At 37.4% G+C, this 72089-nt stretch overlaps 1 protein-coding gene across 1 annotated transcript; it reads right to left on the reverse strand.

The window, feature by feature from the left end:
* Positions 1–27895: 27895 nt before the first annotated feature.
* Positions 27896–44611, reverse strand: LOC126832130 (inhibin beta A chain). The gene is made up of 3 exons (XM_050562837.2): positions 43767–44611; positions 35417–35770; positions 27896–33403 (listed from the first exon to the last, which is right to left on the reverse strand). The coding sequence occupies exons 2-3, from the start codon at positions 35751–35753 to the stop codon at positions 32490–32492; spliced, it is 1251 nt and encodes a 416-aa protein (XP_050418794.1). The 5' UTR covers positions 35754–35770; positions 43767–44611; the 3' UTR covers positions 27896–32489.
* Positions 44612–72089: the final 27478 nt, after the last annotated feature.

The raw sequence follows: 72089 nt of genomic DNA on the forward strand, positions 1-72089 counted from the left end.
TGAAGTACATATATTCTGTTCTAAATTATATACATAGTTTATAAATATACTGTATTGTAGAAAATGGCATGTATCCATAATAGCTTCGTCAATTTACCAAATCTAGATAATTTTAAAATACCCATAACAGCTTGGTTTATATACCTGTCATAATTTTAAACAGTGGGTTAAGCTACTTTTAACAGCAAGGTTTAACAATTAAGGCCCAATGCAGATTTGGTCATGGGAGAAATGGGGATTAACGTCCACTCGACACAAACTAGGTTATTTCGGGACTAACATACCAAACAATTTTATTTCAATAATTCGCTTAGGCGTAGGGGTTTTTAGCAGTGGGATGACCCGGAGAAAATATACGATGTTGGACAGGCGACCCTACTCCTTGTCACATACAACCCGGGAATTGAAACCACGCCAGTTGACTCGATGACAGACCTTCTGATACAAGACGCAACTGCTAACCATTCGACCATCCCCCCTAACATTTGGCCATAGGTCATGAGATGTAAACAAGACTAGTGCTAGCCCTAGCCAACAAATTCGTCAACATTCACATGTCTAACCCTATTTACATCTCGCGACCTATGACGAAAATTGCAGTGGGCCTTAACTTTTAGACTGGCTCTCCTTAAAAGAGTTCGTTTAAGTGTGCAAATCAAACCAAACATCAAATTGTGACAAAATGTCTGTCGGGTCAAAATATTGAACCGTTTAGAAGTGAAACAGTTTAAAGGGGTTACATCACTCATTATTAATTCTACGGGAGGGGGTATGGACGAAAGTATAGCGGTAAACTGACACCGCAGATAACTTATAGGCAAGTTTGTTCAGCTACAAGGTGATTGCTATAAAAGTCAAGAATCCCGTCACCAACGCTGGTTTTTATTTGGAAGCGTGTGATAATGCTTGAAATAGTTGCTTGGGCCCAGACTAAAACATACGTAACCAGATTTATTTATACAGATTTCTCCTTTACACATACATTATGCAAGAGCTAAATCTGCCAATAGCAGGCCTTTCTTTAGGCCTGAAACGTTATCTAAATTATTAATTAGACATAATTAACTTATCCAGACCATAATCAACTCTCGATGGCATCGCTAGCCTACGATATTTACTGGATTATGATCCCATTTGCTGCTCGACTTCCATTCATAATTAAATCATGAAGTGGATAATCGAGACTATGTTTATAGTGCAGACTTTAGTAATGATGATCGAGGCTAGGTCGAAATTCCAATCGCTTAATTCTCAGTTCATAGTGGATCAGCAAATTGCCTTTACATTATCTAGTTTTTAACGATTATAGTGAGAACTGCCAGCTCTTTATCTTATTTCCCATAATGTATCTTTAAACCACGCTCTTACATGCTCTGTGATGTCTTTAGAATACATCTAAATCTAGTATTCAGAAATCTGGAATCCGCAGAACAATGACTAGTGCACTAATCATTCTTTTCAGTAAATTGATTAATATAAAATGACTTACATGATAAACCATGACTAATGAAACGACCTTTAAAAAAATCAACTCCGCCACACCTAGTTAGTTATGTTTCATGACGCAGACCCTGTCAGCTCATCATTACCCAGGGAGTCGTAAATTATGTTTTCAAAATATGTTTACAGCCGAAAAGTCACGAAAACTTTCTAAAATAGAAACGATTTTAGTAAATCGTAAAAGACCAGGCGTGTACATATTTCATTCATATACTTCCAGGAAAAAACACTCAAAGTGTATAAAACTAATTAACGTTAACAAGCAAAAATTACATTTATAGGAAATGTTAAAAGTTATGTCAACAGATTTAACAAGATCATGCAATATCAATGAAAAGATTACATAACTGCCTTGGTGTGTCGTAGATCAAGTTCATCAATACGGTGGGACTAATGGGTATTATTTAAATGCGTTAATAGTGCAACAACCCTATGGTTGGTTGCTACTCGGCCCTTTGCCGACAAAACATTAGAATGACAACAACATAACAAAGACGTAAAATTCGCACACTCGACTCTTGATTAGAATGCATCTGTTCGAATTTTATTTTTAGATTTATCAAGTTCAATTCCCTCTACTTGTCAGGTATAAATAAAAGAACGTCTAATAGTTTCGATTGGTTGTCGGTGATATCGCAACGCGCGAAGAGAACATTAAATTGCGCACGCTCGTTCTGATTGGACATACTATGACTATTGCGCAAGTTAATTGTGACAGGAGTACAGTAACAGGGAGTACACCAGATTTCCACACAGCGTTTTAGCTGTATCAAATTAAAGCCATGTATTCATTTAGCGATAGTTCTCCCCCATCTTGATGTAGCTTGTTACTTGTTTGTGTGTGGTTTTAAATTGACTCTTCACCATGTTAGCGGTTCAGTCGCAGCAATAAACATTCAAGACGTTGCATAATTTGTTCCTGTGACTTTTTTCTTTTCGTTTATGCCCTTTGTGGATGCCGTCATTTGTAAACGGTGTGTATCATGGGCACAGATCTGATGGATTTATGGCGCTCTATAAATGCATTACCATTTCTCGTTTGAGGAGCTCACAGAGCTAAAAATGCTTTTCGTTACTTTTCTAAGCTTTCTGAGACAAACATTTCCTTTCAAGTCGAAGGCAATACAGTCATTATTTAACTTGAAATACATTACTTATTGGAATTGTTAGTGCAAGTTGTCGGTTCAAGACGAATAGGTCAGTTTATAAGCGATTTCGCTATATTTCATTCGGATATACGTCATCTACGAAATCAAATACTTTTAGCTTTATCCTGGCGTGGATGCGTTTTGATCGGCCATTAGAAACAGATGTTTTGATGATTTACACAAGCAAAGAGATTGTTAGTGCACCTGAACGGAATAAAGAAATGTTTATTGCGCCATGATCAGTCTGTGATCATTCGTTTATATTTACAGTGAAATAAATATCACTCGATTTCAGTTTGTAAACAGATTGAACTGAATTTATATGCAGCAACAACTGAACTCACCTGTAGGTCAATATAAGAGCTGTTACACAACTCCCATGTAGGTCAGTATAACAAAATTAACTCAGACCACTTGTAGGTCAGTATAACAGATTGAACTCAAGTCACCGGTAGGCCAGTATAACAGGTTAGGCCTAGTTCATCCATAAGGCCAAATTAACAGAATGGACAAACTTCCACTGCAGGTAATTGTGTCCCACCTGTAGGACAGTCAGTATGCCTTAATAAAAGAATGAACCCACCCGTAGGTGAGTATAATAACATATTAAACCCAACTCAGGTTCAGCTTTACCTTTCTGTAGGTCAATGTATCGGGTTCAAGTCTACGTACCTACCCGTATATCAATCTATCAGGACCACCACAGCCTACCTGTAGGCCAGTGTAAAAAGTTGAACTATATTCACCTGTAGGTCAGATTCAAAGTACGAACCCAACTCTGTTAGCAATCACAGAACAACTTCATCAACTATCACTGTTTATTTACATTCCTCTGGCGGGAAAAAACGATTCTTTGAAAGCTGCGGAAAGAGGAAAGAATACAAAGAGAAGATTTGATAAATATCCAAGTATTCTCTCGCCTCAAGTGATAAACAGGGCAGTATGACCTTACGTGGTAAACATCAAACTGTTCCCGTGTGTTCTTGATTCATATTTTGACGAAGTATATAAGATTTGTTGTGAAAAGTTTCCTAGTGTAAAATATATAAAGTTTATAATATGAAAATCAGCGTTCTGTATTTTTCTTCTTGAGAGGTTATTTGTCGATTTTAATTTTGTAGGCATACAATAAGAATAAATAGGTAAGTGCAAAGAGGTACTCGGTGTTTTTGAAGGGATTGGATTGGCTGGAGTGAATAGATCTGGCCCTCCATGCTAAAGATTAATAAACATCAAGGGCTGGAGGTTTCGACCGTCTAGTATCTAAATGACCTAAAATACAGCCAGACATTTTTTAACCGACCTTGGTCAATAGTAGATTATAGTGGTTGTTAGTGAAGTTTTGTTATAGCAATTTAACGTTGCAGTCACATAGCCCATTTTTATACTTCCTCATTTCAGTGCAATGTGGGCGTATTATGTCGTCAGCATGTCCCTCGGTCGGTCGTTCGGTCAACAATTGCCTTATAAACGCGGATAGAGGCTGCCGTTTTTGAGAGTTTCCTTTTAAATTTGGTGTAAAGCATTGTGGTCAAGTGGGGATCAACCGTATTAATATTCAGCGTTCCGCAACTTTCCGTTCCAGGGTTATTCCACCTTTTACGAAAACCTTGTGAACACGATATGGGCTATGGTGTTTAACGGATTTTTTTAAAAATGAGCAGGGGTGGAGTAGGGACCGTCCATTTGAGGCAGGTCGTTCCTCCGAGGGGCCCTAGCGACATTGTGTATGCCCTCCCGGAGAAAATTTTGAAAATTACATTGCGGTAAATGAGAACCGCTGCCTAAATCTTGACTAAAGCAAATGAAATTTGGCTTAACTTCCTACTGAAGATGGGCATATGCCAGACTATGTGTGAGGGTAAATATTCCCGGACAGCGTCATGTAAACCCATTCTTTATCGAGATTGCGTGTTCGATCCCGGTGTTGACTGGGGAAGTGTCTCAGATCTTGTCGGCGTTGTTTCCCATTGTCAGTGGTGCAGGACAGAAGGTCCGACAAGGAACTTCATCAAGTTGTTCGGATGGGACGAAAATACGTTGGCGTGCGCTTTAAAGAACTCTTGGCAAATCTAGAAGAATTTTAGTTCGAAGAAACGGATAGGGTTTATAATAATGAATGACGCTTATAATCATATTTAAGAGAGTTCAACTCTTCTATTATTCGTTGCTTTGTGCATTGGTAAATACCTCGTTCTTTCCAACTTCATCACCATTACTATTGAAATCGACAAGCAAATAGATTGGCCATAATTATCATTTTAGTAAAACATTATGAAATCATAGACATTCACGACTAGTACTACCCGAGTCGTTAAAAAATCCAAAGAGTAAAACATATCGCAGGTAATTAAAACATAAAAATGCGAGCATAGAACTAACAGTTCTTAAAGCCCACTAATGAATCCATATTATTTATATCATTCAATATCAATCTTCTTACGCCGACGTGTTAAAGATAATAATATCTACCCCGATTCCTAGTTACATACATATTCGCTTCAATCTAATTAAAACACAGGCCAGCGAAGTATAAAAAACGAAACGAAATATAGATCTGTATTGATTTCAATCAGATTGGTATTTTCTTACAGACGTTCTCAAAATTATGTCGATTTTTCATAAAGATGCGTTTGATCTTATTTTCTTATGTGATTGTATCCCGTAACATTGATCGAATTTTGTGCACATCAGTATGTGTAATTTCCCCCTGGATGCTTTACCAAGTTCAGAAATGTATTGTAAGGTTTAAAGAAGGACAGGGGTTAATTCGTGATTAGCTTGATGAACTACATCTGTCCTACCCACCGTTCTTCAATCTACTTATAATAATATATATTAAAATATTCTCGATTGAATTAATGGCATCTCTTAATAGTGTTTTAAAGCCCTTATTCCCTTTAATTGTATCCACCTTCATCAGACTCATCATCATCATCCTTTTGACTTGAATTTTCATATCCCTCGTCCTCGATAGAATCATCCCGTTTTTTGTTTTAATGGGTTATTTTCAGGGCTTTTTGTATGTTTTATATCTCTGTAAAGCGTGTGTACAATCATCCACCACAACCCCGCAGTCATTGCAAGAAGGCATACATTCACATTTGAAATCGTGTATGAATCAGTGTATTTTCCTGGACTGGTGCAATGTTATTATACCTGATGCAGAAGGTATTGTGCCATCTTCATTAATTGGTTCTAAATTATCAAAATGTAATCCCATTGTTGGTTTCAGACCCAACACAAGGTTGCCTATATCAGTTTATATATTTTCGAATACTTAAAAAAGGTCTGTACAGTTCTGCTCAGGGTGTTTACGAAAGCGACTTTATTCAGGGACGTGCGTTCAATTGAGCTTATAAGGCTTCGATATATAGGAATAGGTACATTCATCGAGTGAATGATAACTTCGTAACCACACCTCAATTTCCAACGACAAAGACTTTGTAGTTATCTTCGTTCAGCATTATGACAGGTTTGATATTATTTTGCATTTCTCTGTTTTCCGTTCTGTGGGATGGGTGGTCTAGTGGTTTATCGCGTAGGAATGAAATCATAAGGTTTGCCATCGAGTCAACTGGCGTGGTTTCGAATCCCCGCCTGTGCGTAACAAGAGTAGGGTCGCCTGTCTAACCTCGTGGGTTTTCTCCGGTTCCTCCGGTTTCCTCCAACTGATAAACGAATTATTGATGGATGAAAAACCAGGCCTAGTTTGTATAATGAAATGTATATAGGTCGTGCAGAGCATTACACACTTCTTTGTGACGTCATATGCGTGTGGGGAAATTAATAAATCGTTTTCTCTTGAGAACTATGTTGACTGCTTTGAGTGAAAATATTATGAATGATTTTAGATGAAATATGATTTTTGTGTCTCAAAACACAATATGGTCATCATGCACGTACCAACTTTTATGCATTTACCTGCACTTTAAGCCTTGTTCGTTGGTCGACCTTAGAATTGTTCTCTTCTGAACTACTCAAAGTCAGCATTCGTGAAGGCGTATGTCCAGACGATTTTATTACATATTCCTATGTATATACGATGGAAAGGATAAAAGGTTTCTCTATAACTAAATCTGTATACAGGATGACAAGAGAACAATCACATCAACAACAATTGATGGGTAGATCTGGTATTTATCTGACATTTCAAGACAAAGGGTTCCCAGGTTTGATGCAATCTCAGACAATATGGAACCGTGTATTAAACGGGTGCATAGCCCACAGATCAATCACTGTAAAATATCCAGTAATATCCTGATGTAAATACAGCCCACGCTATTCATCATTTAACCGAAGATTTGACTCGACCCCGAACAACCCTTTCTTCATTTCGTTTTCATATCCATTAATATCCAGTTTATTATGGTGCTATAAGCGGGGGTGGGGAGTATTCAATCTCGATAAATCGTTTCGCTAAGAAATGATTTTTCTCTTGAATCAACACAATTGATCGCTTCCATGGATTCTATAATGGCTGTTAAAGTGACAGCATATGATGTCATAAAGCAATAAATCATTTTATTTACATGTATAATGTCAGATTGTTAACTCAAGAATGGCACGTTTTAGAAAATTCTTCTCCAAGACTCGCTTCCATTAAAAAAACAATAAAACACCCAATTAAAACAATCATCACTGTGTCCCCTGAAAGAAACAATAGATCACAAAAAAACCCTATTTGAACAATATTTATCCAATCAAACATTTGTTCGCGTTCTATTAAAGGGGGTGTCGTAGTGATCACCATGTCTCCAAAACAAAACGTTCGTTTGAATGTGCAAATATTGGACATGTCAAAAATATGAAAATATGGTCCATTTAATTTGTCACATAACTTCAGATAGTTGCTTAGGGCTACGATAACGAGTTACATGAACTGCAAACATCAAATTAACCAGTTTTATTTACTAACATACAGCCGGGATTTCTACTTTAAGGACAACACCAAGAAATCCATAAAGCATAATATTTTACTTCAATAATATTTGTTATTCGCATTTTATATTGAACTATTCTTATATAAAATTATTTAATCAAACTCTTGATTGTTTTAATAGTATTACAAAGTATTAATGCAGTGACAACCTTGAGAAAAGATTGATGTACGCTGCATAAACTCTAGTAGATATATATATATATAATATATATAGTGCTAGACTTCAATATTTCATGATCTAATGAGATTCTAGAATACATTGCCACTTTAAATAGCTTAGTTGGAATAATTGAATTTTTTAACATTTAAAGAAGTGTCATGTCTTTTGCAAAAAGATCCTGTATTATGTTGTTAATTTGAATTTTGATAACCCTTGGACACATTCCACCCCACGCACACAGCAAACAATGCCAACCTTATCTAATTTGTGAAATTACAATCCATTTTCTGTTGGTCCATTAAAAAATTTCATCAGTCGATGACGTTTTAGATCATAGCGACCTCTATATATAATCGTATAATCTAAAAATGTGAATTTCAAATTCCGCCTCCATAGACACTTCTAGACTCTTGAAAAAACTTAGAATATTTCTGATTGCTATAATAACCTCATAAACCTGTCATTTGTGTCTGTGGAATTAATTATAAATATGAATTTAACAGTTATACCTTACATAGTTCTGGTTTGCGTACTCAAAAAACGTGACTGAACAGAATTAAACTGTTACTGTAATGGGTTGACACCTTTCCCTAAGCAGTTTTATTGCTATTTTAAGGATTGTCTGCAAGGTTTCTGTTAACCCGAATTTCCCCTTGCCGCCAGCTAACACAATAGCTACCAGAAAGAGTCATACTGTTGGCAGTATTGTAAACCGTTTATCTGTATCAAGCTGTATCATTTTCAGAGTTTGGTGCTTTTATAGTACTTGTTTATTTTTTAAATGAAATGAAATGAGGTATATCGCCCTGCTATACAGCACTAGTCGGGCTAATGGAGACAGACAAAAGCCATGCAGTGGGCTTTGAGGGGAATTTTGCCAGGACAGTGATGCCAAGGCCTATTTTTAATACACCAGGTCTCGTCTTTTTATTGAAGGGGGGAAAAGGTTGCATATATTTAATTGTTACCACTTTATTTATAGACTGATTCATGTTTATAGTCGGGGGAGGAGGGGGGGGGGTAGATGGCTGAATGTTTAGCGCGTAGGCGTTGTATCATAAGGTCTGTCATTGAGTCAACTGGCGTGGTTTCGATTCCCTGGTTGTACGTGGCAAGGAGTAGCGTCGCCTGTCCAACCTCGTGGGTTTTCTCCGGGCCTTCCGGTTTCCTCCCACAGCTGAAGACCCCAACGCGCAAGCGAATGATTGAAAGAATATTGATCCATATGTTAGTCCCGAAATGACCTGGTTTGTGTCGAGTGGACGTTACTCTCTCTCTCCCTCTCTCTCTTTCTCTCTCTCTCTGTTTCTGGTCCGTACAAAATGACGATTACTAACATTGCCACCACTAGAAAATGTTTAGTTTAGATCACCATTATTTATATTCACCGGCAATAATTTATTTAATATTAACACGCTTAAAAATAACCCCGCTCCTCGATTCCGTGTACAAATTGATGCACGTGAAAGATCACTGCAATTCGAAAACGACTAGTATAAATCAACTCTGTCCAGACGACAAGACGTTAAACTCCATTCAATTACTAAAATCATATTACTTGTGTTAGAAAGAACCCCAAGGAATATGTATAACCGTCTACCCATGTCAGAAAGTCAGTAAAATAACGCCTATAAAATATTAATAAATATTGCTGATTTGTCAGTTTTAGGTTTATTTCGTTTTTATTACACGGATCAATGCAGTTGTCTGTATTCCATCCATGCTCTTTTATGGAAAGTCATCGCCCCCTTGAGTGGTTTGTCTGTCTGTTCACCCACGCCATATTTGGTTTTATACGCTTTTGACCACATTGCATTTTATAGATTAAAATTGTTTTTTATACAACCCCACCCACATTCTTGTTTCGACGTGTGTAAATGTATTATTCTCGATGAGGTAGGAAAGTATACTGTATGTCTTATTTCAGTTATTTTCCGGTGTGATTCCCCCTTGTCAGTTTTGTAGGACAGATGGTCGGGCAAGGAACAGCTTGTATTCGTTTGGATGAGACGAACACCGAGGTCCCGTGTACACATTAGCATGCAAGATGTTCCTCGTAGCACACTGCATGGCGTATGCCCTTCTTCATTAACCAAGGGGAAAAACCGAGGTCCCATGTTTACATTTGCGTGCACGTAAAAGATCCCTTGGCAATTGGAATTCGATATAAGAGTAGACCATAGTGCCACTGCCCGGGCAAAATTTCCCTCATAGCACACACACTGTATTGCATATGCCCGTCTATATTAGCCCATTCGGAACAGAACAGTAGGAAGTTAAACTCTATTTCATTTCATTTTCTTAAACTAGACCACCCGACTTCACTGCTGAACTGAACCGAATTTAAGTGCCTCCACCTGACATAATCGTAATGAACATGCTGTTTCTTTTCATCGTAAAACGGTAGTGCACTGTCCTGCCGACTGGAGTATCTTGAGTACGATATACGGTGTTTGCAAAGAAGAACCATCTTGATTTTTCAAACCCGTTACTTATTTGTCAGGGGTGGTGCCGCCAGGGCTGAAAAACCAAGGTCCACCGGTGTACGCATTAGTTTGCACGTAAAAGATCCCTTGGCAGTTCGACGAGTAGACCAGGGTAATATGCACTTGTTTTTGTACGCCTTCTCTCCAATGTGTGGGCGGTCGAGGCAAATTGATAGCCATCTGAAAGCGGACGCATGGCCTGCCCCGTTAACGATACCCACCACCAATTCCTTGAATGTAGATTTCTTATATAAATAATATAATTATTAACTATGCGACACTTCCAAGTTCCATTTCAATCGGTGAGCAATCTAGCGATATCGAACGATAGCTAGTGAACTGTCCATTTGAGATAACTTTCTTACATCCATATTCCATTCCCATTGGAGGAGAGTGTAAATATATTGCGTATTACATAAAACTCTAGCTTAGCTTTCCCGATGCACATACTGTTATTAGAATTTGATAAAATACGTAAGCCCCCCCCCCCGCCCAACATGTCTAAATTAAGACAGATAGACGTGTTACACAAGACCATGTTACACAAGACTGTTTGCGTAACATGAGCATGATCTGGCATAGTTAACAAATTTACATTAACAGATTATATGCAGAACAAAGCAATATACACCAATCATCCAGATGTAGACTGTAATTAATGGAAATCTTTTTATGAAGAACATATTTCATTATTTCAATCTCTTTTCTATTTTTGATTTTAAAAATGCAAACTTGTTTGAAGCTATATAAATTTATGTCTGCTGTTAGATTCAAGTTACCTCATAAAAAGAAGTAGACATCAAAGAAAACACCAAGGCTTTTTTTTTAAATAATTATACCGATACGCAGTTTTATCTACTTTTCCACAAGTAGAACATTCAATAATATTAAATTTATACAGATCAAACTTTAAAGTGTCACTCCAGTCATTTTGGAATAGGAACTAAGCCCCAGACGCCACTCCTCTTGTTATTATCGCTGCAGTTCTTGTTGGCGACGCTTTTCGAAAGGGGCCTAAGTCTCCAACAATTCAACAATTCAACATGGAACTTGAGGTGCTTCTTTCTTGAATAACTGGACTCTGATTTTTGAAATGACGTCAAAGTTACAAGATGGCGGCGATGCCGTCTTACCACGCCGGTGTTTGTCTTCTGCAGTGAGTGATATATTCTGCAACGTTGTCCATAAAGATATTGGTGCCTGATTTATAATCAAACCGCTCGCGGTGTTGGCCGAGAAAGTTCTTCGGAATTTTTAGGCGTGGTTTCCCCTTGCCAGTGGGTAGGATGAAGGGCCTGGCTATGAAGAGTGTCTAGTCAGTCGGAAGTTGGAAAATCGAGGTCCCGTGTACACATTGACGTGCACGTAAAAGAACCCGTAGCGCCACTGTCAGGGGCAAAATTTACCCAGGACAAACTGCATGGTGTATGCCAGTCTTCATTAGCCCGGATATAGCAGAAAAGTAGAACGTTTAACTCCATTTCATTTCATTTATCTAAATTACACTTAGTTTACGAATTTACGCATTTTCTTTTTTTTCTGTTGTATTGTATTGTATTATCAAAAACGATAACTGTTCTCATGAATCGTGATATTGATTTGCTATTTACCTCACTCCAACCCACCCCCTCCCCTTCCAGCTCAATATCCCCTTCGATATCAATTTACATATTTTTAAACATTCGATGACCTCTACCTTTCAGAAACCTTACGTATGCAATTGTTGCACACAAAACGAATATTCACGTATGCCTTATCCCACTTCAATGTCCCGGTAGTGGTTAATTTCGCAACGCAAGTATGAGTTCACATGGCGGTAATTATTGCCAATAGTTCAAAAACATGGGTTAAACGGTCATAGTGTTGTATACGTATTATAAATTCTACCTGAACCTTTCGATCAAGATCTTACCCGAATAAAATTACGTGCGTTATCCGGGTTTAGCATCCTAATTGTTATTTGCGAACTGTCCTATATCCCATTTTAGAGCAATAGTATCGGGTAATAGGCGATTATTTATATATACTATTCAAAAAAAGTAGGGGATATTTGATTTTTAAGTGTTATTAAAGTCACCTAATGAAACTGACGAAGAAACAAATGACAAAATGAAATGAAGTTCACATTCATCGATTTATTCCAAATGATCGTTAGACTAAGTAAGGCACAGACTGACCATTATAAGGGTAAAACGATACCCGGGGTCAAACAGCAAAGTTACCACAGCATCACAACCAAGTCAGTAACGGGTAAATCCTCCTCTGTTTGCCAAACAAGCATTGATCCGACGTGGCATACTCCTAATGAGACCTCTAAGGTCATTTTGGTCCAGATTGTCCCATTCCTGTTGCAACGCAGCAGCAAGTTCTTGGACATGCTCGATGGGGGAGAGGTCGGGACTCAGTGCTGGCCAAGGTAATGTGGTGATGTTCTGTTGTTGGAGGTAACCTGTAACGATCCTGGCCCTGTGACATCTTGCGTTGTCATCCTGGAAGATGAAACGGCGGCCATGACGTCGTGCGAACGGCACAACATGGACTGCCAAGAATGACTGCCAACAAGAAAATCGGACCAAAACTGCCGAAAAAAATGTCCGCCCCTTGTACACAAAGGTTAAGTGGACCATCTCGAGGCCACAGTTTTCGTAGTCATTTGCATATTTTAGTATTATGCCCCCAAAATCAAATATCCCCTACTTTTTTTGAATAGTATATAATTAAAGTCTAGGGTTTTTTTAATGTTTGCTATAATTGGACAAAATCAAATATTTTAATATCGGAAACTGTAGATGTTAACCTACACCACTGAAAAGGGGGAACCACGTCGGAAAATCACGATGAACTTTCTCGTCCAACACCGGTCGAACATGGGACCTCCAGGTTAGCGAGCCAACATCTTACTCAATGAGTCACTGCGGCTCCCGTAACAGATCGAAGCAGTTGTTGCAAGAGAATAGTTCTGCATAACTATGCAATTTGCTGCAACGAAGATATACATGTATTCGCAACAGTTCCCAAATCAAACGTATTTATTGACATCATCAATGAACAAGTGAGCCGCATGTTCATATGTTAGAAACTCTGATATTTCCTGATGCTCACCACATTGAAAAAAAAAATCAAGCGAAACACCCCTTTAATTATTTGTACTTTGACGACAAATAGAAAGTTGTACTCGATAAAGGACAAGCACTCTGTTCTAATCACGGCTATGACGTCAATAATACGTGTAGATGTTTCTACAGTATTTAAAGGAACATACCCGTGAATGTATTTGTCAAGCTATTCTATCTATAGTGGATTTCTATGAACCACAAGAATGATTTAAATGCAGCAATTTTATTACAGTGCAGCGCCGTAAAGAACATCGACCTCAGCTCCCATACCTACATGTATGAATAAAAAAAATATTTAAGTGTTTGCTGCACAACAGTTTAATAGATTACTGTACTACAGCGCTTTTTCTTACAAAGAAATGAAATGAAATGGGGTTTAACGTCCTACTGTTTTGCTCCTAAATTGGGCTAATGAAGACGGGCATACGCCATACAGTGTGCTATGATGGAAATTTTGCCCGGGCAGCGGCGCTACGGCCTACTCTTATATCGAATTCCAACTGCCAAGGGATCTTTTACGTGCACGCCAATTTGTACACGGAACCTCTGTTTTTCGTCCCATCCGAACGACTAGACAGCTGTCCTTGTCAGGCCCTCCGGAAAATCTGGATGAACTTTCTCGGGCAATGCAGGGATCGAGCACCCGACCTCCAAGCTAGCGAGCCAGCGTCTTACCTACTTAGCCACGCGATCCCCTTCTTACAAAGAAGCTTCAATTTACAGAAATATCAGATTGTGCAGTCAAATTATCAATCGAGTATTGTAACACCGTTAATGTTAAATTTTTTATACGCCCACATTTTCATGTGGACGTAGATTGTCGTCGCCCCTGTCCTTCCGTCCGTCCACAATTTGTTTGTGGACACTCTACAGGTCACAATTTTTATCCGATTTTGACGAAACTTGAAATATAGGTCTATCTCCCAGAGATCTCGATTCCTTTCGATATTGGCATGTACCGGACCATAACTTCATGGATTATGGCCCCTGATTGTACGAAAAATCACGTTTTTAGCTTGTGGACACACTAGAGGTCACACTTTTCATCCGATTTTGATTAAACTTGAAATGCATGTTTATAACCCATATATCTTGTTTCATTTCGATATTTGCGCATATCGGATCGTAACTTACTGAATTATGGCACCTCATTGTACAAAAATCGCGTTTTTAGCTTGTGGTCCCTCTAGAGGTCACAATTTTTATCCGATTTAAAAAAAAACAAAAACGTTTTAGTATATCACCGTTACACCCCAATGACGGTTGAGTTCAAATTTCAAGAAAATCGGACCAAAACTGCCGAAAAAAATGTCCGCCCCTTGTACACAAATAGTGTAAAAAATATGGTAATCAAGGTTAAGTGGACCATCTCGAGGCCACAGTTTTTATCCTATCCGAGCGTAACTTCCTGGATTATGGCCCCTGATTGGTAGAAAAATCGCATTCTTAGCTTGTAGATTCTCTAGAAGGTTGAACTGGTATTTCGGGAAAATCGAAATGAAACTGACCGACAAAATGGCCGTTCTTTGTACGCAAATTGTGTATGTAATACAAAGATTATGGACCCTCTAGAGGACACACAAATTTATATCCGATTTTGATAAAACTTAAATCATATCTTTATATTCCAAAAATCCCAGCTCCCTTTTGATATTTGCGCATTTCAGACCATAACTCTCTGGATTAGGGTCCCTGATTGTGCAAAAAATCGTTTTTTGTTTTTAGCTTGTTCTCTATCCATCTCTTGCAAAAATGTGGCCGTATCCTGCCTGCCAGCCGCTGTTTTCTTTTTATCCGTGTGACGATAATCGTAAACTAAAGGCGTGTTTGATTGCCAAGAATCCAAATTTAGATTCCCTTTTCCATATACAAATCGCAAACAAAAAAAATTCAGATTTAAAAAACACTACACAATTTCTATGGAAAACAATCACTGATTTACACACATATAGCACGACGTTTCGACAAGTATTTTCTTATTGTGTTATGTTTTTAATGTGGTCAATCGCTAAATGCCACTCAAGGATTAAATTCAGATTTGATTTCACTGATAACTGATATTATGCTCTGCTGCTGATTTGTGAATCACCGCAATTTGGATTCCAATGGTGTAAAAAAGTTTAAAATCATCGACGATAAACTGCATACGCCACTGCTACATCACTAGGTGAAATCACAGGTTCATCAGGATTTCAAAGTGTTAAGAAAGCAGACAGAATGGATTCTGAAACTCGAGAGAATATAGATTTGGATTCAGTCAAACACGCGGTTTTACCATGGACAGACCCGGGTCTTATTCAAGAATACTGTACATATTTTAAAGAAACGTTCACAAATGTCTACTGAAAACCAAACAAATTGTTTTATTTTGATTGATTCATGAAATGGAAAATGGTGTTACGCTTGTAATATTGGAAAATATGCCTAGAAAATAGAAAATAAAGGCCAGACTAACTACATGTACCATCGAAACTGCAAAAGTCTCAATCACCTCGTCAATTATGTATGGGCCGTTGGGCATAACAACATCTGTTTAACAAGTTTCGGATTTCCTATAAGTTTGATGCGTTTGGTTAAACTAAACTAGCTTTCAGTGAACAGGATTACCATGCAGGGCTAATTGAGGATCAAGTCTTTATTTCGACCAATATAAAAACAACGAAAATTGTATCAAATGGGGCACCAGACTAAAACGGACATTACATGGTTTGTTAGGTTTCGCTGTGATTAATAATGGATGGACAGATTATAGCGGCGGATCCCGGTACTTTACATTTAGCCTCGGCTGTATGGCGGTAAATGATATGTACCTACACCTATAAAATTGCGATACGGCTACCGGTAAAATACAACTAATTCTTACACACACACACCGGTTTACTTATCAGGAAAACTTGCCGCTTTTAGAAAGAAGTTTTCAAAACTGCGTCGTTCGATAAGTGTGTAGAATTTTCAGTGCAAACGTGAAAGAAAAACAGCTTCAGACTTGGAAAGCTTTGTATGATAAAACATTCTTCAAAGGCATCGTCATGGCCGACGCCGTTGCTAATCCAGGAACTTAATTGAAAGTAGTTCCAATGGCGGACTTCGTCATACAGCGGAGGCTAGATGTACGGTTTGCCGAGTGTACAGTTCTGAGAGGACATAATGGGCTTGTTACCTCACAGGGTTTCAATGTGACGTCGACGTCACATAATTTAGGGTTATACTTGACTATATACAGTGACTAAGTGTTCGTATATTAATAGTAATTATAAAATTAATTGTATGTCCACGGCCCAGAATGAAAAACGTTCTTATAGTACAGGAGACCCGTATGGTTCATGACGTCATTGTGTACTGATGACGTTTCAAAAGTAACTACAGTATTGCTCAAACAGTACCAGATATCATCCGACAAAACCAATCAACATCTAATGAAATCTACCTTTTTGACCCATATTAAGCCGGTTTAGTTCTTGCTCCTTTAAAACAAGGCCAGACGAGAGAGGCAATTACATTAATAAATAGCTTTAAGTGTAATATAGGTGACATGTGTATGTAGGCGTGAGAGCATGCTATGGTAACACGACATGATAAGTAAATAACCAAGTGTATACATAATACAGGTAGAGTGACATTTTAAAAGCCACTACACATGTTTCTAGATGAATGACATATGGTAAAGCGCGGCCATAGTGGGCGGGGGGCCCGCCAACAATGTCGGCATAAACCACAACGATTCTTCATATCTCATGACCCTCTTGTGAATGATATGTCAAAGGAGAATGCATTCTCTGGTGTACATGAATAAGTAGTTTTTGTTTTCGAGTAGATATGGTTAATTCAGAGGGTTCCGCGGGGATTCGAATCCTAACAATGTCGGCATAAACCACAACGACCCTTCGTGTCTTGTACCCGTATGTGAAGGAGATGTCAAATGAGCATTCACTCTCGCAGGTACGAGCGTACATGCGTACTCAAGAATAGAGTAGAAAGAGGCAATATAGTTTCAAGCAGATCCAGTTACGGTAGATGAAAGACTCTTATGAGAACAAGTACAAAAGTACATATCGGGCACGCTCACTTGAAAAGAAATTACGCCCAACGGATAAAAGGAAATGAAATAAAAACAGTGGGATTAAACGTTTTACATTTCTGCATTAGCCGGACATACGTCAAACAGAGAAATTTTACCTGGATAGCAGCTTTCCTGCCTAATCCTTTACCCTATTTCAACGGTTTTCTTCAACGAGCATAAGGGTGGACATTGTCCGATCCGAAAGGCTAGACGTGTGTCCCTTACCAGGTCTGCCGTCCTGCAATAGGAGGGGGGGGGGGCTACAGGCTGCACAATTCCGCGATTGAAACCGAGCCACGGGATAAACAATCAAACGTGATTCAAAGGTAAGGTACTTTATATTGACGGACGATTCAAATACTGACCCCCCCACTCTCTCTCTCTCAATGCACCCAAGCGATTCATTGTTATTTAAAATTGTATAATTATGTTACGCAGGAACACCATTGTACAAGAATGGCATATTATATATGGTCCATTTAAGTAATTGGACAGGAAAATGTGGGTGGTCATTATACAGAAATTGGAAAACGATTATTGATACGACTTCCTGTGAACAGCGACACCCAGCGGAATTATCAACGTTCTATACAAATGCTATAAAACCACAAAGGTTGAAGTCTGCTAAAATTGTGAGTAAAACCTGAAGTCTCTGAAGCCTTCTGCTAACACATTCGACCTTTCAGATGAAAATATATATCCTTTACTTCGTATTTCGTGTTCTGGTTCCAAAATATGATAGTCCTAAGAGAATACATTAGGCATGTTGTAACCTGTTGTTCCACGTGGTACCAAGACATGGTAGTAGTTAATGGCACATGTGGGCATATACGAGCAGGTTTCTGTTGCCTTTCTTCTATTGTTTATTTTATCATATATATACACACACATAAATTATTTAATTGTATTATTTTATATAGATTTACCATCCCTAAGATTTATAGAACCACACAAAGTGAGATATTTGATACGGGCTTACATTATTTATTCCATACAGCAACAATAACACATGCGTATCTTTCTTAGATAAACAATATCTTTAATGTGAGATTCAGGCTGGTTGCTAGGACTTTTAAGGTCTCGGAGGAGCACGTGTAGGGGATCTGGGGATGTTTGAAAAATTGTGGTGTCAGTTGTAATTTCTGGCGCATATCTGAACCTAAACAGACTCTGGGATCTCCGGTTTCCGTCCACTGGTAAAAATCATTGCGCGACAGCGAATGATTAATACTATTATACAATATGACATAACCAAGTGTTGCATGAACGAGCCAACCCATTATTATGTGGACTGACTTGAGCGGACGCTAAACGCCATTTATCTCAAATTTCAACTCAAAACTGTTCTGGTGATCATTTCAAAACGAATCAATTGTTTTAACTGAAACAAGGTGTGGTATATATTGCAGGGTACACAGCTCTGGTCTCGGAAATCTTGTACACACTGTACCGATAGTAGATCATATAGCCCGGATAATCATACGGAGGATCTCTGCTCATTATTTTTATGCGGAAACCTTATGGATAAATGAGTCCAATATTGTCAGGAGCGTCAACCAAAGAGAGGTCCCGGAAAACCCCCACGAGGTTAGGTATGCATAAAAATTCAGAGCCATCCTCCAATGTCATGCAGAGTTTATACCCTTGGGCCTTGACCACAATAATTACTTAAAGCAGCAACCCTTCTAAGTTTTACTGGTGTGTATAATCGTTGTCTGGCAATGCGAAACAGATAATACCACATTTTAGTCTTGCGTGTTGGCGCTTACGCGTAAAATAAACATCACGTGATTGCATCACATGATTGATGGTGGGCGGAGGGGAGACTGTAAGGTGAGTATAAAATGGCAGAAAAAGGATGTTTGAAATTCCTTCTGGTTTGTTGATACAAATTATATACCATAAAGTTTTGGTGTAAACGTTTAAAATACCACTCTTACAGATACACATAACATACCGAGGAAGATAACACACGTACAGAAAGTATAGGGAGGTTTTATATTGTTTAGATAACGTCGTGGGTTGCAAAACGCATGCCCACATGATTACACGAGAAGTGTTAAATGGAAAGCACCTGATTTGCGTTGATTTTATGAGTTATTTTGATATATAAAGGGACGAGTTTTATACGATTAAATTTTGTTTTCAAAGAGTAAGCGGAAGTTGGTCTGTTTATTAATTTAAGTCTCAATTGTGCTCACTCTGTCGCTAAAGGAGCACACGCCCACCATATTGGATTCATATATGGACGTAACATTTTAGACGAAGCCTGGTTGTAATACCATTAAACAAATCAACAAATAAAATCCTTGTTTTTAAAGACATATTTTATTCACTATAAATTAATGAGAAATTGGGGAACAGGCAAAATGCCTATGTCAGACCTCTATTGAGAGTGACAAAATTTCAATTCTGACCCACATCAAAGGAGGCCTGTCATGTAAATGTTTCCGAACATAAAAAAAACAAAACGAAACGGGCTATACGTCTCTTATTATACCTGCGTGTTGAGTAGTCGAATGGTTTAACACGTACGCGTTAGATTATAAGGCCTGTTAATTTGAAGTACGTCGTCGAATACATGTTTGGCCAGTAAGCATATTTTATAAAACCCATTCACCTAGTTTTCAGATATAATGGTATCTGATACACGGCACATCGTTCATATTTGAATGCATCTGGTCTTGAACTATGTCGATAGCTTTCCTTTAATTAAAGCATGTGTAAATATTTAGACAAATAATATGTCTACCTGTTAGAACTGCTTCGGTTACAAGGTATGCGTAGGCGTTTTTTACTTTTGTAAAAACTATACAAAAAGATTTATTGCCGGTCGAAGGTTGAATTTGTATTGAAGATCTGGAGAAATGTACCCAAGAGCTGGCAATGAATTAGAATTAAATAAATAAAGTTATTTCGACTGGTACCGAATTGTTTCTTTGGGTGTAAGAAATAAATATTCCGGAATTCTCTTTTATCAGGCTATCCTAAGAGTACAAATGTTTAAACTCATCATAGCACAAGGGTTGGTTAGCTATGCAAACTTGAAATGAAATGAAATGGGATTTAACTTCCCACTTTTCTGCTCCGACTGGGCTAATGAAGACGAACATGAGGAACTACGGACTGCTCTTATTTCAAATTCGAACTGTCTAGAGTTCTTTTACATGCGTCCCATATTGTCCCTTGCCTACACCACTGAACCACGCCGGAAAACTCCGATGAACTTTCTCGGGCAACACCGGGATCGAACACGGGACCTCCAGGTTAGCGAATCAATGTCGTACTCACTGAGCCACTAATTTGAAGTGAGAACGACCGTTCTAGAAAGAGTAAACAACTCTTTTTATTTATTTTACAAGTTAACGAGTTTGTTGTACTTTTTGTATTTGGAGAAAATGTAGTCAGTGGTGGTTTTGTTGTGTCCTTTTTGACGATAATGATTAAGAGCTCATTGGTGACGTTGATTATTAATAAATCATTGTCATGCTGATGATAATGGTAACGCTTTTGCGTTTCTAAAATCAGTTCAGACTGAGAAAACTTCCACGCTTATCCTCTTTGATTGAGTTTGTCTTTTCCCCCTTTCTACCCATAATAAATATTAAATTCTCTTGACCTCACAGAAAGAGCCACCCACGCTCATGTTCTTATTCACAACCATAATGTCACACTCGATGGAAATTGACACGGCGGTTGGGAATAAAGTTAATTAATCTGTTTTCAACTCCAAGCTCCACGATTCCTATTGAATAGAACCACCGAATGGAGAGATTTATGGAAACAGACATAATTAGACTAATATTTGTGAGTCATTTTGCTGATTCATATCTCTGAGTCACTCGCATGACTGCTGAAATAAAACATCATCGATAGACACAAAAGTCCATGCATCCAGGGAGCCGAGATGACCCAGTAAGTAAGGCGATGGCTCACTAACCAGGAGATCCGGGGGTTCGGTGCCGGTGTTGTCAGAGAAAGTCCCCATGGATTTTGCAGTGTTGTTCCCCCTTGTTAATAGTGCAGGGCGGTATGCCTGGTAACTTCAGATGTCTGTGTGCACGCAAAAAGAACCCTTGAGAGTTGGAATTAAATTACTTTTCGGGCAAATCTTGCCTAATAACACACTGTATGCTCGTCCCCATTATCCCGGTTGGTGCAGAAAAGTAGGACGTTAAACCCTATTTCGTTCTTTCATTCTACACATGAAATCTCTACCAAGTAAGCAAGGGCATTACAATTTTATGCCGACCTCAACACTGCATTTCTATAACGAAGCCATACGATTTAATGATATATGTTTCAACTAAATCGCCCGTCTTCATTAGCCCAGTTTAGGAGCAGAACAGTAGGACGTTAAACCTCATTTCATTTCAACTAAATCACTATGGAGAAGTTGAAAATTTGGAATTGTTCCTGATTTTTGAAGATTATGGAAAAATCGGTCAGGTCGTCTGCTCTTGATTTGGGAGAATAATTTGTTTTCTAGTGGTCTGGACTGATTACTAATTTTAATATTACGTATATTTTCATTGAGATGGGCATCATGACACGCGGATCCAAGTATTTGTGCCGTCACTGGCATATTTTTGTCTTTTTAAATATATTTCATTAACAAGGATACTGCGTTGATTTAGCATTCCCATTGATCTAGTTATCATTGGGGTGACTTGGGTTGTGGCCACAGCGCCGAAGTTATTATTGTAGTAGGTAGCACTGGTGGTTAACCCAAGGTTACATTATTCTAAGTAGCGCTGGTGGTCATTGTAGACATGGGTCACAGTAGTTTTATCCTTTCTAAACACACCATACCATTTCTCTTTCGCTTCGTTATACTCTTCTGTAACGGATATCTCTAGCTGGATCAAGTGGGTGATGCTAATTTGGTTTGTTGGACAAAGAACATGCAGATTCATAATGACAGCCGAAGTCAAGCTAAACCAGTCCCACATTTGATTTTGAGGCATGTATTAATTGCCATGGCAAGATTGAGACTTGGCCACAAAAGTTTTCCTAGATTTTCCAGCGAGGTTTCCACATTTCAGTGGTGCAGAACGACGGGCATGACAAAGCACAGTATCTAGTCGTTCCGATTCGAGGTTCTGTGTACACGCTGGCGTGCACGTAAACGAACACTTAATAGTTGGAATTCGAAATAAGACTAAACCGTAGCGACACATAGCACACTGCGTGGTGTATATATCACCATTAGTTCGGTTGGTGTAGAAAAGTTGGACGTTAAACCCCATTTCATTTAATTTCATTTACAAAACTGTGTGTCTCTAATCGCAGACAACTATAATTTTGTCACGCCCGCCACACACCCTCCAATTTATGTAGCTATTCTATTGCACGCAATCTAACTAATTGGTAAGAGTAATTTGACAGGGTAGTATATGACGGTTCACGAAAAAAATGAATTTCGTGTCCGGGTGATGGTCAAACCAAAAGTGTTTTCGTCCCATAAATTGTTAATTACGGTTTTCAGTTTTTTTCATACGGTACGTTTTTAATAACGATAAAAAAAATAACCATAAAAAGTTATTTGTCCATCCTGGATGGACGAGAACACTTTATTTTTTACCATGACTCAGACAGCAAGCAAATGCTGAAAAAATACATACATTGTTAGTGCATATATGTCTCGACTTATTAGCATCGATTGAACTTAACATGGGTCTGGCCTGAATATACCGAAAATAAGTTGAAACGTCAAAGTCCCCACGTCATAATAGTAGGATGATCGGTTGCAGGCAATGGGAAATATGGCCATAATGTTCGTTTCCATTACCCTTTCAACGGTAAACCAACATGTTTCTTCGAAGCTGGAAGATATATGATATGATCCAATTGCAGTGAGTTAAATTGTCTTATCAACATGCGGCAAACATCAAAGGAATACAGGTGCAATAATGCCTTATTGTTTTATTCTGAACTTCTTCAAACCTTTGCAACAGATGCTGGATGTGGATAAAGTGCCGATATCGGCTATAAACAATATAATAACAGTTTGGATGACTTTTAAAAAAGCATTATGTAAGAGCTACATCTGCCTATTGCAGGTCTTTGTTTGTCTCCAAATGTTATATAAATTATTATTTAGACATTTGTTTACTTGACAAGCATATAATCATGTCTTTGGCTCGTCAATGAATTAGAACATCAGCGGCATTTAATTATTCAACTTTAAAACAGATAATCGGGACTATTTTGGCTAAATCTTGTCAAAACTTCCAATATTCACATCTTGCTCTGAATAAATTAATTGGACTGAAAATTTCAATATATTCATTTTTCATTATGAATTTTTGAACTATTATACAATAGAACGACCAGATATTTAGCTAAATCTTACATAATGCATCTTTAACTATCAGCCATTACATATTGGACGATCAATAATACGTGATAATTATAACCTTTCTCACATACACATACCTTTTGAAGTAGGTAGCAATAGGTTTGAGATGAAATTTATAGAAATAGTTTTAGGAACTCATAGTTGAGGCCGCTGTGTACACGGGACCTCGGCGTTTCGTATTAAGAGGCGTGGTTTCGATTCCCCGCTTGTGGGCCCTACGTGACAATAGGATCGCCTGTCCAACCTCGTGGGTTTTATCCGGGTCCCCCATCTCCCTCTCTCTCAGTGCCTTACTAACTGAGCCACCGCGGCTCCCACGTGACATGGAATCCATATTTCAATGACTGGGCGTCTTTAAGCCGAAAAAGCTAGGCGAATATTCATTCAATACAGGTCATCGTCCAGTTTCAGACATATGATAAAATCTTCCATTGATTATTCATAATCACGTCTGCTAGATTGTTTCCCATTTAGATGTCTTTGAACTAGCAATTGCGGTTGATGTTTTTTAAAACTAGGGTGATAAGACAATAAACTATTATTCAATCGGTAAGTAAATAGACAGACGTATTTTAATGTACCTCAAATATACATCAATATACATGAATTAAAACCTGATGTGTTATTATATATAACGAGAAAATCAGAAAGATTTGGCACCACGCGATAAATATATATCTCTTAAAGGGTTTCAATTAACTTTTCGCGTGTTGGAGTTAATATATATTTATAAGGACGATATATTATTTCCATTCCACCTTCCGTAGATAATAATTTGACAAATGAAAAGGCTATAATAGTATTAGTGATCTGAAATTGGTATTCATCAATAAAGATTCCTTTTAAATTATCACCTAAATGGATTTAGATATATTTTTATACGCCCACTGCACTGATGCGTAATATATGTAATGTGTTATTTTCCGGATGGTCACTCCATTAAGATTGCAATAGATGTTTAAGAGAAACACGTGTTGTAACGATTGCGGTTGCATAATTATACACTTGACCTTCATTATTCCGGATAGACAGGACCTTTTAAACGATGCTGTGTAGTTTTTTATGGGTATTAATTGGTTGGTTGATCATGAGTATTCGACTAATCACAAAATGTGTAATCCCGAAAGTCTCAAAGAAGGATATATTTTCGTCTGGCCAAGATTGGGTAAACAGCCAAAAAATAAAACTGAAGTAAATGTCGACATGATTTAGATTAAACTGAATTGGGTGTATTTTTTTTTTATCAAATATTAAATTGGAGACAATCTGTATGAACACTTCAGGCCATTAAGCTGCTCGTGAGCGTAATTTTGGTTGTTTGACAACCTATCTTTATATCACAGCGACATTTACATTCTGTGGTTACTTGCAAAATGAACACCTACGCGTAAATCTATTATTTGTAGACAGTGGGTGGTCCGTTATTTGAACAAAAATGACGCGAGGGATCAAATTGTTGGAAATATTCACAATTTTATTCCCAAATTGATCATTTCTATGTGATTTGGTAAATATGTTGTCGATGAATTGCTTTTTTCAGACTTCTGAAATTAATTTGTACCCTTCAATATGCACGGACAGGGAGTGTGTGAGTGTTGGGGGGGGGGGGCGGGGGGGGGGGCACATCTTCTCAATAACCACTTTTGAAATTCAGCCGAATTTGGTAGATATTTCGCCTGTGTAGTTTGTATTCAGATTTGTTCAAGCTTCAAATGAAATTGGTTGTGCATCATGGGTGTAATTTGGGGGTAACTGGGTTCCCAGAAAAGTATTTATCGGGTGGTTATTTTCCAATAAAAGTATCGTAATTTTGGTAGATATGGAAGTAGAGATATCCAATCTTACTAGAAAAATACAGGATTCCCCGAAAAACACTCATGGAGCGTAGACAGGACAAAAATGTAAGGGTTCCCCTAATCAACAGCCCGACGATTAGGAATTTCTGCACGCGTGATGTCAAAGGTCACACGCGAACATTGAGCGCTTGATGTACAAGTTGATAAACTTTATGAAGAGTTAGACGTACAACACTTTCTGAGATAAAAATGACGGAAAAAGACGCGGGTAGTGGATAATCCGAGAATTTAATTAGAATTCGATATTTGTTATAAATAGTAAGCGATTAAAGGCAACATCGTCTTATGTATGCAATGAATTCTCCTCTGACTTCCAAGAGAGGTAAGTCACGTGACGTAAACATGACCTGGTTTGATTGAATTTTTATAGCAGGGCATTCCTTCGCAATTACAATGTTTGAGAAGGATTTGAAGCAAAGTTATGACAAATTAATTAGTTTGAATATGTTTTAGTCCATATATACCGTTAAATCACCCAGTTTGTACGCGGGAACCCATCTTTAAAGGGAATCTTTAGACACTTTCAATTTCTTTATCGAAAATGGGTTGATGTCATACAGATTTGTTACTTGGATGGTGCTTATTGGAGTTGTTTCAACAAAGATAACCCGTTCTATACAAGTAAGGCCGAGACACCATAAAGATAATTTTGATATTTGGATGAGCTTTGATGGAATATTTGTTTTAAAATATCTGATCAAAATATGTTATGCAATAAAATTGGTTGGCCCTAATAAGGAGAAAATCGAGACATTGTCATAAAGCGAAATCATTAAAGATGCATTATGTAAGATTTAGATAAAGAGCTGACCGGTGATATAATAATAGTTCAAAAATAGATAATGAAAAATGAATTTATTGAAAATTCAATTCAAATTACTTTATACTGAAAGAAGTTATGACTGATTGAACATGCAGCGTAGATTGTTTATTACCGTAGCAACGGTACTTGAAAATCGAGTCTAAGTCTCGATATTCCATTTTATAGTTAAACAATTTTAAATCTTGTGGATTTATTTTAATCCATTTAAATTTCAGACAGCCGGTGATCTAAAGGGGTGTTTATAGGTCTGTCATTTGAAGTCAAATGCATCTTTAAAGGAGCTAAATCGCTAATATGTGGGTCACAATAATAATGTAATATGAATGTATGTAAACTGATTTACATTCAATCGTTCCGTTTTTACTCTAATTTCAGAAGTCTCAATTTATAGCGTCTGGATATTCCAGTCTACATCAGGGGTATTTGTTGCGCATGTTCTCCAGATAAGAATATGACGTCATCGTTTGACTTGACTTGTGGAACATGTCTAGCCTCGTTCTTCGAGTCACTTTCTACAGATGGCGCTGAAACGCATTATGGTATATGATTTGTGTAGCAATGGTAAAATGTTTATTTTGTCTTAAATATTCGATATCAGAAGACCATCTTTTCCCGGCAATATCATAACATCAATGTTGATTAAAATTGACAAATAATTCGTGTTTTTGATGACGAAGACTTTGGATGATATTGAGTTACAGACTTAGCTACTTTAATATGATTGGGGGCGAGGATCCGAATGATTAATGTGTGCGCTTCTGATCTTAAGCTCTGTTATTGAGTCAAGTGGTGTGGTCTCGATTACCCGCTTTTATGTGTCAAGAAGTAGGGCCTGGCCTACCTCGTGGGTTTTCTCCGGGTCCTCCGGTTTCCTCCCACTGCTAAAAGCCCTACGCGCAAGCGAATTATTAAAAAACAAAAATTGAATCATGTGTTAGTCCCGAAATGACCTAGTTTGTGTCGGGTGGGTGTTAAAACTCTCTTCCACTCCCCCCCCCCCCGCTATATATCCCCTTCGATATTGATTTACATATTTTTAAACATTTGATGACGATCTCTACCTTTCGGACTTAGTTACTTTAATATGATGGATGTGGGGGGGGGGGGGGTCCGAATGATTAATGTTTGCGCTTCAGATCTTAAGGTCTGTCATTGGGTCAAGTGGCGTGGTCCCGATTAGCCGCTTTTATGTGATAAGGAGTAGGGCCTGTCCAACCTCGTGGGTTTTCTCCGGGTCGTCCGGTTTCCCCCCACTGCTAAAGACCCCAACGCGCAAGGGAATTATTGAAATAAAATTGTACCATATGTTAGTCCCGAACCTAGTTTGTGTAGAGTGGACGTTAAACCCCATTTCTCTCTATCAACCCACTGATAGAAACATAAGCTCGGTTTTGCTCTTGTTTGCTAATGTCCCACCAATCAACAGACAAAGAACAATTAAAGAACATTTAAATATATATTTATATACGAATATTTTAGTAGCGACGAATAACAAACAATAAAACAATTTTCACTGGGATAATCAATTCAACTTATAATTTGCAAATCATTAACAATTCAATACATTTCCGTCCTCGGATTTAACTTTTGTTTACAGTACAAGAGAAAATATAACGTTTCTTATATTCAATATCATAATATCACAATAAGCCTATATAACATCACTTTTCAACTAATGACAATACTCTCTTAACTGATAATTACTATAAGATTGTGTTTATAGGTATCCACCGGAAGTAGTTTGAAAAGTACCACTTCTACTTACGATAACAATCATATTAACAATTCATAAATTTAACCAATAGTGCGAGTTACTTAAAAAAGAAATTATATCAATATTCCGTTCCGTATTACTTTCTTGCTCTTTATTCTACTTTATTTTTCGTCTGAAGACAATTTATTTCAAAATAGAGCGAGTTCATTTATGCGCTTATCCTAAGTGGTCATGTACACATCAAAACCCGTGATACGGAGAATTACGTGTAAACTTTTGATGGATTTTTGATTGTAAATACGTTTGTTTGGTTGTCACCATTGGCCAAGGATTCGCTTTTCTTGGACACCAACCGAAAATAAATGGAAAGAAAATGACACATAGGTTTGCTAAGAGTGGTGTATATCATTCAAATCTAATAAATATTTCCCACTTTCTAAACCAGTAAAAAATATTTTAAAACTGTTTAAGTATACAATAAATAACTACGCCCGGATCAGTTGTCATATGCGTTCGCCTACGTTATATAATATTGTTACAAGCCAATGAGTGGTTCGAAACCATTGTCGACCAATCACCATCGAGAAATAAAGTTAGCCCGCACTTGTGTTTAAGACAGTGTTTCGCTTATACTAAACTTAGGCTGCCTGTCCACAGTTAGCTTTCATTTAATAAAATTGGAAAGGTTTAATTAGTCTTTTTGGGTATAACAGATGTGAACCGGAGCAGGACCGCATTATAATACAGTATACTAATTGTTAGATGGGGGCCATTTAGAACAGAGATCTATTCTCGAAGTATGAAGTAGATGGATCTCTGTGTGCAGAATGTGTTTCCATAACTATCGGGTAGGTAGGTTATTGCATGATGACAACTGTTCGTTAAAAGGTATTGTTAATACAGGCTTTTTCATAGCTATAATCATACATATTTTGAATTTGTGAAATTTACAATAATCTTTTATTGTAAAAATATGTTATAACTGCCACGATTTCAAAAATATAACTCAGCAGTAAATTAACACCTTTGATATGCTGTCTTTTAAAATCTATTTATTTGGACAAACATGCATCGTGCCAGTAAATACTGTTCATGACTGACATACATTTAATATACATTAATATATCCATGTTTATGAGATTTATTATTTTTTGTTTACATTCGGTATTATAACCAACCCGAAACCCCTACTTTTGGTATCACAATGAAGGTTTTCATTTCAACAAATGACATGGACCTACTAACAGAATATAAATCATCTGATTATCAGACTCTGATACTACAAACTTCATTAACGCCCCAAACCCAACGCACCTAGATTCAGTAAAGGCATGGCACAGATTATGTCGTAAAATAATATTAAAAGCGCACACAATTTACTGTATATAAAAGATATGAATACTTTAATTGACTTTTTTTTTTTCTTTTTTTTAGTCACATCGGATAGACCGCCCTTCAACTTCAGCCAGCCATCGAAACCAACTTACCCGACTTAATAACCCGCTAAAATAACGGAAAACCCCGTATATAAATTAGTTGAATATTATATAATTATACGAGACAAACCGTTTTAAAAACCTACACATTCGACATTTTTAAAAAGCTTACTCAAATCCATGGACATACGCCATGCGCATGATGTACCGATTTAAAATATAAATTATAGAAATGATTCCACTTTGACGCTCACCTAAACAAATGATAATGTATCCGTGGTCTCGGCTACAGAAAATAAAGATAGGTTGCCACGCATCGAAACATACACCCACAGCAGCTAAATCGTTCCAGCAATCGACAAGGGTTGTCGCATATTCTTTTGTAGGTAATTTGAGCATCTACACGATACTGATATCAATTTTATACAGATCGTTTTACTAATCTACATAATGCATATAAATCTAATACAAATTGGATGACAAGTTTTGCCTTTAGAGCGTTCACAAGGCGTTGACAATGTGAAACAAGCTCATATCTCTAGAAGTAATGAAATGATATTGCTGAACAAAGGGGATGAACAAAGTGAAACAAGGATCATAAATCGAGAAGTATGAACAGAAATTCAATGGGATTCTACGTTTTACTAATCTAGGTAATGGGAGCATTTAAACGACACTGATATCAGATTCATACAAATCGAATGATAACTTTTTGTCGTTAGAGCATTCATGGGGTTTAACAAAGTGAAACAAGGACCATAACTCTAGTAGTTATGATATCAAATTGCTGACATTAGTTATGCCTCTTCGTTTTACTAATTTAAATAATGCACGCACATTTAATATAGATAGGATGGTAACTTTAGTCGATGGAGCGTTCACGAGCTTCTACAACTAGGACCATAACTCTAGAAATAATTAACGGAAATTTTTCAAATTAAATGGCATTCTTCGTCTCATTAATGTAACATATATAAATTTTAAAACGATCAGATAATAAATGTAGCCTGTATAGTGTGGACGACGGACAGACGGACGGACAAAGGCGATGGCAATATACGACCACATTTCCATATGGGCTTATACAAATTACTCTATATAAGGACTAGGTGTTCACGTATAGATGTGGCGCGAGATAAACCTGACTGGGATCACTATAATACCATTCTATATCTCGTCTAAAGCAAATATACATAAATGACGTAATGTCCGTTATGCAGGCGCGTTACAATTAAAACATTTAACAACAAAGTCTGTATTACAGCATTAGCCATTACTATAAATAAAATCACGTTTAAAACATCCCATGGATTTACATTTCTCCGTCTACCAAAACAGAATTCACATTTGGCGACAATTCCATTAAGGACACAAAGAAAGCTCTGGATAGTCGCGACTAGGATACATTTTTAAAAATAAAGCCCACAACAATAGACTAGCATATAATTAACATTAGACTAGAACATTTTATATTGGTATCATAGCCTAATAAATTCGAGATCCTCACACTGTCAAAGAAGATTACTTACTTTGTGTTACAACATTCGAGGGATATCCCTACGGTTTTATGTTCACAGGACGTAAGTGGCTTGCGTTAGAGACAAAAACATCCATCATGTCACAACGATGTTGTCGGACTCATTTTTCATACATACTTTGACTTGCGACGTTTTTATTTGTTTAAATCATATATAGGTGTGTACCATTATTCTCATATGACGATATTCAAACGCTAACTGGCCTGGCCACTCTTAACGGTCCATAACAATAAACTTAACAAGACTTATCCTTAGATGGAATAATATATCACATCTAATATCACAAAAAAAAACCATACAAAATACAGAGTTTCTTCGCACCTATTTGATTTGGGTCGAACATAACACTGAATTTGTATGTCCGTTTGTTTTGTGGTATGCTAATCTCTCTTCATTAAAAATTGTACGTCCACAGACATAGCTAGTGTTGCGAGATACAGTAAGCCCAACTTGGTAAACACGCCGCTTAGTCTTTCAATACAAACTTTTCAGCTTTCGTTTAATCGAAACAGTCAATCCATTTTAATACTTTATTTTTACTAAATCAAAGCGATCTAGTCTCTTTAACTTTAGTTGATGTTTAATTATCAGTTTAGGTTTCGACTGTCGACATAATTCCAAGCACACATAACACAAACGCTTTAGTTATAACCGCACTTCATTTCTGTTTTCAAGATCACCATTCAATTTAAGTGTGCCACAAACTTTAAAACAGAATGTCTATACACGCTAAAAGAAGGTTGCAGAAATCCATGTGCGTTCGGGGTCTAGACAGTCGTTCTCCATGGGGTAGACATTGCTCCTTGGATTTATCAAGACTGACAGCTGAACTTTGATGTTGTTGTATATATGTATCCCCTCCTTGTGTGCCGGGTCCAGGAAACAGCAAAATCTATTAACGACGTTTAGAATCATAACTAATGTTTGAAAATATTAATAGCTTGATGGTATTAAAGAGAAAAAAAAATTACAAAAATGTTCATCAATAGCTCCAGCAGCCAAGCGATAACAAGCACACATAATTTATTTCCGTAAATACGAACTTTGTTTATCTCGAATACAATGTCATGGACATTTCCATTTCGACATAGCGGGATTGTACTGTTGTTATTAATTAAGTTCGAGATCACTTTTACTTTCCGTCTACTGATTATAATAATTCTTTTCAAGTGTCAATCGGGACTGTACTTTTCACCGTAGTCATACTTGGAATGTGGCTATACGACATTCGCATGGTCAAGAAACGACATGACGTTTTGTTGTAGACCAAATTAAATGTTACCGTATAATGACGGTGACGCAAAGAAAAAACTTGACGGAGATTATCGATATAGGTGTAATCTCTATCATCAACTGCGAGCACATTCACAATTTGTTACAACCATGTCCGCTAAAGTTTTAACAAAAGGACTCCCCACCCCTGTGTCATATAAAACGGACAAAGGGAGTGACTGGTAGGGTAGACATTTTTTCTTCGTGTCTCCTGTTATCATGGACCTTGTATTTTCACTTCCACCACTGTAACAGTCCCCTCTACATTCTGCCGTCTCAAAACCTTCAGGTGCAAGTATGAAATCTCCCCACCCTACATCCGTAAAGTTAAAATAAATAGGCTCGCGGCAGCACTTCCCTTTGGCGGATGAACCTGAACATAAAGGGGTTTGCGATTCTCTAGAACGTTGTGCAGTTCGTTTCACACGACTTGCTGCAGATTCTCTAAATGCCACAAGAACTATAAAGGGTCGACTTTTATTTAGTTTAGATTTTCTTAAAGATTTCCCTTTACGGTGTTTTTTTAAATGGCGACGACGACGTCGCGATCCGTGAACTAAGATTATTTCGGCGTTTTTACGACATCGTCTGCATTTGATATGTAATAGCAACGAGGACTGGGATTGGTCTATCATCGTCTGAATCAAGGAACTAGGTAGCGTTACATTGAACCATTTGCTTTTAGTAACCCGCGTCTTTACCATAGCAACCTTCTTGTCGGGTTTTCCGGACTCATCCACCGTAGACACGGTTAAAGAAATAGGCTTTTCTCGACGTCTGCGCCTTTTCTTGGTTTTTGGAGTCGTACCATCGCCCATGGAGTCTGTGAGAGGCTTTTTGTTGGTACGAAAGGACTTTGACTTTCGTTTCCTTTTCACCTTGATCAAGAGGTTGGCACTTTTAATCTTCATTTTTCCTGCCTCTTCAGACGACTCATCACTGAACACAAATTGAGGCTGGAACTTGATAATATTTTTGTTGGTATAGTTCTCTGAAAAGACAAAAAAGAAAGGAACTGAGTATTAGAAGCCCATAGCTATTGTTTAATCAAGGCATCGATTATATTGCGAGTTCAGTAATGCGCGATTTTGATTGGTGGAGTCCAAATCAGCCTTTCGATCAAACCTGGGTCCACTTTTTATACTTGGTACATTTAATCGTGTGTATCTAGCACTAATTTCTTTCACATTCATTTAATATATCAAATCTTTGTTTAAAAATTCGTAAAAATCGTTTAAAATCACCCAAAATCATCTAATTTGTTCTTGTGTCCAGTTTAAAGCTGATTAATTTTGATAATTTCCAGTTCCGATTGATAGGTTGATGACCTGACTGTCTTCAGAGCAAGACGAAGTAAACAGCAAAAATAAAAATAAAACAACTGTGTGTATAATTTTAATTAGACTAATATTTGGTTTTCAAAGTCTTGGTTTACCGATGCTGAAAATACATTTGTTTCGTTTTCAGAGACATCATGCTATTTGGAGGATAACGGTTCTATGAAGTATACTTTTAGCACGCAAAGCAGTAAATTAGAACGAGGAAGATAATCGCCAACAAGATCGATATAATTTCATCTCCAGCATAGAAACAATTTTTCATAAGTTCAACTAACTTACTTATCATTATGACATAACTTAAACCAGAAATAAAAAACAACAACAAATAGAACATATTTTGTGAAAGAGAAATACTAAATTACTTCAATCAAAAACAATATTCAGAACATTTACTAGATCTTTTGATGTATACTTAAAAACATCGTATAGATAAGGCCTGACATCACTAGTTATTATTAAAGATGGGATTTAACGTCTACGTAACAAAATTGTCCAGGTTTGGTATCTCATTAGCAGTTGGTGGGATGGTATCGGAAAACCGGGTCGCTTGTATGGAATCTGAGTGAAACCTCAGGCGCAAAATATAAGTTGTCAATGAAAAACAAAATTTAACAGTTTTTCGAGCAAAATGCACACAATGATGCAAAGTTGTACCTAGAGCTTTCTGTCGAAAGCGCAAACTATTTCAATGTAGAATTTCTAAAGGAGAATGCACCAAAAAAAAAGCATGCTTGAATTAATCTCTAAAGGTAGAATTAACAAATTGTAACAGCAACACGGGTTGACCATCAGCAGCAAACTCAACGCTTCCCAAACCCCCAATAGGTTTATTCGAGACCTATAGTCATTCGATCACTTCGGACCCAATGTCGTTTGGTTCGGGGCTTCCTGCACAGCTTCTTCCCTCGCTGGGCCACCATTATAAAACCTTGCCTTCTCATACTGCGACCTCCCAATGGAGCCACTGTGAACAATGGAAATATCAATATCAAGCACATCGGATGACCACTTTTCTCGCTTGTGCATACACAAAAGTCAAGGTCGCTATAAAAGTATGGCACTGTCCACATGCTGTCATTGTCTACGAGGGGTTCACATGGCTAAGTGGGTAAGACGCTAGCTCGCTAGCCTGGAGGTCGGGTGTTCGATCCCTGCATTGGCCGAGAAAGTTCATCCAGATTTTCCGGCGTGGTTCTCCCTTGTCAGTGATGCAGGACGGAGGGGCTGACCAGGAAAGCTGTCTAGTCGTTCGGATGGGAAGAAAAACCGAGATCCCGTGTACACATTGGCGTGCACGTAAAAGATCCCTTGACAGTTGTAATTCGATATAAGAGTAGGCCGTAGTGCCGCTGTCCGGGCAAAATTTCCCTCATAGCACACTGTATGGCGTATGCCCGTCTTCATTAGCCCAGGTTAGGAGCAGAAACGTAGGACGTTAAACTCCATTTCATTTCATTTCATTTCATTGTCTACGATATCACCTTAGGTGGAAGTGGACGTAAAACTCTAGAAACGAACGAACGAACATGCTGTCACATACAGTCGTTGGATAAACAAATGCCTGGGTTAATTACCACCCCCTCCTTTACCTATACCATTATAAATTACTGGTAATACTATTAATATTATGATTTTACTTGTAAGCATACGTATATTGAACTGACCTGATGCCGTGGACAATACTAATAACTTTGTTACGTTGAATTTAATAGGTGTCGGGGAGATCGTGACATTTTCACGTTTCTTTGTATCTAAGGTTCTCTCCTCCTTTCTGGCAGGTCGAGGAGTAGGTATTTCTGACAAACCCAGTTTAGCAAGGATCTGATGTTTTATTTTCAGCTTGTATAAGTGTTTAGTAAAATCATCCATGTTGAACCGACATCTTGGATTATTTGCGCCAGGTCGACATTTTTTATCGGCCTGTGGCGGTGAACAGGATGTGACATCAATGACTGCCAGAACAACCCAAAAGACAAACTGATATTTAAATAACGCTGACATTGCACTTGATTGACACACTGAAATGAGATAGAATTTACAAGTTACTAGTATACAAAACGATTTATTTCGTATGTAAAATGAATTTTTTAATATGTAAAATGAAATAGTTAAATATCCAAAACAACCTATCCTTTAACTGACGTCATCAAAAATATACACTCTTTAGAATAAATGTTTTCTTGTGTCTTAACAGTTTAAAATAGATTAATGAAATATAATTCACTTATACAAAGCGTGTGTTATAGCCTCGCCTGGACTATACACTCTTGCGCAAACATAAGTAAACAATTTTTATCGATAACGATCTGGGCAACAGCAACATGTACGATGTACACCCACGTTCACAAAAAAATGACTTGCACATCTCTATCGCACAGACTAATCCGTATTTCTAACGACCGTATAATTTAGTATGATATGTGAACAGTATTTAAGAGACAAGTACGATCGTACTATATGGACCATGAACCGGACATGACGTCATTGCCATCAGGATGGAATCGATGCGCAATTGTCCAAAGAAAAGGCATACCAAGTTTCATGTCGAACGTATTTATACTGACGGAGTCTTAGACTTTCATCGAAGAGTGTCGCCCCGAAGAAGAAAAACAACAACACCAAGATGATGAGTAGCGTTTAAGGTACAGTTACTGGTCCAAAACTATAATTTGTTCAGGGTCTTCAAATGATCATTCTGAGTTTGAAGTTCGTGATAAAAACGAAATGCAATGAAATTATACCCATCTATATCTGGGTCATCTGGAGATTTATATATAACAATTTGTATTTACTATGCGAGATATTCGGGAAGTTTTACTTGTCATCTGGGTTCAATGACCATGGCTTGTGAGATCGGATATGATAAGGATTATGGTGCTTATGTTAAAATGACTAATATAGGAATGACATTTTAAGTACCTTTAAAATTCAGAGCGCGTTCCAGAAATTGTTACAGACACCAATAGATTAGCAATGCTGAATCTATTTGTAAATATCTTCACTAAAAATGCAAAGAATTTAATTTAACAATCCCAACATGTAATTGAGAACAAAAATATAGTGGTTAAATCATTAAAATTTATTTATTTCAAATTCTGTAAATTTCAAGCATTCCAGTTTGATATTAGTACCTCTATTTCATGAATGTTGATATGTACCATGCACCGGCGGAATAGATATGTCTTGCAATATCTCGGCACTTCTTTGGCTAGGATTATTGTAAAACGTATTAGCAAGGTATTTGCTGACAGTGTGACGTAAAAGTAATACTTGGCAACTATTTACCTCAAGGTCGGTTAGTCTATTAACTAACATAAAAAAAATTTGATGATGACGATGCTTTATTTTAAGGAATGGATTTTGTATTATTCGGATACTATTAACTGCACTACTTGCAGCGTACTATTAACACTCTTTGGTTGTTACTATGTGAGACAAGATGTGGCAACTATCTACTTTAATGTCGGTTGGTATAACTAACTAACTACAGTTACTTTATTTTAAAGATGCCTCGTCATGTTTAAACAGTGTGATTTGATGATATATTTGAACTAAAAACGTATCAAACGGGTGCTTCAAATCCCTCTCAAAACCGTAGAAATTTATTTTAAGTATCCTTGTTAGTCACGTGTCTTGATTGAGCGAGGGCCCATTTCAGATTGCATTTGTCGATTTACCATACACGTCGAAGCCTAAGTAAATTATCCTCAGCCAATTTCTTTATCTGTCGTTTAATCACAGAGTATGTTGTACGTTCAAGTCTATCATAACCGCTAACCATTCAAACAAGAAATACCAAGCACCCCCTACGTCAATCGAGCAGACAACAAGCCGATGGGCTGTCAGTTACATTTTGTCCTGTGCTGGCCCTATGTGTGTTTTTCAGGGAATCCAGCATTTTTTTTAGTAAGATTGGGTGTCTCGATTTTCTACAGTTGCAACTCAACGTTTAAAGTCCCTTATTTAACTTATAACATATTTTCCAGTAGACACCTTGCTGCCAATAACTAGTAAATATTTCAAATGTTTGTAAAACGAGTTACTTAATATTTAACAAGCCGAATACCGAAAATTATTATTATTTGTTTCATGTTGTTTTAAATTGAATTATATTATTCGTTAAGGTTCACTTAGTACACACTTCCCAGAAAACACTTTGCCAGTACTTAGTTATAACTTTCAAAAACGTATTACTTTAAACACCCTTTATTACAACCCATATGCTGATAATAAAATATTTGTTTCTCTGTAATTACTTTACCTTCCAGCTACATTTTTGTAGACTAGATGTAATTGCATGCTTTGTGATTGTATTTAAATGTTGAACGCTTCTCTTATTTTAAAGGAGACCGTAATCTATTGCAGAATATCTAGTATTTACATAGTTTCGAATATTCAAAACCTGAAATGCAAACTGTTTTGAGTCGCGTAGTATATATGACGTCACGTCTCGAAAGGAACCGTCAGACACTGTAAATAAATAAACCAGCACCACGAACGATAATAGTAGGTATCGTCATCTCCCCACAAAGCAGCCAAATTCAAAGTCATAAATAACAAAAAGACAAACTAATGTAATAACACGTACACTTTACCAGAGAAATATGTCTAATGGTACGTGAAGGAGAGAGAGAGAGAGAGAGAGAGAGAGAGAGAGAGAGATGGGGTTTAACGTCCACACGACACAAACTAGGTCATTTCGGGACTAACATATGGTTTAATTTTATTTACATAATTCGCTTGCGCGTGGGGGTCTTTAGCAGTGGGAGGAAACCGGTTGGACAGGCGACCCTACTCCTTGCCACGTACAACCGGGGATTCGAAACCACACGTGAAGGAGAACAGCACCACAGTTAATAAGGTAATGGCAGTGTCCATGGCAAGATAACATCCTTCTATCCGTGGACCTTCCTTAGGTACTAAGTGCAACTATGTAACACGTGCCATTGGTTTGTTATTTATAGATCGATGGTCCCTGTCATGACGCCATATGGAGTGTTTTAGTTATTTTAAAAATCTAAAAAATCCGGGAAGAACGCAGTTTCCCCTGTCAGTTATAAAAGGTAAAAGTCATTCAAATGGAATTTCTGCAATGACTGGGTCAGTGAAGACGGACGTACGCCATACAGTATGCTACGAGGGAAATTTTTGCCGGAGAGCGGAACTACGGCCTGCTCATATCGAATTTCAACTAGGCAATGTGAAACCGCACCCGAAATCCGAGAAGCTTTCTCGACCAACAGTGAACCCGAGGTCTCCCTGTTCGCCAGCCAGGGTGTTACCCACTAAGCCATCGCTGCTCCCCAAATGAAATGAATGGAATGGACTTTAAAACAATAACCATAAGACATGGTATATTGCTATCTGTGGTTATACCTGTAATCATCTGGGAAATACAATGGAGAATTTTGCCAGCGCTGCAACTGATATGCGCTACTTACACACGGAATGGCTTGTCCACCATGTCCCGAAGACGAACGAAATCAAATAAATAAATTCATTATGACTAACACCAATAAAGATCACGTTCTTATAATTTCGTGCACTGTGCGTGTGGCCAGAAGAACTGGGTTTTAAAAAATCCCATAAGTGAACTCGGGTTGGCGCGTGGATTCGAACCTGTGATGTTTTGGTGTTGTTATACATTTTGTAAAAGTTAAAGAACATTGCCAACTATGTAACATAACGCAACACTTGGCAGAATCATCTACTTCTGTATCTATCAGGTCGTTAAGTTCATCATTATAAAAAAGTTAGTGGGTATACTATTATCTAATACTTACATGACAAATAGTGTGCTAAATTATCCACTGTCTGTGCCAGAAGATTTACAAATTGAAATTGAGATTGCGAACATAAACTATATACATATATATCTAATACCAACTTACCGAAACATATCTTTACCTAAAGGCGATCTAGAAAAATGCTTTGTCATGATTGATTCTAAGGGGTTTGGCTTAATATTGCATAAAACGTATTTTTATTCTTTTTCGGAATGATCTGTCATATGGCCCAACCTTAAAGCTCGAGATACCTCTTTCTTAATATAAATCTTAGTTGACAGTATTCCAACTGTCTATCAATGTACTATGACCAGCACTAAAAGGATTGGGGGTTGAGGGGTAGTGGTCTATATATAGATCAGAAGGTCTGTCATTGGGTCCTTTGGTTCAGGGTCCGGGCCCTGGGAGAAACATCCCTGCGAGGATTGGGTTCTGCCCCTGGGCTCCAAATATTTGAAAGATACATGTTCTCTAGCATCATTGTGGCATATGTCTGGGGTGACTTTGCTAAACACAGAAAATGAGAGTTAACAGAACATATGACACACCAAATACGATTTAGTTTAACTGATGTAGAAATACTCAAATGAAAGTATGGCCGAAAGGATAAAAAGCTTCTCCCGGACATTAGTCGAAAAATAATCCGCAATTGGCAAACATATTGAAAAACGAAGACGAAAGTAAAAGTTTCACTTTCAGTTTCCTTAGCAAACATATTGAAAAACGAAGACGAAAGTAAACGTTTCACTTTCAGTTTCCTTTCTAATGATCGGATACCAGTCAGCCTACCTAGAGCGATGGATAACCGCAGGCATGACCATCATAGTGTTCTACAGGCCACGACTAGGCCCCGATTACCCGCCGGGACATGAATACCCTGACGGTGACGAGACCCTCAAACGGCCCAAAAGCCCGGGAAGGTGGCTTATAGTTTTTAATTCACCAAATTTTCCAAAAAAGTGGACCGACAGAATCCGATTCTAATCCTACCCACGCCACTAAGTACACACATTCAGAAAAATCGTCGTTTTTTTCTACTTTACCATCAAGTAACAGTGTATTTTTTTTTTATTAATTTATGTCAACAAATTTTTTAAAAACATTACTTGGCATACCTCTAGGCTCCGGGCCCCTGGACAAGTGTCCCAGCTGTCCCCCCTCTCCTGGGCCCTGCTTCGGTTTCTTCCCATTGCTAATGACCCTACGCGCAAGCGAATTATTGAAATAAAAGTGTACCATGTTAAACCCCACCTTTCTCTCTCGCTAATTTAGAATTATTTACGTTTAACCTATTCACACTTTAAAACGCTATAATATGCGAGTATAACTCGCGAATACCCTTACTTCACCGTGCTACAGTATAGGGTGTGCTTAGGTTTTACGTCTCTGACTTTAAGAATACTATAATGATAAAAGTAGACTTATCCTACTCTCACTCTAAAGGGGCATTTATACTGAGCGCGAACGTGATCGCGACCTCTGTGATTTTCCGCGCGAATAATCGTTCGTACTGAAAGCGACGATACGCACGGAAATTCACAGATGAAAGTGGTGCATTTTCGATTTGACCATATCCCGCTATACATCATTAGACACGTCACATGTATAACTTTCGACCTCACACTCTGACTGGCTAATGAAAATCTTTCGCGCCAACTATTCTCAAAAATTCGCTCTGGGGCCAATCTCTGCGGTTTTCCGCGTTCGGGTTCGCCATCAGTATAAACGACTTCATTTAAATAGCAGTTAATGTACGCGTGCCGAGCTATTAGGCGAGTCATTGACATTGCGCTCAGCAGAAAAATAAAGGGAGTTCGGTGACTTTACCACACGTCAACCCGATATTTCCAAGAACTTAGTTGTACTAATTAATAAAAGTAATTGCACTGTACTTATATTTTTACGATTATTTAACAATTTCATAAACGTATGTATATATAAAATGTAATGAATGGGTATCGTACAGAAAACACACATAAATATCTACCGTGATCCTGCGCATGCTTTTTTGGATGGTTTTGGGTGTTGTTGTTCTTTTTTGTTTAGGAGGGAAGGGGGATAGTTGAGTGGTTATTCTTTGTTCATATTTTCCTAATTAAACCCTCTCCCATTCCATTAAATTCTGTGTTCATAATAATTTTGCCAATTAAACCCCATTCCATTTCATTCTTTGCTCATGTCCTTCTATATAACTTTTTTTTTGAATTGTCAGATATCCTCTCATTGTCTCATATAACAACTTTTCGTCTTCAACTGAATTATCAGTGAAATGAAATTCGATCGTTTGTCTGTTATCGCTCGTTACTTCAGTCAGTTATATAGAAGGACAACTCGTGTTTGCCATGTTTGACGTCACTTCCCGTTTCTTCACGTGCTTGTTACACATCTCCCGTAGCAATGATCTCTGTGTTAAAATTATATTTGGGATGTATTTAATGAGCTCTATCACATATTTTATAATGACTGACACCAATATTGTCCTTTAAATTTTAAATATAAAGAGTTAGCATATTTGACATATTTTATTTTAGTCACGATACAAGCAATTTATTCTGACACGACCAATCTGTGGTCAATCTGTGTAATTTATCAACTTAAATAAAAGGAAGTAAAAAAACTCTTTGACGACTCGAATTAATTATCTTCATTCAACATGTATTCTTGGCTGTAGTGCGGTATACGTCGTTGTTTAGCAAGTCTTGACATTCGTGTGTTTACGATATGTAGACAATTCATTTTACTAACATGAATGAAAAAGAGGTGCAATATACTTTTGCTGTGCCAAGTAGGCTAATGAAGACGGGCATTCGCCACAGCCTGCGATGTACTATTTGGGAATTTGGGCCCGGACAGCAATTTATGTAACATCCAAAGGACTATGAGTTGTCCCTTGCCATTGGAAAATCCTGGGCATTTGTCACGACCAAAACCCTAATCGAACCCCCCCCCCCCCCTTCCTCCCAGGTTAGCTAGCTAGTGCCCTGCCTAGTGAACTACTGTAGCTCCAAGATGTGCGATCCTTTGGCTATGATTGTAATATGCAATATGTACATATTGCTATAAAAATGGATTGGGAACTGACTGGCATTGGTAGAATATATCTCGTTCAACTAGAAATCAGAAAAAGGGGAAGGGTCCTAACCACTAGAAAACTGAACGATCTGATCAAGAATGTTCGATAAGAACGTCATTCATCTAGTCCCTCGCAAGACAGGCTAAGCTCACTCAGTATTCGTTCCGAAAGGTTGATTGTCCGAGAGCGCTATACATTGCAACCCATTCTCTTTTGAAGTAATTCTATCGAACACTCATGTTTGGGAAACTAACAAGGGTTTGTATACTTTAGGCTTAATTGTTGAAGCAAATGCCCGCTTTAATATGAAATATTACGTCATATACTTGAATGTATATTATGCAATCTGAATACTATTGCAAAAAAATGTAATTCAATTTGACTACACCGATACACCAAGGATGTTAAAATTAGATAGAATGCAAAATTGGAGACAAGAGTTGCCAAGTCATCGCTTACTATTCATACAAATGTTTCGAGTGACAATCATAGAGTTTAACGAATGCGCTCTAAAAAAAATGTTGTCTGAATTGAAATGGGGTTTAACGTTATACTTTTCTTTTCTGCTCCGACTGGGCTAATGAAGACGGGCGTACGCTATGTGTGCTATGAGGAAATTTTGCCACGGCCTACTCTTAGATCGAATTCCAAATGTCAAGGGTTCTTTCACGTGCACGCCGACTCGGACTTCCGTCCACCCGAACGACTAAACACTGTCCGTGTCAGCCCCCCCCCCCCCTTCCCCCCGTGCTACAGCGACTGATTTGTATAAACCACACTGAAATTCCCGTCGCCCAACACCATCATCTAACCCCGGACCTCTTGGTAAGTCAACTTGCAGCGCCTTACTCACTTATTGTAACTATGTCAATGTTTGGATTTTCGATATTAAGATATGTCTGGAGTTATTATGAATATGATTTTATTTTTAAAAATATAAAATTATTTTCTTGGACTATGTGACAAAGTATCTTTAATGAAGTAAGTAAAAAGTCTTTTTATATATACTTTGTATTGTCAGTAATAAGTAAGAAAAAAACCAATAGTCCTACTTTACAACAGTTACATCTAACCACAAAAAACAATATTACAATAGCGCCGTGGAATGATAGAAATGAAGGTATCTCTTAGAATAGTATAAAAATAGTATTTTACCTGTCTGTTTCCGTGATAAAAGATGGCCGTATCAGCTGTCGGTGATTATACCTAAATTACACAACAAACACTTCTACACACGTGATCGGCTAGTTTCATTCACTGCGAGTGTCTGTCTTACGGGAATATATCAACTTCTATTAATTCATGTTCTACAAACATTTCTGACGTCATCAAAGCTCCATTATACGTAGAAACTCGACGTGAAAGTGTTAACTTCATTGACTTCGTCCGTTCAACTTTTAACTTGCACAATAATGGTGATCTTCCTTTCGCGTAGAATGTCAAAGTTGAAACTGTTTAACTACTTTTCGGCGTCCAGGTTTGACAAACACGGTGACAGAATTAAATTTACGTAGAATGTCAAAGTTTAATTTATTAAATTCTGTCAATTAAAGTTGGACAAACACCATGAGAATATAAGTTACGCGCAGAATGTCTGTTAACTTCTCCGGACGAACGCGCTATATGCCTTTACTAATTTACTTTGACTTGTCAATCAACGAACGAATTTCCGAACCTTGCCAATGAAAGTTTCAGAAATTTGACACTAACCTTAGAAGAGTCAGCATTCAAAGGTTTACCAATCTAATTAAGTTTCTTCAGTTAAAATCAAATCACACCCGAACAAATCAAGACGAAGGTAGCCAATGATAAAAACCGGTTATTGAATGAAATGGCAAACTTTATCCAACTGATATTAAGAAGATCCTTTGTTTATATTTCACCAGTGCCGATAGCAGATTCCTTTGTTGAAATACGATGTTTCAAAACTATGCGCTATTTATCTCTACCCGGCTGTCTCGTTTTCAAAACTTAAAATAAGTTCGGCTAAATCCGATTGGTTACTCTCCAATCAATATCGATCACCAGTGCCAATCAGAATGCAAAGTACAATTAGTCAGATAAGTTGCTGACGATGCGAAATGTCGTTAAATCAATGTTAATCACTCAGATTATCCAATTATATTAATGCGATACCGTGTTTATTCGACACAAAACAAGTGAAGTACGATATCATTGATTTTGCTGATTGACCATAAATCCACAATAAAAAGCACGGAATCGGAAACCAGCTAATCAATAATTACTTAATGATAAGAAAGGTCATTTAGAAAATCCATTTGGTGCTCAACTGTCGTGTTTTAACCCTAAAATCCATTTGGTACTGATTTAAACGTGAACTCCAACACTCCGTTTAATGGCACAGGTTATAGCCAGTGCTAAAGAGTCACGGCGATGAAAAACAAAATTAAACGCATTTTCCGCGAGTTGCTGTGTAAGTAAAATATATGGATGCCAAATTCTCATTGTAACAAAACGTTTACGTATTCCATATAGCTTTGTATGTCCGTTGATAAGAATTACACTTTCCAACTACTGTAACGAAAACTCTTACAGAGGGAATCAAAGTTTATCAAAAGTTGCTATGGAGTGTCACGAGAGCAACTACTAACTAAAAATAATGTATCAAGAAATTTTCCAAGAATATAAATGTTAGTAGTGCCGGGTGGAAGAAGTTGTGAAGTGTTAACATCAGTGTAAGTTATCGCTTAGATAAGTCTCAGACTAAAAACGTGTTAACTACAGACACAATCTTTCATTGTAAATACATATATATGTACACAAGCAGACACAGATATAAAGCCACACCGTCTGCTGGACCACTTAAAGTAATAAACGTCTGGATGTTCGAGATAAGTAGCCTATATAGTGGAATAACCGTTATTTTAAACAGCCGTGGGTCACCATCAATAGGGCAAACGTGACGCTTTGTCATCGCGATGCAGGAGAGATTTTATCGAGATTTATAGTGTGCATTATAAAACAATGATTGATCCTTACTTATAATGACATATATTACATGAACTACCACGAAACCGGGCCCCGGGCTGTTTTTTTTTCATAATCGCATCCTTTATGAGCGACAGATTAGCCGATATTTACCTTGTAAACAAACTCATGCGTTGCATTATTTCTGGTGCATAGGGCGCAGGATAAAATACAAAAGCACGATAAAAAATAATATTGTGAACTTCTTAAATAAATGAGAAGAGACATCGGGTGTTTAAGAAAATATAAGCATACTCCGCCTCGGGTACAACACCTGTAACTAATTCTGGTTAATTATGACGACATTTTGGATTTAAACTAATTGACCGACTAATAAACTATAACACATACTAATGGGCAACAGCTACTGATTTATTTAGGCGATATCCCGAAGAGTATTCCCTCAACGTTATCAAACTAATACAATATCACAAAATGTGAAGAAACTATATATAATAGACAACAATACAACACAACTTAAACCATACATGGCAACAAGAAGATCAAAGGCCTATGACACAATAGGGTTATCATATATATAGTTGCTTCACATTTTGTTATATTGTATTAGCTTGATCGTAGGCCGGTGAGAATAGTGGCGGTGGGGAGGTGCCGGGGGACGCCGGCGACACGCACCCCGAATATCAGCCCAAAAATGATTCAAATAAGTTCAGTTTTTACAAAGACATCATGAATTGAACACTTTGCAGTATTCGTCATTCTCTGTAGAAGATATAAATAATCCGGCGCCACCTATACGTGTTGGGTAAAATATTTTGTTAAATAATCAATGTTTAGAGTATATTTTAACTTGGATTAAGCCGGAAATGAGATATTGTTTGAAAAATGACAATAGGCTGCTTTGAATATAAAACGACTTGTGATAGACAAAATAGTTTTGAATGTTGTGATAAACAAAATAGTTTTGAATGTTTTAATGTTTTCTGGAAGGATACAGATAATCCGACCTTCGAACTACAAGGTCACAAAATGCTCTTTCGTAAAGCGATTTCCAACATATGGCAGCCACGAGTCAAAGTCTTTTGTGCAGACCATATCAATGGGTTACGAAGCGACGTTTCAAAGTGTGATCGTTATAGCGAAAACGTGTGTCGACTGGGGCAATATTTTAGGTGGATTTGTATCTGAAGTTAGTCAGAAACACGTATTTTGTATTTATTGGTAACTAAAGAGCTTTTTTACTGTTTCGTTTACTTTGGGATGTAATTGTCGGGCTTCGCATTCAGATATGCTGGAAGTAATTTGAACATTAACAAGGAACAAGGGTCATCCATATGGCTTGTATCAAAAAATCGTTTATCGATTCTTCATGGGATTCAAACCCGGAAGTAACAGATTCATGGACCAATTTCCCTCTGTATTCATCGACCGAACAAATAAATTGGGTGCCCTCTGAAAAACTAGGTGACCTATTGATTACCTAACCAAACGCCCTCTCCTTTCGTTCTTCAAACGGTTTAAATACTCCGACAAGATCAAAGAGTCGTCCGCAAATGTCAAGGTTACTTCCCACGTCACACATATTAAAGTGACGGGTATTATAAAATGGTCGTAAGAGCCTTCCACAGCAATTGTTTTTCGTAAACTATTTCATAAAAGTGAAGCACAATTGATCCGAAACCAGTATATGAATTTGGCGAAATCGAAATCGAGTAAAGTTCCTGCCTTATTTTCTGGATCATTTCATGAAACATATCTGCAGCAAACAATCTTAATTTTGTTTATGTTTTGCTGATTTATCCCATCCTAGTTCAATTTAAAACACAGTCAGATCAGGGACCGAAAACAGAAATTTAAAATCTTAATTTTCACCACGCCTTTTCACCCCGTGCTGCAGCACCGTAAGCGCGATATTCTTATCCTCTCGTCGCTGTTCTTATGAAAAGTTAATTTGAAGTTTTATTTCTCATTCGTTTGGGAAACTATAGCTGGATGAATTTGACAAAGACTTTCATAGAAACATACTCAAAGCATTAGCGGTAGCGAAAGTTTGGGTTAGTCCCCGAGTCGAGAAAACGACCCTTTCGGACCATTCAAATTTCAGAGATATTTACACATCGTTCATGAGAGGAACTTGATGAAGCTCTTTGGAAACCAGCCGGAGTCGAACTTGTTAGCTTAGTTGCCAGGGACCCCTCTTAGGTTGAAGGGTGGTCGAGTGGCAGAGTAATCAAATGATCAACGCGTGCGCTTTATATCACAAGGCCTTCCGGTCCGGGTGCTACGGCCCCCCACACACTGTTAAAAGACCCCTACGCGCAATCGAATTTTTGAAATAAAATTGAACCACATGTTTTTCCGGATATGACTCAATTTGTGTCAAATGGACGTTAAAAACCCATTTCTCTCTTTTCTGTCTCGCGTAGAAGTTTAGAATTAGCTACATGACATGTTTTCTATACAGCAGCACGTGCGGCTATCTCACCTAACTGTCCACATTAAACAAACAATTGTTATTCTGTGTCTCGCTTAGGTATTTATTATAGCGAGTGAGTTAAATTTAATGATGTGTGGGAATCATTCTGAGCGAGAAAGCGACCAAGACCACAAGCGAGGTGCTCGTATTTGATTGATTATCTACAGAGGCGGCGCCCCCCCCCCCCCTAATTTTCGACAGTGCCCTTTTACTGCTGAAAGTGCCCTTTCTCAGACCCAAATATGTCCGTTCCCAACCCGTTGCAGGGATCCCAAATGACTCAAACCATCGATTCAAACACACCAGTCTGGTCTAATTAATGCTTCCACTTGCAAACGAATTCTTGTTGTTTAGCTTACGGTGCCCTAATCCTATAGAGTGACTATAGACAGACATCTTGTGGAATGGGCGGCGTATACACTCATGCCTATCACCGACGCGCATGAGTGTAACTTGATGTAGCATTGTTTCTCGGTGGACAGTGAAGTGATTTTAAGGCTCTTTTTCAACGATTTCCGAACGTTTACTTAGACGAAAGTATGGCTACAGATGCAAGGAAATGACGGATAATTTTCTTGGGGGACCCCCCCCCCCCCCTCCTAAGAAAAAAAAATCCCCTCTCAGCGGCGTGCCCCGTCTCCGCGGTCAGTGCCCTCATTTTGCGGCGCCCCCCCTTTTCAAAATTCCTTGATCCGCCCCTGATCTACTATTCGAATTAAGTCGTTTATACTGAACGCGGCCGAATTTTTGATCGCGCGGAAAACAACGGAGATCGCCCGCCAGAGCGAATTTTTTGGAACAGTTCAAGCGAACGATTTGATTAGCCAATCAGATGGCGAGTACAAAGGCATGCTGATAAAAATTGTCATTTCGTCAGTTTCATCTGCGAATGTATGCACTTATTGTCGATGATTTGCGTGAAACGTCGCAGTGATCAATGGTCACATTGATGATGGTGGTCGCGTTCGCGCTCAGTTTAAATGAACCTTTGGAGACGGATTATAGAAACATAAAAGGGGGTAACTTGATAATAAGGTGGGTTCTCAACCTTTACTTATCAACTGATTACCGTTTTAAGGAAGTTTCCTAACAATTGAGGCGGTTTACCCCTTTTTTATCTGGCCCAACCGGTATAATAAAGAAAGGCGTGCACCATGCAGTATGCGATGAAGGAAATTGTGTCCGGACTGGGTCGTTTCCGCCTAATCCTCTTCTAAATCTAACTACCAAAGCTTATAATTCACGTTTATGCCCACGTACACAGCATCTCGATTTTTATCACCATCCGAACCGTATATTAGTGAACGCTGTTTTTTCTGACAGTTTTGATTTCTCCCACGTGTGTCAAATGTCCGATAAATCTTGCTAATTCTGTTAAAATACCATTTTCTTCCGGGGATTTATTATTCAATCGAAATAAATGAGTTGTGTCCGTGTTATTGCAAGGACAACCCTGATACGACGCACGCAGGTTTTCTGTTCGTCGAAGTCATTTTACTTTCGTTTGTTTGTTTACAAGCTGAGTTTCAGGTAGAAAAAGTAGTGCGTTGACCTCATGACCTGTGACGTTTAGATAACGTCATAAATGGGTATCATGGCTATTGACTGTGTCAGAGTCACTTCTCTGCAGGTAGGGTGGATCTACGACTGAACAATTGTCCTCGCCAAGGTCCCCGTCCTTCTTAGACCACTTACAACCATATTATGAAAATCCCGAGGAACTCTCTTGGCTAACACCAGGAATGCACCCTGGTTTGTAAGTGGTATTAGAAATTCATGTCCAGTAGAACTTTGGGAATTAAGACCTCCTAGCAGTAATATTGTGGTTGATTAAAAGTATATACCAGCGAAGATCAGACAAGCAACCGGTTACCGGTGAACTATAATACATTTGTATTTTAAGTTAGTCGAGGTATCTTATTACTTTGGATATGTGGTTCACATTTTTAAATGTTTGTTGGTTGTTTTATATCTATATTATATAACCAACACGCTTTTTATAGTATTTCGGTTCGTTATGTTCAGATATGTTGGTGGTATTTTGAACATTAACAAGGAACAAGAGGCATCCATATGGTTTGTATTTAAAAAATCTCGTATCAATTCATCATGGGATTCAAACATGGAAGTAACAGATTCATGGACCATTTTCCAATTGTATTAATCGACCGAACAAATAAATTGGGTGCCCACTGAAAAAAACTAGGTGACATATTGATTACCTAACCAAACGCCCTCTCCGTTCATTCTTCAAACGGTTTAAATACTCTGACAAGATCAAAGAGTCGTCCGCAAATGTCAAGGTTACTTCCCACGTCACACATATTAAAGTGACGGGTACAGAAACCTTTCCTATGAATACGCAAATGAAAATATTTTAACTGGCTGTGGCCTGGTATATTAGACATTGAAAAGGCAGGATAAAAAGTACAAAAGTGTTTTAGCTACGTATACTTTGTACAAATGGAGTCAGACTCCGAATTCTCTAGGAAGTTCAGTGCGAGTTATTTATAGGTATAGATAAATCTTTTCTCTTTCATTTTCGCTTGTGAGAGAGAGATGGGGTTCGACGTCAGCACAAAATAAACTTGGTCATTTCGGGAATGACATATTATGGTACCATTTTATTTCAATAATTCGCTTGCACGTATTAACGGGAGAAACCGAAAGGTCCGGAGACCAAGCCAAGCTTAACCGGAGCGGGGCCCTGGGCTTGACTGCAGTCGTGGGGCCCCTTTTGAATGGCACGCATGCGTAACACACAATTAAACGGCCTGTAATACAAGAATAATTACATAATATCTGATCACATACGAAATCTATTCAGTTCCGAATGACATACAAGTCTAGAAGCCTAGACCGATCACCGAGTGGAACTTCACAGAGAAGGTTGAGGGATAGCTCAGTCTCCACCCTCGCGCCGCTAGATCGATTACCGTGAAACTTTCATCTGGAATTTGAATTTTTTTCTCTTTTTGCCATGAACCGCGGGTTCCCCAAAACCGCGGGGCACTGGGTCTGGGCCCCTCAGGCCCATGCCTAAGCTGGGCTTTGCCCGGAGAAAACCCACGAGGTAAGGCAGGCGACCAAACTCTGTGTCCCGTACAATTTTGTTGTAGGTTCGACACAAGGTCACTTTACTCAAAGACAAACCTTGTGATCTAAAACGCATGCACTTGAACATTCGGTCACAACACCCGAATTAAAGAAAATTTTTGAAATTTTGATTTACTGCCAGGTTCTGGTAAATAAAGACGACTAAGTCATCATCGAAACGTCGAGCAATGTTGCTTTTTTTCTCTTTTAATTGGAATATGCTATAAAGTCTGATTTTGACAGATCAAATGCTACCCCATCTTGACTTTGAATCATAGATTTGCGCATGCGCATAAAATTGTTCTTGTACACGACACGTGTCGCCAATTGCCAAATGAGGCGGCGTTTTGGACTAAACCGCAGAAATCGAAACTATCTTTTAAGATATTATTTTGATTATTAAATCACTGTCATTAGAGCTAAGATTCTGAAATTAATTATGATGCTATTTAATATTTCAATGTAAATGAGAAGTTTAATCACCATGCCCTGTATTGTGCATGACATCCATCACTACTTAAAGCCAGTTTGGGCAATGATGGGTTAGATGTTTCATCTATAGGCTCCACTTACGACGCCTCCAATTAATTACACTATCATCTATCGTATCATCTATCGTGTTTATACGTAATGGAAGGAGGATGACCACACTCAACGGCTATTGAACGTCGGTAGGGTCAGTACACAATGCCACAGCTGTTATACAGGCACTGTTTGGCCTTCACAAGATTTTATGAGCACTGTAGAAGTGAGAGAGAACGATAGGCTGTATAAAGCCCTCTTGCCCTACATCGCCTCCCTACACCAGGATTGAATCTTTATCCGTAACCAGTGGCGTGCTGGCAGGGCCCCATTAAACAATAAGTCCACCCGTATAAGCGGGCCCCCCTGAGTAGATTTCTCCCAGAAGTGCTTGCAAAACGCGTTTCCCGTTGTCAAATTTCAAAATTTTTCTGGGGGGAGAACCCCGTCCAAATCCCCCTACCAGCTGCGCGCCTACGGCGCGCGGTACGGGGCCCGTCCTCCCGGGCCCATTCGGGGCCAGAACGCCCTGTCCGTAACCCTGGACATTCATTGGCCATCTGTTTACAGTCCAAAGCAAATATTACTGCGTTTTCTACCATTTACTATTGACTTGTATTACGATTACGTCCGAATAAAAGTCATCGTGTTTTAGGGGAGACAACTATAAATAATCGTTGTATTTATGGAATCAAACCACAGATCTTTGCTCAAATGGCTTCAATGTTAAATTCAATGTCGCATTTTTATAACGGTTCCGTAGATTCCAGTTTCTCTACACACAAAGACAAAAATACGTCACATTTATCTGATAAAATGTTGTCCATTTAAATTTTTAAGTCGGAACGACTGCTCTGACAAATGTTTATTTTCATTCATTCAATGTGGTTTGGTGTTCTTTGGAAAGGGTACCCGTCTTACCTCGCTCAAAACGATTTCAGAATTCGGGGTCACTACTCATCCAGCGTAATAAATTTACATCTTTGAGTGACCTTAAATTGTGCAAAGCAGACACAGGTACATTCTACATAGACTACATAATATGCAATTTATAGATCAGAAATGAATATAAATACAATTTGATCAATAAAGACCGTGTTCATATAGTTTTACACTTGGATGACTATTTGTATTCTGTGTGGTGTAGGCAGTGGAATTATATGACGTTTTAATAATATAAGGATTAAATTATATTTATGACCATACCAATTAATTAAGAAGATCTGTGTATACTGAACAAACATTAGACCTAAACAGTTTTTGTTTCTATTCGGTCTAGGGTGCGATCCAGCTATCCGAAAAAAAGTCCACGTATTCGCCAATTCAAATACTATCGACCTGAAACTCGACATGCTTATTCCTTTGGACATTGATCGATTTTTGATATGACGTACCTATTCCAAGATGGCGGCAAGGACGTCATGTTTGGTTTCTGGTCATAGTCTTACTTGTATTTGACCTCACTGTATTACAAAAATTAGTTTCGAAATGATATCATGTCTTATACAACAACTCATAGTCCTCACAGGAATCATCAGTGACGTGAAAATCGTCCATGTAGCTTTTAACGCTCTTTACTTCAGTCGGTAAAATAAATGGTTTCTTTGTTGATACGGATCAACCATAGGAAAAATTTCATTAAACACTGGATCTACACAAGATGTAAACTAATGCGGAAATTCTCTTAGACAATAAGATAAAAGGCTGGTTATGTATTTTATTTAAAAAGTAGTAAATATGTAGTTATAAATCATTTTATAATAAAATCAAATTATGCTTATGTGCAGTTATACTAATTTTAAAGCATGCACAATTATACATTTGGTACAACCACAACATTTAAAATGTTAATATAAGGACAAATATAGGTATATATACCTCAAACTAAAACGTCCATTAAAGAAAGGACAATATATTTACAGGGCCAACACAACCATTTTACCAATAAAGAGTTTATATTATTAATAAACTTGCAAAATTTTACTATTTATGGAAAATAATGCACATTTAATCATTTTAGAAATATTACAGACTCAGCTAAGTTAAAACCCTTTTAAAATAGCAAAAATGTACTATTTTGTTTAAAAAACACAACATAGATCATTTTTTAAAAAAAAGAGCTAAAATGTTTAAGAAAGGTATAGAAATTAAATAATTTTATAAAAAATACTAAAAACGTAATAAGAATTAAGCATAGAAATAAGTTGGGCGAACTGGAATTTTAGACCCATATTTTTGAAAACATATTTAAATATTTAAGAAAAATGAAACTACATAGAAAGAAAAGAAAAAAAAGAAGAAATATTAAAGAACAAACAATTTACAAGTATACAAATCTACTAAAGATTTATTACATTTCATGACTATAAAAAATCACACATTTATATACTTTAACTATAAATTGATTATGATGTACATATACAAAGCACGTGAATAAAAACGATGATTATAGAAAATTTAAAGAGCTGAAAGTATAAGAAAAGTGAATAAAAATATTTACAGATTAAATTAAACATTAAAAAACCGTAAGCGATGATATAAAAATGCGCACGTATTTATATTATAAAAAACCCCAATGAAATCAGTTTGTATAACTCCGGACCAGCGAAATTACATGTCCGCTTTATCAGTCCACAAACCAACTTATGGCAATTGTAGTCATATTCATAAGCGACTTTTTGATTGAAAGTTATTTTGATACTGGCATGCATTGTGACGTCAAATGGCTGAAAAAGTCGCAACTCGAGTTTCGATGGATTTGTAGAGATGCGCTTGAGATGCGTAGATTGCTTTTCCGGGAATTAGTGAAAACTATCTTAGGTTAACAGGATAATTTAGTTAAAATAACCTATAAATTCAAAGAGGGATATAGAGACAGTTTAACCAAACACAATACATCCATCACAGTCAATTTATCACAGTTCTTGTTGGAAAAAATAGAAGTTAGATTTACATGGAATCGACGAGTCTCTCAGACGCTTGTAGGTTGATAACTGTAGAGCAGGGTCGGCACATACATGACTTAACAAAGGTCATATGTATGGCGATAGCACGGAAAGCCCTGGGATTGTTTCTTCGTGGACAAATGAAGACCACTGGTTTTCTTTCTTTAGCTAGTTCTTGACAGCACGAACAGGAACGTTCGATCGCTGTAGGGTTGAAAGGGTCTGTTCTCGTGTAAGAAGAACACGTCCCTCGGCAAGCGGTCATCCGGATGTGTTTTACTTTGCAATTCCGGTAATGAATGGTCTTTATTACGTATTGTGGGCTACAGGTTCGACTAGTTGTAGCGCAACACACCCAGAGTGTACATAGTAGAACAGCCAACGTGGTGCATATTCTTTTACTACCTTCCATTCTGTATTATTTACCTGGAATGAAAGAATAACTATTAAATACAAAATTAACATGGTGAATCCAGTTCATTAACTGTAATACAACCGGTAAAATTCTAATGGTCACATTAATACAATAGGTTTTCGCATTGTATTCCAAAAAATGCCAAGGGTCCTTTTAAGCGTACACGCAACATTGGTTTTTCGCCCCATCCAAACGACGATCTCTGTCCTTTCCAGGCCAGAGAGCCTGCACCACTGACAATGTGAAACCACGCCGGAAATTGCACTGTATACCAACAAATAACGATAAAGCCTGTACATTACTACGGTGTACATTGAAAAAAAAAAACAACTCTAAAAATTACACTAATATTAATTTAGAAATAAAAATGATATGATCTTAAATAAATATATCCATTAGTCATTTCTTAGTTGTTTTTGAACTGAACGAAGTGAAGCTCTGAAACGTTTACATAGTAGCTATTTTAGAACTAAACTGGAACATTCTAATATCTATCAATTATACTTATTACTAGCATGTTATGTAAGTAATATTAAACGCGTCTTTCATTGCCATGGTCATTTTTATAATAGGCACACTTTGTTGACTGAATTCCCAACAATACCCACACCTGCCACGGTGCAACGTGAACAAAAGAGTTGCCCTGACCGACATAATTAATGAATCAATTAAAATCAAGCTTGAGCCCCTAAAATGAAACAAAGAAAATGAAATAAAGACACTGTGATAGATTTTAACTATTTAGTAACTGTAAATTTTATGGGGAAAGATATTAAAGAAATAAACTGCAGATATGTTGGGCTGTTAATAATCACATGTTGATGGATATTTATACCGATCAATACCTGCTTTTACTTATATAAGCACATACTAGTAAACAATATAATATGTGATAAACGAATAGCCTTTCTGTACTAATTCGCATTAAGGGTGGAGACCCTGGTGCACTTAAGTAAATTTGGGCCCTGTCCAGCGTTAAGTTTCTACTGAAACAAAATCATAATATATTTATTTTTATTGATGTGAATACGCAATATACTTGTAGATTAAGCACAGAAGCGAAAACACAAATCACTGAAAGCTCCATGGTTTGCAATGTATATCAAATTTGAACTTTCTAAGGGACCCCTAAACCTGAAGGGCACTGGTGCCATGTGTAACCCGCAACTGCTAAGTCGTATTGAATGGCATACAATTATATAAACCCATGTTGCATTTAGTAACAGAAAGAACGATAAGGGTAACACAGACAATATATTTTGTTACAAAAATTGGTTTGGTCATTTACGATACATTCTAAATGATAAAACAATATATAACTATCACAAATTATTTAAAATTTCAATAAATGTTTAGAAATCACGTGTTGTTCACATATTATATATCGAGTCCGTTTTAAAATGTATGAGTTTCAAAAAATTTTTAGACCATAAGTGCCATCTTATGGATATTGGTTACACTTGAATATGCCAAGATTCAGATGGTGCCTATGACATACCACGGGTAACGCACGCGGGGACGAGTTTCACGTTGAACAAGTACTGCTAATCATACAGCGACAAGGTCATGTATTATTATCTAACTCTGTAATTAACATCTCTGCTGGATAACAAATCATATTATATCCATCATTTCAGAACCATACGAGAAAAAACAAGGCGTTAACCATCTTATGTCTCTACTTATATTTAAGTAATACTAGCTAATAGCTGCTATTTCTATTATTACAACTAGTCTTTGTTCTACAAACGATCCCGGTTTGCATAGTCAGACATTTCGTCTGAAAGAGACAAAATCTTTTGTATTTATTTCGATTAAAATTATGTATTGAGTTCAAACGATCTGATTTGCCGTTCTGTTTAGTTTTGCAAGCTTACACGGAAGTCGACGTATTAAAATTATTAGTAATTTTGGATTCATTTCCGATTTACTTGATCTAAGCTTATACATGCAAAACTTGCACCCAAGGAAATCGACAATTTACTTAAATCAATAATTTTATTTCGATCAAAATCAAAGTTGTCACTTATAGTCATTCTTAGTTTATATTCAATGAATAATATTTCTTAAAACCACGTTCTTCATAATTATAAACACTGTTGAACATTTGTGGTTAATTTAAAATGTACGGAACAATTAGCAACTTACCTCAAGGAAACAAAGAACTGTTATTAAAAGACAAATTTGCACTGTCTATATGTAGACCGTAACCAAATGTCTTATAGATATGACAGGAACAATTAAACACAAATGAAAACTTGTTTTGCAAGTTGAAATGATTCCTGATGGTCTCTCATCTGGCTTTATATACACAAATCACGTGAAGTTTACCTCCTTGCACCAAGTTTCTGTATTGTTCTTTTGTTCAACTTAACTTACACTGAGAAAATTGTTTTGAGAATTTTTACAAACATTATGTGAAATGGTTGCACTACTGGGTAGCACTTTTTTTTAAAAAAAAGATATTAATGTCCATCGTCAAAAACACTAAGACTAATACGCAACAGAAATTTCGGGACTACCATATTATATATATATAAATATATATATATATACAATAATTTATACTGTAAAAAAATGTAATTGTTTTTACAGTGTTAACGCTCATTGTGTACTGATATAAAAATGGCCAATCACAATGGCTGGACATCTCCATCTAATAATATTTTTAAAATCTGATTAGTTTATAAACCGATTAATAATAAGCAATGCTTGAACTTGTTCCTTTGTTTTTCTAATTTAACTGGTTTAATAATTTTTGATATGGTTTTTAAAGATTCATAGTTTTTTGTTCTTAATTTACAGACCAACACGGTGAGCTATATTATGTAACTAGGGTGGATATAGGTAGTGCAAGAGAACCGCACCACATACAACAATCAAGAAACCTAGTGCAAGAATTGGAATACATGCGTCAAAGCATTTGTTATTAGTCGACCTATCCAGATGTGCCAAATAAAAGTTACTTCAGATGCATTGTCCTTTATGTTACAAGTATAGCGATTACCTATCAATTTATTTTCTCAGGTTCACACATTACATCCGAAAGGAATGAAATGAAATGGGGTTTAACATCCTAATTTTATGCTCCGGCTGGGCTAATGAAGGCGGGCATGCTCCGGCTGGGCTAATGAAGGCGGGCATCTGAAAGAAGCTAGAGGGAGTATATTCGTTGCACTTTGCACGGAGCTATGTTGCCGTGTGGCAGGTTTAAGTAACTACAGTATCTTAATAACTGTCATTATTGTATTTTGGCACAACTCGCATAATATGGTTGTAAATCATAAAATTACAACATTTGATCCACGCTGTGACCATTCACTGAATGTTATTTTCGGGCCCAGATATGCACCACAAGTCACTATTGGCATTCCGATTTTTCAGTCTTTGGAACAGGCATGTTAAGGATAGAAGCAGTCGGATTTTGACTGCCTGATTGCCTTGCTCTATAAGTACGAATTTAAATTTAATGGTAAGATCAAGAACCGTGATTTCATGTGTAGCGTCTACGGAGAATTAATCAAAAGCTGCCACCATAGGCGTGCGAGCTCGATAACTGTTGTGGTGTCGGTCTTCTGTGAGGGGGAAAGGAGTGGAACTTACCATGTAGAGACCCCTAAGAAAATTTGACAGCCCCAAACGCGTTTTTCTTTTATTCCAGTCCGTGAATAAAGCAACTTCAAAGTGGTCTAATATTGCCTAATTTAGGTGGCTGACTCGAATTCCAATCGACCACTGACCACGGAGACGGGACGGTCGGGAGAAGATTCTGAAAAATTAACTGCCGCAACTTTAATGTGGTCCAATCCATCGTCGAGGGATATGGGAGCCTCGCTCTCCCGGGAAAAATTTTGAAAATTTAATTCCCACAAATGCGTTTTCCTGCTTTTATAGTCCGTGAGTTAAGCAACTTCAATGTTGTCCAATTGTTTTGTAACCGAAATCCCACTCTATGCCGACCTGAATTCCAATCAGATTATTGGAAATACATTTACAAATAATAAATGCCCGAAAATATTCCAGACAAAATGTTTTAATCCATAGTCATTCTAGTACAAAATCGTGGTATTTAAATTAAAAGAAAAATAGCGTTTTATTAGATTTCGGGCACTTTATTTTGCCAACAAAATGAAATAATAATTTTTGTTTTCGCTTGACCCGTCTGCCCGAAAAATCAGATTGCCCGATAGTTAGGGGGCCAGTTGCCTCCACCATAATCCCCTGGCTCGTACACCTATACCGACCTCGCTTCCCTTCATAGACATTTTTTCATAATATCTTTTCTAGCCTTGGTTGGGTACAGACTAGAAAAGTGAAATAAAATTGGGTTTAACGTCCTATTTGTTTGGCCCTTCCTCGCTAATGAAGTCGGGTACACTCCATGCAGTGTGCTATGTAGGAAACAATTGTCAAGGGTTGTTTTACGTGCATGCCAATGTGCACACGGGCCTCGGTTTAGACGCTGATCCCTGTCAGCCCCCCTCCCCTCCCCTCCCCCGTCCTGCGCCACTGACAAAGGGAAAGAGCACGCCGGAAATTCCTAAGGAATTTTCTCGGCCAACAACGGGATCAAACCCTGAACCTCAAAGTTAGCAAGCCAGCGCATTACTTGGTGAGCCACCGCGGCCCCTTGCACGTTTGAATTAGTTTAGCGACTTGATGAACTGTACTAACACAAAAAGTATATTAGCACAGGTACGTGTCATATATTAATACTAACATAATATGCCAATCTTATTAACACCGATTTCACTAAATGATTTGACCACGATTGTCATTTTAATAAGATTAGAAAAGAACAAAGATTCGTGCCAGTAGCATAATCTACCAGTTTTTAAACGTTCTGATCTTCTTATGATGAAAAACATGATGTTCAGATAAAAAAAAACAAACCACAGTGTCTATTTTGTAAAGCCAATGACCTACACGTGCTGTGTACTAAGACTTGAGGACGTATTAGTGCTTCGATGAATTTTCGAGTTAAGTGCACATAAGTAATATATTTGTGTTTACATCTGTAATTTCGAAGAAACAGAGACTCTGGCGAAGCAATATACTATCCCGATGACCTTGATCTTTAAGTGCAGAATATTGTTCTACTCCGAATGAGCTAATGAAGACGGGTAGAATATATAGCTTTTGAATGTATGGTTTGGGTAGAACTGTTAGTTATTCATAATCATGACCAGACAGAAAATGGTCGGCTGCATCGTATGCAGGATTATTTCTTTTGTGTTCCCAAATCTAAGAAAGAGTAAATGTTGTTATTTTACACCGTCGGATTTTCTCTTAGTTTTTTTTAAAAAAAATATTTGTTTAAACGTCAGACCAGTCCTTTTTTGAGTAGAAGAGAACGTAACCTAACATAAGCTATTTATTACTCAGCTTAGTCACACCATGTTATCTCTGGTGAACGCCGGGCAGCTTTGTGGTATGGTTTAGAATTTATTTGAGGTATATTTTGCCAGTCGTTTAAAGGTGAGGGAACCTCATAAATTAAGGCGCCCGACGAATTTTGTTCCCGAGACATCAAACCTGACTCCATGTCTTTCCGATAAATGCCAATGAATACACGTTGCAGGTAGGGGATTAAATTGTAATTAACATAATTTCTTAAGTGCGCTGTATAAAAATAAGTTCTATAGAGATAATCTTTAGGGAACCATCCAACATCACTAACATCCGCTTTAGTGCTGTTGTATTCCACACTTAGTCTAAGGTCAGTCAAGATCACTCTACTAATCAGCTTCGACTTCAATAAAAATATTATGTACTCAATATAGTTGCCAGTGCAAAAAGAGACAAAACAACACAAGTGCTCGTTACAAATCAAGTACTAATATTACGCACTCGGATTTAATCTGGTGTAAATAAGCTTGTACGCGTCTTAGTTGATTTAGTTCAAATTTGTTCGTGTGATCGATGATTATAAAGCGCCACTATTAATACCAGGAATTTTAAAGCATACACACACACATTGCCGGGTACTTCTTCACATCACATCCTTCTTATTGTCGACACAAGATCATGACATAATTCATCTCAGTACCCAATCACAAAATCAATTATACATTCAACTTCTAAGATCAACAAGGTTACTCTCTGTGGATGCACCAGCCGTACGGAATAACCTCCCAAGTTTGCGCCATGTTTCAAATTCCCATTCAGTGCTCCGGAACCGGTTAAAGGCCTGCATATTTTCACCGTTTTTTCCATATTGCGATAATGAGATCCATAGAATGGGAGCAACAGAGAAAAAAGCAATTTCAACACGCTTTGTGGTGGGTCTTTAACAGACATACTCCTCGCAGTATTCCGTTTTATTAGACCTAATCCCACTTAACACTGCTGTAATGGAAGCAAATTTCTGTTCTAAATTATGACTGATCAATATTCCGATTAACAACCAATAGCCAACTGCGTAACAATATCATTATGCTTTAAAGAAGAGCTCCAAATTGGGCCAAATATGTTTACATAACGTTAAGTCATGGCTCACGATTTTATAACGCCCAATTATTCAATACATAGCAGAATATTACACATTAATTGCGCGGCAAACGAGGCTATCAAAACGGATACAATGTAAACAAGACTTTTTGGAGACGAACAATACTTTCACCGTTTTTAATACCTTAAATCACTGACCAAAGGGCTTTCATGTTGCTGTACTTGGGATAGATTTAATTGAACGGGAAGAATAGACACATTCCCTCAAAAGCGATATCACCTCGGTGGAAGCGGACGTAAAATACAACTAACTCATCATCAAGCCAATCCAGCAATGGCTAGACAGGGATTTCTCGGGCCATTGCTTCAGGAATATGTTATCACATGATCTTAATGTGGTCGACGCCCGTCTGTCCACCCGTCCACAGTTACTTGTACTCACTTAACATAGTGACGCTCTTCACTGATCGGGTAAAAATGGACCCTGTCGTCTTTGAGTGGTTTCGAAAAAGTAGTTCCAGAATTATGGTCCCTGAATGTAGATAACGCACGCGCATTACACATTCTAGAGATGATAATTCTTCTCCGATTTTCATTTAATTTCCGGAAAAAATGGGAATAAAGATAGACGCTGTTGATTTTGAGCATTTTTGCTATTCATAGTTGCAGCCCCTGACTGATGTGGTTGTTAAAAGAGTATAACGTACATTAACTCATTGTTCGGGGTATAATTCTTCACTTATTTTCACCAAATTGTCAGAAATAGTTAGTATTGTCCATATCGATTTTGAGCATTTTCGCAAAAAGTAATTCCATAGTCATAGCACTATCAGACGGATTTTGTGTTCATAAAGGAACATGGCGTATATTTAGTAATGGACAAAGACAGTTCTGACCTAATTTTGATCAAATGTGCAATTCCTGCTTTATGGCCAATTACTAAGTGCGATTGCTTATAAACTTAAATCAACATGCTGCTTGTAACAAGTCTACGGAATGAAGTTCTCGGAAACCTTGTCTTCTTTTAAAACAAAAACAAACGGGGGGGGGGGGGTTATAATAGAGAATCTTATTAAGAAGCCGCGCCTGTCACCTCCGGGATTCGACCCTGGTGCTAGATGAGGACGTTCCACGAAGTTTTCCTGTCTGGGTTCTTCTAGTCGGTGGGGCAAGATCGAGGGCTTTGAAAGGAATCGTGTGTATTATACATTTTTATACGCCCACATTTCCGGACGTCCGTCCAGAATTTGTTTCTGGACACTCTACAGGGCACAAATTTTAGCCGATTTTTACGAAACTTGAAATATAGGTCTATCTCCCAAAGATCTCGATTCCTTTCGATATTGGCATGTATCGTACCATAACTTCATGGATTATAGCCCCTGATTGTACGAAAAATCACGTTTTTAGCTTGTGGCCACACTAGAGGTCACACTTTTCATCCGATTTTGATGAAACTTGAAATGCATGTTTATAACCCATATATCTTGTTTCTTTTCGATATTTGCGCATATCGGATCGTAACTTCCTGAATTATGACCCTTGATTGTACGAAAAATCACGCTTGCTTTGAGCTTGTGGTCCCTGTAGATGTCACAAGTTTTATCCGATTTAAAAAAAAGTTCGAATATATCACCGTTACACCGTAATTTTGGTGGAGTTCGAATTTCGTGAAAATTGGACCAAAACTGCCGGACAAAATGGCCACCCCTTATACTCAAATAGTGTAAAAAATATGGTATATCAAGGTTGTGGACCCTCTAGAGGCCACAGTTTTTATCCGATTTAGATGACACTTTAAATATATGTTTTTATCATAAACATTTTGGTTTCTTTTGATAATCGCACATATCCGAACGTAACCTCCTGGATTATGGCCCCTGATTGGTCGAAAAATCGCATTTTCTTGCTTGTGGAGTCTCTAGAGGTCACATTTTTTTTCTTCCGATTTTAAAAAGCGTTTAGATATATCGCCATTCCACCATAATGAAGGTTGAATTTGAATTTCGGGAAAAACGAAATGAAACTGCCTGACAAAATGGCCGTGTATAAGTATGTAATACAAAGGTTATGGATCCTCTAGAGGTCACAATTGTTATCCGATTTTGATGAAACTTAAAACAAATCTTTATATTCCAAAAATCTCAGTCCCTTTTGATATATGCGCATTTCATACCATAACTTTCTGGATTATGGCCCCTGATTGTACAAAAAATTGTTTTTGTTTTTAGCTTGTTCTCTATCCATCTCTTGCAAAATGTGGGCATTTCCTGCATGGCATCCGTTGGTTGAAGCACTTTGTCACATCGGATTGGACGAAGAACGGAAGTGCAGTGTGCACGTAGGCGTGCGTGTAATAGAACACTTGGAAGTGGTAATTCGATGCAGAGTAGGCGGAAACGCCACTGTCCGGATAAAGTTTCTTTAATGGTGCAATTCATAGCGCGTGCCCGTCTTCTTTAGCCCAGTCGGTGCAGAAAAGTAGGACGTTAAACTCCATTTCATTGTTTTGCGCTTCACATACCCCGAGAGGATGGGTTGAAAATCGCAAAAGAAGCTACCGAAGCCCAACTTCATGTCCATTTTGCCGCGACCGTCCAACAATGCCACTGGTTAAGTTGCCTGGTAAACTTTGCTTCAAATAATTCTGGGGGAAAACACAAAATATCTGATTAACATTGTTAAAATTAGCATGGTTCTATTTAACCTTGTTAAGCGTTTTATAATGATATAATAGACAATAAACCTATACTTATGCTGAACAGGAAGTATTTATCTCTCTTAATTAATATTGTTCTTAGGACATGTAAACCACAAAATCACTCATATTCTTCATGTAGCTGGGCACCTAAGAGTAAAATCTTTCAAATCTGAATACCAGCACTAACGTTTGCATGAGTGTCCGTTTGTGGCCATTTATTAAAATAAATATTAAGGGTTCATAAAATGGAACAATTTGGTGTGACTTTATCGCAAAAAATGATATTTCGTTGGCTGAAAGTCGACCATCTTGAAAATGGTCGCCATCTTGGATTTTCGAATGGCTATAGTCTTCAAGGAGTATTTGTGCCAAGTTTGATACTTGCATCCACATTTAAACGATTTCCCTGTTTTTATGCAGTTGACTCTGTACATTGTATTGGTTGTTGAACAGGTATATAAACACTACGTGTCGTGTTTCACCGACTCCCGATATCAGTTAATAGAAATGAAGATAATCAGAGTTCAGTAAGATATAGAATCAATTATCGCCTACAACTGTATTGTTTCTTTCTGTTGTTTATCGATAATGAAAATGTTGTAATCTGACCTCGTCCGTGTGGAGTTACGCTAATATTAGGTGTATGAATTTTGAAGTCGTGTTTTTGTTTTATCTTCACAGGTTTTAAGTCGATCCAGTTCAGATAACGGAAGTACATGAATGGATCTTAACGTCATACCAACACAATACTTCGACCATATTGAGGATAACAAACCGTTAGGAATGTATTTGAGCTTATTCCTCATCCAATTTCAACTGTCCAGGGTTCTTTTATATACGCGCAAGTTGCCGATGGGCCACAGTTATTCACGTCCGTCCGTCCGTCGACTAGTTAAAATTCTCATGTTCGCCTGTATGCCGTTTAAATGATATCAAAACGCAGATTGTTCGTGTTGTGCAGATCATTGTTACTCTAAATAGCTTTAATCCCTAATTACCTTAATTAGCACGCACTTGTTTGAAGATTAATTATTCCGAACTAACTCATCTGTCCTTAAAAAACAAATTAAAAAGACTAAGGCATCTTAATTTAATCGTATTGAAAATTGTTTAACATCTGGCAAAGGGAAGTAAGTAACCGTTCACACATTAGCTATTTCTGGATACAGAACTACATGTATAAATTACAAATATTAATTATCGATTTTGTCATGAATAAAATAACCAAAATTGTCCTATTTCAGTTAATATTAGCCTATATTTAATTCATCAATACCTCCTCACCATCGTTTCAGAATGCCACAGGCCACTTGTATATATGTTTTTTTTATTTTAATATTGTAAAAAAAACAGGCATTTGATCACTATTGAAAGTGTGCCCCTAAAGGCCACCCATTTAGTTGTGAGTGAAGGTGTTGCAATGGGCGTAAACGTTAAAAAAGAATTTTTATTCAACATATAATTATTTTTTCAAAATTATATTTTGTCAGAATCATATTTTTGAAGCCATTAGTTCCAAAACATTCTCAAATACGTTGCACAGCCAGCTCTAAAAGATAACTTTCTGCGTACAAACTGGGTAATTTGATGATATATTTGGACTAAAAACATATTCAAACTAATTAATCTATCAAAACTTTGCTTTAAATTCCACTCAAAACAAAGTATTCGCGAGGCCATACCCCAAGCCACAAAACATATATTAAAAGAAGTCATGTTTGGAGGCAGACCACCATTAATTTCCCCATTGACTTCAATGTTAATTCTGGCCTCTTTGACCACCTCCAACTTTTCCCAAAATATTCTTTGGGCTGAATGCTTTTGTAGGTGCCGAGATGGTGAAATTTAATGGTGGTCTGCCCCCGTTTATGTCACGTGACTTGGCTGTCACAGTACCTAGCAATGGGTGCGAAGCCGAATTCATTGCACATAAAAGACAATGTTCTTTAACCGTTGTTAATTTATCTTTAAATTCGATGACATAATATACATGTACATAGTATTATCTAGAGTTTTCTCCCCTTAAACAACCAAATTAGCCATTAGAAAGGGGAGTACGTCAAATAAGCAAAAATATCAAAATGAACAAAACATTCATAAGAAGAAAACGACCCAGAAGATCTACATACTATTCTTAATTCCCTAGATCCGTCATTAAAATTCACCATGGAAGCTTTTTAGACGTTACCATCCACCTACATCCATCCGGGAAAATCGAAACGGACCTGTACTATAACAGTACAGACACCCACCATCCATCTCACACAAAAAGAAACAACATACCAAATAACCTCGCGAAAAGAGTTTGCACCACATTATTATTTCCCGAATGAAAAAAAAACCCCAAAGACTAGAGGAACCTAAGGTATAAAAAGCAGGAGTACCCACCAAAACTAATACAGGATGCAACAACCAAGGCATTGTCTCTAGATCAAACAACATTGAGAACTTCCAAACAAAAACATTGTAACATTTGTATCGACTTACAATTCAAGTTATATCCGACCGATGAATGTTATAGACCATTCTAAGTTACTTCCAGCAAAATGTCCTAAAATCTCCAAAAGACAACAATAATACGTAGTTATAAACAACCGTCAAATCAACGAAGGATCGAGTTTAACATCACCACGCTTCAATGAGCGACAGACTACTAATAATACTAAAGTAACCAAATGTGGAGATAAAAGGTGTCGTTTGTGTGAGGACAAAATAGAAGGATCGGAAATTTGGATTTCTGACGAAAAAATATTCTATATTGGTCAGAATGAACATGTTGTGTATATGATGACTTGTGAGGGTTGCAATGAGCGGTATATAGGAAAAACGGACCCAAAATTATGCCTGAGAATGAACCTTCATCGCTAGCACATTAAAGATTCTGGAAAACCGTACAATTCCTGTCAGTAGAAATTTGGATGTATGTGGGAAAGGAAAATTTAAATTTTCTACAATTTATAAAATGAACAATTTTGACATGCATCTTCTGGAGTTTAAAGAACTCCGTTTTATAAAAATGTTTAATGCAAAGCTAAATGTAAAATGCTAAAAATAGTTACTATCTCTTGCAACTTTTGATCTCGTTATGACGACGTATTGTCACTTCGATTGTCATCCGCCCTGAAGAAACTACAACTTTCGAAAGTACTCGGCGGGATGTGATTAATTTATTAGTTTTTATGAAGCGTTTATAGTTTAATATTGTGTTTTTCATATGAAAATTAAAATATTGGGAAAGAAACACAGTATTATGCGGCTAGCGCTTTCAGGTCTATCGGAACATCTTCAGGCCTTTAATATTATTCTCCATCAATAATTATAATAATAATAATGTGAACATTTGTATAGCGCTATTCCAGACTGACTGTATGCTCGTAGCGCATGCAAAGAGTTCAGTTTTCTACAATCTTAGCAACAATTCAAAGCACATTTATAAACATAGCGTTGGAACAGATAAGTCTTCAATGATGATTTGAAAATTGATAGGGTTGAGCACTGTTTCAAATGATTAGGTAGATTATTCCAATGTGAAGCTGCCAAATATGAAAATGATTTTGCTCCAAAAGTTTTTAGATTGTACGTTGGTAACTGTAACTGAAAGTTATTTTTTGATCTTAGGTTCCTAGAGGGAAAATGTTCCTGGACAAGTTCCTGGAGGTACACAGGTGCTATTTTATGAACTGCCTGATATGTTCAACACAGTAATTTGAATTCAATGCGTTCATTTATGCGAAGCCAATGAAGAGAGGATAAAACAGGTGAAATGTGGTCGCGAACTTTTGTTCGTGAAACAATTCTTGCCGCTGAATTTTGTATCCTTTGAAGTCAATTTTGTTGTTCTTTCGTAATACCAGAAAATAGACTATTGTAATAGTCTAGTCGAGATAGAATAAGACATCGGACCAGAGTTGTTGCACCATCTGCTGTTATGAAATGACGTATTGAACCAATGTTTCGAATGTGGCAATGACATGTTTTGCAGAGGAAATTGATCTGATTTTCCATTGATAGATTATTTTCCATGATAACACCCAGATTTTTAATGGAACTTAAAAGGTTGATGTTAGAATTTTCAATTTTCAAATATGTAATGTTACTCTTCTTTAATCTTCTCGGAGGGGTAATCAATAACACTTCTGTTTTATATGAATTAAGTTTGAGCATATTGTTAGTCATCCAACTTTTCACTTCAGTTACACATGATTCCATTTTCATGCAACAAGACAACTGACTATCCTCTTCTGGAGTGAAGAAATTTATGACTTGTGAGTCGTCTGCATAAAAATGGTGGTATAAATCCTTTTCGGTGAGCAGTTTACCAAGTGGTTTCGTGTACGTACAAAACAATACGGGTCATAATACAGACCCTTGGGGTACGCCACATGTGAGAGTCACTCTGTCAGAGGAGGAAGTTTTTACCATCACTGCCTGTGTTCTACCAATTAGATATGATGAAATCCAATTCAAAGCAAGGCCACTGATTCTATACGCGGATTCAAGTCTGCTGAGTAATTTACTGTGATCCAGCGTATCAAAGGCATGCAGAAAGGTCAAATACAACGAGCATAGCGACGAAGCCTTTGTCAACTCCGCTTCTAATAGTGTCAAATACATGGTTTAAAGCTGTTTCTGTACTGTGAGCACTTCTGTATGCAGACTGATACTTATATATCAAACCGTGTCCGTCCAGGTGTTCCATAAGTTGGATCTTAACTTTTTCTAGTATTTTAGACAGAAAAGGTAGATTAGAAACTGGGCGGTAGTTTTTCAAAACTTCCGAGTCAAGAGACGGTTTCTTCAGTAAGGGTCTGATGACAGCATCCTTGAACGGCTGTGGCACGACGGGATCTAATATTAATAGCATAAAGCTAGTTGGAAGTAAGTCCAAATTACAAGAGGTTGGTTTTGAAGAAACTATGATTTTCTTAATTTCATCTCCAGTCACTTCTCTGAAAGACGTGAATGGTTCACCACAGAAAGTGTCCTTTTTGTTGTCATCTGTTTCTGGTGTCAACCAGGATCTGATAATGGAGATTTTATCCATAAAAAACTTACAGAAATTATTGGCAACATCAGATTCCTCGCCATAAGAATAACACCATAGTTATAATACAAGAAAGTCATAAAGGGGAACAACTCTTCAAGTGCGACGTTATTGATACTAAATGATATTAATACATATAATTACACAATAAATTATTCTTTAACATTTAGTTTTGGGTTTGTACTTTTTAATAAAATGTGACTCTTTGTCCTAAGAGTTCATTTTTAAAACCATTTAGTTTATACGTCGAAAACACTTTAGGTGTACCCCCACCACATTCATCCAAAAGCGTACTCCGTGGTATCATTCATTCTGTTTTCCGGATTGGCTATTTGGAATCTGTGTAGGTTCATTCGATGGTTTAATTGTTTTATGGATTTTTTCAATATATTTTTCACGACACCCGGGACAAATCATGCAATAAATGATATATTTGGGTTTGCAGTTCATTGATTGTTTTACTGTAAATACCCCCGTATTAGTTACTGAAATGAGGGCCCTTCAAAAATGGCATCTTGTAACAGTGGGTGTTTGTTGATGAGAAGAGAGTAATTTTCTCAGATTTCATGGTTGTCTGAGACTGTTTATGATTCTTGAATTTTTCATATTTCTCATTCTGTCATTTACGGGAAGAAATTTTCCATGCGTATAGGGTTATGTGTAGTGACTATAGCGGTAATTCAAAATTATTCTTAGGAATATTTGCTTTAGGCTTTCTTAATTTGGGTTGCTCTAAATTAAGAGCTCGATCATTAGCTTCATCAATAAGTTTCCCGGATACATTAGATCTGGCACCATATTCCTGGAGCAGTGGCCCGAGAATCCCTCTCTGGATTGACTTCTGATACTTGAGCTTTTAAGAGAGTGTGTCTATTCTTCCCATTCAATCACATCTCTCCTAAGTTTGTCTCGGATCGCAATGGCAAGCGAGTCGAGGCGTAACCTACAGCATCGAGTGGTGTGTCAATCGACAGTAACCGATTCCTAGTCGTCCAAGGAGTGCTTAGCGACTGGAACAGTCCACTGTCGAGCATATGCAATCAAAATTACAGCAAGGGTGCTCAAACGCAAACGACCCTAGGTTTTAGCCACAAAAATCCGGGTGGTGTCAAAAGGGGTAGATTCCGTAAGAATAAAATATAACAAGTAAATTAATTATTGAAACAGGTGTTACTTCGTTCAATAGCCGAACTATCCTGCGATGTCTTTAGATGACGTTTGAAAACGTAAACAACTTAACAGGTTATTAATACTATTTAATCCAAATTTCTAATCAACACGAACTATATCTATTTATTATAATCCATTGCCATTTTGTATTGTTAAATAGTGTAATAGTGTTGCCTTCTTAATGGCAGAAGGGGTGGGAGAAGGCATTTTGTCAGTTGAGAACTCACATTAGTTGAGTAGCATCTTTTAATTTATCCACGAGTTGAGTTACTATGCTCATTAGATCATGGTCTGCCATTGAATTAAATGACCTGGTGTATGTGACAAGGGATATACAGATAAAGAGAATCGGTAAGCAATTCAACTGATCCGATGTCATCAAACGTGTCTTATCTTTATACCAACTGCATTTTCTCATTGATAACAAAAGGATGTTAAATATTGTGCAAGAATATTCTAGATAATGCCTGTGCGGTAAATCAGTGCAATAGAATATATTTGAACGGAGCAGAATCTTTCTCGTAATCCTTCTTTGTAGCCTGAATCTTCATAAGATAACTGTTTAAATAAAGAGGCGGACATGAAAAATTATACAAATCATTGAATCCAAACCCGAGTTACGGTAATATGAAGATCTCATTAATTTCATATGTGATTTATCACCTCTATCTGTATTCACGGCACCATGCAGGGTATATATTTTCATTACGGCGGCATGACAAACTATTCGGGTCTCAAGCGGGCAATTTGATTTACAAACCGTGAATATCACACTACATTCTACACAAAATAAATCTGTGCTCTACACAAAATAAATCTGTGCTCTGAATGGCCGCCTTAATGGAAGGAGAATAAATACTTCTTATAATTATCAAAGTAATTTTTTAGACTAAAATCGTCAATGTGGGATTTAAAATGCCTGTCAACTAATTCGCCTGTTCTGTAAAGGAGCTAATTATAGACAGACGGCGCAAGTGTCGTCAGTAGGACTTGAAACCCCATTTCATTTCATTTCATTTCGCAAGTGTCGTATGGTCAGAACCCGAATAACATATCCAACCCACGAGTAATGAAGAGGATAATTTATAATCTATCATTTATTTCAACTTTTAGCAATGAAGTGACTGTAGCATAGAGTTATATATTTGTAGAAATAAACCAGTGGTTAAAATGAAATGAAATGAAATGGGGTTTAACGTCCTACTGTTCTGCTCCTAACCTGAACTATGAAGACGGGCATACGCCATACAGTGTGCGCTAAGGGAAATTTTCCCAGGGCAGCGGCGCTATGGCCTACTCTTATATCGAATTCCAACTGTTAAGGGATCTTTTACGTGCACGCCAATGTGTACACGGGACCAGTGGTTAAATAAATCTATCTCCATTCAACCCCAATTTTCCAATTACATGTATTACATTTATTATAATGGCTTCGTAGTTCTGGTCATGGCTGGTACATAAATTTAGTAGAATTTTCTAATTTCTTGTATATTATTCAAAACTGTAATTGTTATGTCTATTTATTGTACAATAAATGGAAGTTCGAAATCGATAAAAGTTTGTTCCCGATTGCCAACATCTGCTGTCTGTGTTAGCCCTTTGCAAATTAGTCTACTGTTCCCGACAAGCATATTATGTTCAGCCTTTATTTATAGGGCTACCAGAATAAAGTATTGTGGTATATCTGGCCCTAAATACCCCTTAAAATAC

This window comes from Patella vulgata, chromosome 9, assembly GCF_932274485.2.
Source record: "Patella vulgata chromosome 9, xgPatVulg1.2, whole genome shotgun sequence".
Taxonomy (NCBI): Eukaryota; Metazoa; Mollusca; class Gastropoda; family Patellidae; genus Patella; species Patella vulgata.

What these genes read in the sequence shown, in the direction of transcription:
- LOC126832130 (XM_050562837.2), bottom strand. Translation starts at nt 35,753, where the DNA reads ATGTCAGCGTTATTTAAATATCAGTTTGTCTTTTGGGTTGTTCTGGCA. An exon ending in AGTATTGTCCACGGCATCAG is followed by an intron (nt 33,404 to 35,416) that starts GTCAGTTCAATA and finishes TTGTCTTTTCAG; the next exon opens with AGAACTATACCAACAAAAAT.